Source organism: Nicotiana sylvestris, chromosome 2, assembly GCF_000393655.2.
Source record: "Nicotiana sylvestris chromosome 2, ASM39365v2, whole genome shotgun sequence".
Taxonomy (NCBI): Eukaryota; Viridiplantae; Streptophyta; class Magnoliopsida; order Solanales; family Solanaceae; genus Nicotiana; species Nicotiana sylvestris.
Window position 1 is genome coordinate 60,306,623 of NC_091058.1, and position 72,089 is coordinate 60,378,711.

Below are 72,089 nucleotides of genomic sequence, written 5' to 3' on the forward strand. Positions count from 1 at the left end.
ATGAGCACAATCGACCCCATATACTCAAAAAGTAACAAACCTAACCTCAGGTTGAAAGTAGTGACGAGCTGGAACATATACTGGGTCCAACACCAATAACCAATAGCAGTTCATACAACATAGAGCACATAAATAAGAAAATAATCTCAGATATAAAAATATTCAGCCTTTGCATAGTTTTCCGAAAATAATTCCGCTTTTCAAAATATCAGTGAAAACTCAAATCCTTTATCGAAATCATCAAAAACAAATTGAGATAGTTTGAAAACTGTAATTTTCCTAAAAATTCCTTTCCACAATACATGAAAATGTTTCATTTCCTTTCCAAATAACGAGTGTGAAATACCACTCTATACCCACATATAAATGTGTGTAAAAAGTCATGAATAATGTGATATCGTACATCATGAGGAAAATGCGTCTCTATGCAGGTATGTCATGTATGCATGCCAATGCCATGTATCTCATAGATGAATCATGTACTCACACTCTCAGAATACTCAACCTCACTGTATCACACTTTCCACTCATCATATTCAATCACTCGGTACTGTATATGGCCCATCGGCCCAAGGAAATCCATTCTGGAACATATACAACACTGACTATAAGTCACCTAGTATTGAGGGAAAAGGGCAATCCAACCCTGTGGAGAAATCCATCTCCAGGTGTCAAGTACTTCGGATAAATCCATGTCCAGGGAAATCCATCCCTCAATAATATATAAATGTTCAACCACTCGGTACTGTATATGGCCCATGTAGCCAAGGAAAATCCATCCCGGAACATATACAACACTACTACAAGTCACCCATTACCGAGGAAAAGGGCAAATCCAAACCTATGGAGAAATCCATCTCCAGATATCAAATATTTTGGACAAATCCATGTCCAGGGAAATCCATCCCTCAATAATATCATTCGCGCTCACTGGAGGTGTGCAGAATCTGGAGGGGCTCCTTCAGCCCAAGCTCTATAACAAGCCAATCATGGCATAAATCAATAAAACATGTTGCAACGTGTAGCCCGATCCCACAACTACCACTCATAATCAGGCTCTCGGCCTCACTCAGTCATCAATCTCTTCAGTCTTACCCACGGGCTCACAGTGTCATGAAAACTGACCCGGAATAATGATATGATGCATCAATAAGTAACGACTGAGACTGAGATATGATATGAATGCATGAATGTGACTATGTAAGAAACGTCAATGAAATCAATGAGGTGACAGTACAAAACGACTACTAGGGTTCCTAACAATATCGGCATAAAGCCTAAACATGATATCTAGCATGATGTATAGCTCAATTACTTTATCACATGGTGAAAAACACAAATATAAACAAAGTGGGCCACTAAACAGTATCTTGGAAACAACAGAATCACAACTCACAGGGTGCACGCCCACATGCCCGTCACCTAGCATGTGTGTCACCTCAACAACAATCAGATAACACATAATTTGAGGTTTCATACCCTCAGCACTAAGTTTAGAAGAGTTACTTATCTCAAATAAGCCAATTCCAAATGTCGAGCAAGCCAAGCGATCCTCCAAGAGTGTCATCTCACAAGTAGCGACCTCCGAACGGCTCAAAACTAGTCAAAAGTAACTCAAATATATCAAACAATTCTAAAGGAACCAATCCCAATTGAAAAAGGTCGAATCTTTAATCAAAAGCCCAAAATCAATCAAAAAGTCCAACCCGGGCCTGCACCTCGAGACCCGACAAAATTTACAAAATCTGACAACCCATTCAGTTACAGTCCAACCATACCAGTTTCACTCAAATTCGACTCCAAATCAGTGTTCAAAACTCCAAAATTCACTTTATGAAATTTTAGATAAAACCCCCAAATTTCACTTTGAAATCATCAATCTAATGCTAAAAACGAAGATGGATTCATGAAATATAACCAAAATTGAGTATAGAACACTTACTCCAATCCATTTGGTGAAATAGCCTCAAAATATTGTACAAATCCGAGCTCCCCAACTAAAAATATGACCAAATAAACAAACCTTCCATATTAAGTAATTTTCCCCAGCTGTTCTGCCTCGTTTTGCATGTCAAACGATCTCGAAACTTACTTTTAATGCATCCAATGGATTCCTTGTGAAATTTCAATTAAGATAGGCTTTTGAATCACTTCATTTGACCTTATAATGATGGAGATATGTTAGATTCAATATTTGAAAATAGTGCATATTTTTAAATAGGAAGTAGTGGCAATTTCGTAGTAAATCTAAAAAAATCTGGCAACCCAATTCTTAGTAAAATGATCATAAAATCCTCATACGATATCCAAATTCGACGATTCTTTTTGCTATGCTTCCGTAATTATGATACGGATCGAATGCTTCAACCAAAACAAAAATTGGAGCTCATTTGCTTAATTTTGTACCATTAATGCTTGAAAAAAATGACGTCGAAACATAAGAAAAACAAGCGCAACACAACTCAAACCTATTTGAAACTCACCTGACCCCCTCGGGACCCCCTACGAACATACCAACATGTCCCATAATATAATACGGACCTGTTCGAAGCCTCAAATCCCATATAACAACATCAAAACAATGAAACGCACCTCCACTAAAACTTAATGAACTTTCGACTTCCAAAACTCGCGTTGAAATATATCAAATCAACTCGGAATGAACTCAAATTTTACACACAAGTCCTAATACATCATACGGAGCTACTCGTTCCCCAAAACTATCGAGCGAAGTGCAAATGCTCAAAATGACCGGTCGGGTCTTTACATTCTCCTCCACTTAAACATACGCTCGTCCTCGAACGTGGCAAGAGTTGTTCCTAAGCTGTCAAATCGTCGTGTAACCTTACCTTGCACATACCCGGGGGTGATCCCACGCCACCCTGTACCATATAGGCCTGACAACAGAATATAATTTAAGATCATTACTTCAATCTTAGTTCATAAACTACAAAATCCAATTTCTAACATCCGGAATTTACTACAAGACCCGAACTTCGAATCTACACACTGTATAAGTCTAAACAAGCTATATCAAGCCACAACCACAACCCAAGATGTAATCACCCGACATACCACACGACTCGCATACTCGTAGCAAAATTTTTTATTACAGTAGATGCTCAAAATAACCCTGTCACGGCCCAATTCCCAAACCTGATCGTGATGGCGCCTCTCGTGAAGACAAGGCCAGCCAGACCAAAATAGAACACCTCTTTTAAACAGTTAAATATCATAAACAGTTCTAAAGCATGATATAATATCCATAATTTGCAGAATTAACGATAACAACAGTAAAAGCCATCCCGACACAACCCAAACCGGGGTGTCACAAGTCATGATCAACTAAGATAAATCCTGATACAGTCTACTAATCACTAAACCCGATACGATAGTTCTAAGAACATGAAAATGATAAGATAAGGGAGGCACGGGGGCTGCGGACGCCAACAGCTACCTCGTGATCTCCGAAACACTGCCTGAACGGGAAGATCAGCACTCAGGAGCGGACTCTGCGATGCTTGAATCTGCACACACGGTGTAGGGAGTAATGTGAGTACTCCGACCCAGTGAGTAATAATTATAAATAATGGTTGAAAGCATGAAAACGCCTAAAGGCACAAAGCAATTCTATATCAAAGCAGTAAAAATCACGTAAAGTAGTAAATCAGTGAAGAAGTCAAGTAAAATCTCTTTAAATCAGGTAAAACAGGTAATTTAGCAGGTAAATAACAAGTAGAAATCCGCCCCTCGGGCACAGTATCAATCACTCAGAACAGTATCAGCTCTTCAAGCTCACTCTCATCACTTAGTGCTCATTCTAAGCTCTCGACCCATATATCTTTCATAATAACAAAAATCAGAATAACCGATGCGGTGTGCAGCCCAATCGGTACATCACTGCGGCGTGCAACCCGATCCATATAGATAGTCGACTACGCTCACTGGGGGTGTGCAGATTCCGGAGGGGCTCCTACAGCCCAAGCGCTATATTGCTGCGGCGTGCAGCCCAATCCATATAAGTATTGTTGCGGCGTGTAGCTCGATCCATAACATATATAATATCCTCACCATTGGGTTCTCAACCCCTCTCAGTCATTAACCTCACAGCCTCTCGGGCACAATAATAGAAGATAGAGATCTCAGCCCACAAATTCCTCTCATTTAGGAATAGTATGATAAAACCGGCTTGAATCATTTAAAACAGATAGAAACATGACCGAGGATATGATTTTTAACAACTATAGTGAGGAAAAATCAGTCAAAATCTCCGAAGGGTTCAAATAGTTGGCACGAAGCCCAAATATGGCAATTAGCCCAAATCATGATGATAACAAATAAATTTCAGTCAAATACGCGGTAAAATCATCAGTCTGGATGGACCAAGTCTCAATCCCCAATAGTAAAAGACCCTACGCTCATCATCCAGCGCGTGTCTCACCTCAATATAGCACTACGATGTGCAATCCGGGGTTTCAAACCCTCAGGATATCATTTACAATCATTACTCACCTCGAACCGGCTACAACTCTAGCTCGCGACGCCTTTTTCCTTCGAATCGGCCTCCACGCGCGTCGAATCTATCCAAAATCAGAACGAATACGTCACAATATGCTAAGGGAACAAAGCCCAAGCGAAAACAATCGAAAAAAATCAAAAATCCCGAAATTAGCAAAACCCGAGCCCCGGGCCCACTTCTCGAAACTCATAAATTTTTACATCAATGGGTTCCTTATCCTCCTACGAGTTTATACATATCAAAATTTCTCAAAATACGACCTCAAATGGTCCTTCAAATCCCAATTTAAAAGTTCAAAATCCCAAGCCCTATTCTTCCAATTTTAGCTTAGGCTCCATGAATTTCTAGGTTAATTTCACAATAGAATCACGTTTTAGGTTCATAAATCTTACCTCGAATCACTTGTCCTTGAATCCCTCTTCAATCTCCCTCAAAGAGCTCTCAAAATGATCAACTGTGGTGGAAAAATGGCTCAAAATCGCGGATGAAATGTTTTATAAACTTACTGCACACTTCTGGTATTCCTTCATCGCGATCGCGGCCCAAGCCTCGCGATCGCGAAGAGCGAAATTCCACGACTCCAAAAATACACTATGTGAACGTGATAACTTCACTGCAAACGCGACGCTTGATTTCCCAGACCTGTGCGAACGCGACTCAACTGATGCGACGCGAAGAACAAAATCACTGGACCCCCAAATACTTATACGCGAACGCGAAACACTGCATGCGAACGCGAAGCACAAGATCAAAGCCATCTGCAAACGCGAGACCTCAAACGCGAACGCAAAGGCAAAACTCAGGCCAACCCAAAATCCTTCTACGCGATCGCGAAGGCTTAAAACCTACAACATCTTATCAGCCAATTCTGCAACTTCTCAAAGCCAAAAATGGTCTGATTGACCATCCGAAACTCACCCGATGCCCCCGGGACCTCAACCAAAAACACCAACACATCCTAAAACCTCATTCAAACTTGCTCCAATAATCAAAACACCTCAAACAACATCAAATTACCCAAAATTCATCGGATTCAAACCTAAGTTTTCTAAAACTTCCGAAATACGCTTTCGATCAAAAACCCAACAAAACCATGACCGAATGACCTGAAATTTTGCACACACATCACAAATGACATAATGAAGCTACAGCAACTCTCATATTTCCATTCCGACCCTTGGATCAAAATCTCGCCTAACAACTGGAAATCGCCAAAATACTAACTTCATCAATTCAAGCCTAACTCTACACCGGACCTCCAAAACCAATCTCGATCACACTCATAAGCCATAAATCACCTCCCGAAGCTAACTGAACCGTCGGAACTCTCATCTGAGCCCTCTAACACACAAGTCAACATCCGGTTGACTTTTCCAACTTGAACCTTCTCAAAAGAGACTAAGTGTCTCATTTCTTTCCAAATCCACTCCGAACGCAACCTACTCAACTCGATCATATAAAACACGGATAATGAAGAATAATAAAGAAGAAATGGGGGAAACGGAGTGGTAACTTATGAGATGACTGGCCAGGTCGTCACAAACCCAATACCGATAATAAACCTCATGTCAAACAAAACCTCATTCTAAAGCCTTTGTGTACTGCAGATGATGAAAGAAACACACAGAAACTCATAACCATTCATCATATCAACAAGTCATGGAGCCCCCCTCCTTCGACAAGAACTATAGCCAATTTCTAAGCCGATTGGCGATATTATCCTTACAAATATATCGCAATCAAATCTGATAGCACCCATTCTAGGTTCGATGACCTCATCTCATCCAACACAACCACTCTAGTGACATGACATATCAATACAATTCAAAGCCACAACCCGTGCAATCTGTGCACCAACAAACAAAATTCCAAATATACTCAAACATGGAAAATGACTCAAACAAGAGAACCGTCCCGCAATCTCAACGGGTACCACAACAACGCAACACTAAGAACTGATCACACATCGCAGAACCAAAACACACGAACCCATCACAAAGATCATATCCCAATATAAATTCGCCACAATGCGTGACCCCATCCACACATTGGTCCATGGCATATACCTCAAGTCACCTTGCTCAAAATTAATAGCCACGCGCGATTCAACATCAAGTTCCCAAAGTGCATTACCATAACCACGGAAAAGCAAATGACGCAGTGCCACACAAGCCTGAAAGAACATAACCAATGCGCAATCAATAATGCAACACCCAAATACTCATCTCACTCAAATTTCCACTATGAAGCCCTAATAGAACCACACTATGTGTGCATATAACCAACGATTCACAACTCCTCGTAACAAAGAAGGGTAACTCAAAGATTATTTCATAACACGAATAAGCTCAATAATAAATGAATAACACATCCCATAACAATAGGAGTTCAGAGTCAAAAAATCCGACCCGGTGTAGAACACCCACCCATATTGGCGTACCAATGAACCCCAAATCTACTCTGGTCACCCACAATAAATAAATAATCCTCCAAAAATCCACATTGACTGAATCATAACACATACTATCCTCTTCCCAACCTTGGATACATTTTCACAGTCCACAACCACAAAATAATCTACTCATGAGAACTCCCAGTCTCCAAATCCATAGAACACACGAATCACCATATTTGATCTCAACTCCACCGCCTGAATGTCTAGCACTTCTCTACTATACGATCATCTCACGAGGTATACTTCTATAATTCTTCTGTGCCACAAAGCAAAATTCAAATACCAGCAGTTGATCAAACAAGAGAATGTTGCCATACCAATGACGTATCCATAGATCAAATACATTTCCCCTTCTGAAATGTATACTCTCCTCACGCTATACCAAATAGTAATGCCATTTATCTATTCATCTGAAACCGTTCATGCTACCTAAGAATTTATGACCTTCATTTTAAAACTGAACTGTGACCTTGCACATGCCAAATCTTGATCCTACACCACATCATAAGCACCCAAAGAACCGATCATATCTATTACCATGTCGATCCAACCTACTACCAAGTTGTCCTAATTCTTTAAGTTTCTTCCGAACTACCTTCAAATTGATATTTTTCCTTGCTAGTACACTACTATCCTTAACTAAAACTTGCCCCACGAACTTTAGCATAAAACTGCACTGCCCTAAGGCTCATAAACCGTTGGATTCCTTCTTAAGCACCCCCAAAAGTACCACAACCGAGATACCCGCTCTGAAGAGACCTTTTGCAAATCTAAAACCACTACCTTTGCCTTCCTGATATTGATATGTAGAATCTATAATGATATAGAAATGTCAAAAGTCCTGACATCCTCTAATATAAATCTCAGTTTCTAGCGAAATACACATCTTCAATATTCCCAATTTCCACGTATAAATCTTGAATTTATTGGAACCATTCTTGAGAGTCATCCACTCTGCTCAAATCTCAATTAGACTGACCAAATGAACCGAACGACCTGTGCCCCATTAGCACTCCAACACCCAAGGAAGTAACTCCATCTTAATGCAACCAAATAAATTCTTGCTCCATGCACATTACATCCTTTACCAATAACAACTCAAATCATTCTGTGATTCTCATATACTCATAAAGCGTAATACAACTTGTACCCAGAAATTCCTTTACTTAAGTCATCCTCGATCGCACCCTCTATAGAACATAACTCATTCACAAGTATACCTTAAACCGAGACCAATACAACACATAACCGTAAAATCAACTAATCAATAACGGACTCCCACACTTGGTTCACAACCATAGATCAAAACATACCATAACTCCCAATGCCCATACTTTATTACAGCCATAATACCGCAGTGAGATTCAACTAAATCCTCCATAAGTTCATGCAACACAAACTGTATAATACCTCAAATCATTTGCAAATCTCGTGTTCATCCTCGTAACAGTCAAGCTTACTCTCATAAGAGATCCAAACTCAAATTGCAACACAAATTTCACTGGTAAAAGAGAACTCCTAACAAACAACATAGGGATCACACAAACCTTAGGACACCCCACCGGAGATAGCCCACCTGTTTTGCCTCAAACTGACCTCTCTCTATACCCTTCCACGGCCATAAACACTACGCAATCACTTAATCTTTCTAAGTCTGAACTCATATCACGATATGAAATCTACTCCACTCCTCAACTAATCATTATGAAAAGACCCTTCAATACACCCATAACTCGGGACTATACATCAAATCAAGATGGAAATCAAGCACCAAATAGTTCTTTCTACACTTCAAGTAGACCCTTCTCGTCACATTCAACCATATGAACGCCTCTCGCAATCACATCATACTCATCACATATCCATCCAGCCACAAATTCTACTAATAGGGACACTACCGGACATATAAATCCAAAACCACATGCTCATACAATCAACACCTCAGTGCTCAAGCTACAGTCCAAACCCGACCTCAAGTCCTCCAGACTGGCCCATCATCAGCATACTGAAATTACATCTCGCACCTCTTCCATGGAATCACAAGTCGTCGATGCACAACTGATACCGAACGCTCACATGCGCATACGAATGCGTGGAAAGAATTCAAAGAGTTACGCTTCAAGCTGAAACAATGTCGCACGATAAGGAAGGAAAGATAGGAAGTATATCCTAAATGTCATATAGCCTATCGAAGATAGATATGGACGTCATCATACCGATCCGCAAGAGTCTACTAACACTTGCTCATGACTTGTAGAACCTATGAACCTAGAGCTCTGATATCAATCTGTCACGGCCTAAAATTCACTAGTCATGATGGCACCTAACCCAACCCGCTAGGTAAGCCAACCAATAACTAGCCGATTTCAATAATGCTAATAAGTCAATTAAACAAAATAAATTATCTAGATTTATAACATTTCTCAAGGACTGGTAGTACAAATCATGAGCTTCTAAGAATAGAGTTTACAAAGTTGATATGAAGAAAATACCTCTTTTGTTTAAAAAGTACATAAACAGAATTTTAATAATATAAGGCTATCGAGAACAAGAGGCAGCTACAGCAGGAACGCAGGTACGCCTTTGAATCCAGCACATCAAACGCAGCAACATTGGCATCCGGGATCTGCATGCAATGTACAAGAAGTGCAGTATGAGTACAACCGACCCCATGTACTCAAAAAGTAAAAAACCTAACCTCAAGTTGAAAGCAGTGATGAGATGGAACATAGGTCGGGTCCAACACCAATAACCAACAATAGTTCATACAACATAAAGCATATAAACAAGAAAATAATCTCAGAGATAAAAATGTTCAGCCTTTGCACAGTTTTCCGAAAATAATTCTACTTTTCAGAATATCAGTGAAAGCCAAATCCTTTATCGAAATCATCAAAAAAAATTGAGATAGTTTAAAAACTGTAATTTTCCTAAAGAATCCTTTCCACAATACATGAAAATGTTTCATTTCCTTTCCAAATAACGAGTGTGAAATACCACTCTATGCCTACATATCAATGTGTGTAAGAAGTCATGAATAATGTGATACCGTACAACATGAGAAAAATGTGTCTCTATGTCGGTATGCCATGTATGCATGCCAATGACATGTATGTCATAGATGAATCATGTACTCACACTCTCAAAATACACAACCTCACTATATTACACTTTCCACTCACCATATTTAATCACTCGGTACTGTATATGGCCCATCGGCCCAAGAAAATCCATTTTCGGAACATATACAACACTAACTATAAGTCACCCAGTACCGAGGAAAAAGGGCAATCCAACCATGTGGAGAAATCCATCTCCAGGTGTCAAGTACTTCGGACAAATCCATGCCTAGGGAAATCCATATCTTAATAATATATAAATGCTCACCCACTCGGTACTGTATATGGCCTATGCAGCCAGGGAAATCCATCCCGGAATATATACAACACTAACTATAAGTCACCCAGTACCAAGGAAAAGGGCAAATCCAAACCTATGGAGAAATCCATCTCCAGATATCAAATACGTCGGACAAATCCATGTCGATGGAAATCCATCCATCAATAATATCATCCGCACTCACTAGAGGTGTGCAGAATCTAGAGGGGCTCCTTCAGCCCAAGCGCTATAACAAGCCAATAATGGCATAAATCAATAAAACATGTTGTGGCGAGCAGCCCAATCCCACAACTGTCACTCATAATCAGGCTCTCGACCTCACTCAGTCATCAATCTCTCCAGTCTCACCCATGGGCTCACAATGTCATGAAAACTGACCTGGAATAATGATATGATGTATGAATAAGTAACAACTGAGACTGAGATATGATATGAATGCATGAATGTGACTAAGTACGAAATATCAATGAAATCAATGAGAAGACATCTGTCACGACCCGGATTTCCCAACTTCGGGGTCGTGATGGTGCCTACTAATAGGAGCGCAAACCTTAACTACTTGTTACGCTTCCATATTGCTTCATTTTAACAAACACAAGGCGATAACATGATAACAACGGAACTTTAAATAATTAAGCGGAAGTCAACAATTAAATATCTTAAGTCTACATCTATTACAACTTTTAAAACCTCAAATACCCAAAACCTAGTGTCACAGATTATCTAAGATTTCTACATAGAAGGTCTGAAGAAATAACAGTACGTTGTTTCTGAATAAGAGAGAATGAAACAGGAAGTAGAGATAGAGGGAGACGCCAGGGCCTGCGGACGCCTGTAGTCTACCTTGGGTCTCCGGGTGGACTAAAGGAAGCACTCCAACTACAGTCTGAAAGATGCTCCTAGATCTGCACACAGTGCAGAGTGTAGTATCAGCACAACCGACCTCATGTGCTGGTAAATGTCTAGCCTAACCTCGGCGAAGTAGTGACGAGGCTAGGACCATACTACCAAATAAACTTGTGCAGTTCAAATGTATATACAGCGGAAAAGAATTACAGAAAATAACCAGTCAATGTGGGAGGGGGGAACATGCTATGGGGGAGATATTAATTCCGAATAGAAAGGCTTCAAGTAAGGAAAGAAACAACACAACTAGAATATCAACAAGGAAGCAGAGATCAACAATTGCACGGCATCACCCTTCGTGCTTTTACTCTCAGCCTCACCAAAGCAGTAATATAATAAAAATGTGCACAGCATCACCCTTCGTTCTTTTGCTCTCGTCCTCACCAAAACAATCATGTAATCAAAATGTGCACAGCATCACCCTTCGTGCTTTTACGCTCTTTCCTCACCATATAATCAATAGAATCGGCACGGAATGGCACATCGTGTGGCATAGCATCACCCTTCGTGCCTTACACTCTTCCTCATAATAATAAACAATGCACAGCATCACCCTTCGTGCTTTAACTCTCTTCCTCACCCAAACAATAATCACAAATAATAGGGTAAGGAAATAAAGGAAACTTGCAATAAGAACCTCGGCAAGGGAACAATAATTAATCAATTAAATCCCGGCAAGGGAACAACAATTAAAGAATTAAATCCCGGCAAGGGAACAACAAATAAATCAACAATAGCCCGACAAGGGTGACAACATAATGGCCTCTTCTCTTTCTCAATTTTTCTTCACAATTCACTTCACAACTCGAGCCAATACTCTAGAGGTTCGATTATCACTTATACTTTCACAACTCGAGCCATTGCTCTAAAAGTTCAATTGTCACTTATACTTTCACAATTTCACTATACAACTTGAGCCAACTCTCCTCAATGTTCATAGGTCACAATTCTTTCCACAAATTTTAAACAACAATTAGTAATCTTCACCAAGGCATGAATAATACAACGAAATCATGAAAACCACAATATAAGACCCACGGTCATGCTTGACACCAACGTATAGATACTTGCCACCATGCCTATATGTCGTACTCTACAAGAAGCAAATAGCAAATAGGACACAACTCCTAATCCCTCAAGCTAAGGTTAGACCAAACACTTACCTCGATGCCTCGAACACAACTCAAGTTTCAATTATAGCTTTACCCCTCGATTCCACCGCCAATTCGCTCGTATCTACTCACAAGTTACTTAATTACATCAATAAATGCTAAATGAATCAATTTGAATGCATGAAAATGAGTTTTCTAAAGTTTTACCCAAAAGTCAAAAATTGTCCCCGAGCCCACGTGGTCAAAACCCGAGGTTCGAACCAAAACCCGATTACCCATTCCCCCACGAGCTCAAATATGTAATTTGTTTTGAAATCGGACCTCAAATCTAGGTCCAAATCCCTAATTTTTGAAAAAAAAAACTAGGTTCAACCCAAAATACCCAATTTCCCCCATGAAAATAGTTGATTTGCAGTTGAAATCATGTTAAAAGATGTTAATGATTGAATAAAACTAGTTAAAAACGACTTACACTTGATTTGGAGAAGAAAGGTTGTTTGAAAAATTGCCTCTTATGTTTTTGGGATTTTTGAAAAGTTCAAAATAACTGAAAATCTCGTCTATTTATACCCCTCTTAGACCCTCTCCGCGGACCGCATAAAAAGGACTACGACCGCGAAACTCCACCGCAGAGTGCAAGAAATCGAGCACGGCCGCAAAGTCTTGGCCTTGCTCACCGCGGGCTGCAAAAATTCCACCGCGGCCGCAAAGCTTCCACTGCGGACCACGAGACCTGGAATCAGAGACCTGCAACTTCTCTGAATCTGCAACTTTTCCCTAAGTGTAAAAATATCCTGAAACTCACCCGAGCCCTTGGGGCTCCAAATCAAATGTCATACTAACTCAAAAAAATCATATGGACCTACTCGTGTAATCAAATCATCCAAATAACATCATGAACATCAAATTAAGTCTCGAGATCAATGAAATTTTCTCCAAAACTTCTTTAAACATAAATTTTGCAATTTAAGTCTGAATCACGTCATATGACATCCGTTTTTCACCAAATTCCACAGAAAAGTCTTAAATCATATATAAGACTTGTACCGGGCGCCGGAACCAAAATACAGGCCCGATACCATCACGTTCTAATCAAATTCCATTTCAAATTTCTTTAAACAATTCCAGAAAACAATTTCCTTTAAATATTCATTTCTCGAGCTTGGGACCTCGGAATTCAATTCCGGGCATATGCCCAAGTCCCATATTTTCCTACGACCTTCCAGGACCATCAAATCATTGGTCCAGGTCCGTTTACCCAAAACATTGACCGAAGTCAAATTAGCTCATTTTGTAATCAAAACTTATCATTTTTCACAGATTATCTTATTTAAGCTTTCCTGCTATGCGCCCGGACTGCGCATGCAAATCGAGGTGACTCTAAATGAGGTTTTCAAGGCCTCAGGACACGGAAGTTTCATTTTAAAATAAGTGATGACCTTTTAGGTCATCACATTCTCCACCTCTAAAACAATCGTTCGTCCTCGAACGGACAAAAGAAGGAAGTACTTGAGTTGGGGAAAAGATGGGGATAACGGCTCCGCATATCGAACTCGGACTCCCAGGTCGATGCCTTAGGAGGCTGACCTCTCCATTGAACACGAACAGAAGAAAAACTCTTCGACCTCAACTGCCGGTCTAGAATAGCTATCGGCTCCTCCTCATAAGACAAGTCCTTGTCCAACTGGACAGTGCAGAAATCTAACACGTGGTATGGATCGTCGTGATATTTCTGGAGCATGGACACATGAAATACTGGATGCATGACTGATAAACTCGGCGGAAGTGCAAGTCTATAAGCCACCTCTCCCACTCGATCAAGAATCCCAAGCGGACCGATGAACCTAGGGCTAAGCTTTCCCTTCTTCCCAAATCTCATCACTCCCTTCATAGGCGACACTCGAAGTAACACCCGTTCTCGAACCATAAAAGCCACATCTCGAACCTTGTGGTCTGCATAACTCTTTTGCATGGACTAAGCTGTACGAAGCCTATCCTGAATAATCCTGACCTTGTCCAAAGCCTCCTGAACCAGATCTGTACCCAACAATCGATCCTCTCCTGGCTCAAACCATCCAACCGGAGATCGACACCGCCTACCATATAAAGCCTCATAAGGAGCCATCTGGATACTCGACTGGTAACTATTGTTGTAGGCAAACTCTGATAGAGGCAAAAACTGATCCCACGAGCCTCCAAAGTCAATGACACAAGCTCGGAGCATATCCTCCAAAATCTGAATAGTCCGCTCGGACTGCCCGTCCGTCTAAGGATGGAATGTTGTACTCAACTCAACCTAGGTGTCCAACTCTCGCTGAACTGCTCTCCAGAAACGTGAGGTAAACTGCTTACCTCAGTCCGAAATGATAGATACAGGCACACCATGAAGACAAACAATCTCCCCAATATAGATATCAGCTAACCTCTCGGATGAATAGGAGACCGCCACAGGAATGCAATGCGCTGACTTGGTCAGCCTATCAACAATAACCCACACTACATCGAACTTTCTCTGAGTCCGTGGGAGACCAACAACGAAGTCCATAGTGATACGCTCCCACTTCCACTCGGGAATCTCAATCTTCTGAAATAAACCATCGGGCCTCTGATGCTCGTACTTAACCTGCTGATAATTCAAACACCGAGCTATATATGCAACGATATCCTTCTTCATTCTATGCCACCAATAATGCTATCACAAATCCCGATACATCTTCGCGGTGCCCCGATAAATAGAGTACCGGGAGCTATGGGCCTCCTCTAAAATCAACTCTTGGAGCCCATCCACATTAGCCACACAAACTCGACCCTGCAATCTCAAAACTCCATCATCATCTAAGGTAACCTACTTGGCACCTCCACGCTACACCGTGTCCCTCAGGACACACAAATGGGGATCATCATACTGCCGATCATGGATACGCTCTAATAAAGAAGAACGAGAGACCATGCAGGCCAATACACGACTAGGCTCAGAAATATCTAACCTCACAAACTGATTGGCCAAAGCCTGAACATCCAAAGCAAGCGGTCTCTTACCGATCAGAATATAAGCAAGACTGCCCATACTGACTGACTTCCTACTCAACGCATCGGCCACCACATTGGCCTTTCCCGGATGATATAAGATAGTGATATCATAATCTTTCAACAGCTCCAACCACCTCCTCTGTCTCAAATTCAACTCCTTTTGCTTGAACAAATACTGAAGACTCTTGTGATCAGTGAACACCTCACATTCCATGCCATACAGATAATGCCTCCATATCTTCAATGCGTGAACAATGGCTGCCAACTCCAAATCATGAATCGGATAGTTCTTCTCATGAATCTTCAACTGCCGCGAAGCATAGGCAATGACCTTGCCATCCTGCATCCACACTACACCAAGACCAATACGAGATGCATCACAATCAACTGTATAAGGCCCTGAACCTATAGGCAAAACTAACACTGGTACCATAGTCAGAGCTGTCTTGAGCTTCAGAAAGCTAGCCTCACTCTCATCTGACCATCTGAACTGGGCACCCTTCTGGGTCAACTTGGTCATCGGGGCTACGATAGATGAGAACCCCTCCACGAACCGAACCGACGGTAGTAGCCTGCCAATCCGAAGAAACTCCAAATCTCTATAGCTGATGCTGGTCTAGGCCAGTTCTTGACCGCCTCAATCTTCTTCGGATCAACTTGAATACCCTATGTTGATACAACATGACCCAGAAATGCAACTGAACTCAACCAGAACTCATACTTCGAGAACTTAGCATATAACTGACTATCCCTCAAGGTCTGAAGAACCACTCTGAGATGTTGCTCGTGCTCCTCTCGGTTGCGGGAATATATCAAAATATCATCAATGAAGACTATCACGAACGAGTCTAAATAAGTCCTGAACATTCGGTTCATCAAATCCATAAAACTGTTGGGGCATTGGTCAACCAAATGACATGACCAGGAACTCATAATGCCCGTACCGAGTGCGGAAAGCTATCTTAGGGATATCGGATGCCCTAATCCTTAATTGATGGTAGCCAGATATCAAATCAATCTTTGAAAACACCTTGGCACCCTGAAACTGATCAAACAAATCATCGATCCTCGGCAATGGATACTTATTCTTGATTGTGACCTTGTTCAACTGCTGGTAATCAATACACATTCTCATCGATCCGTCCTTCTTCTTAACAAACAACACCGGTGCACCCCAAGGCGAAACACTGGGTCTAATGAAACCTTTCTCAAGCAAGTCTTGCAACTGTTCTTTCAACTCTTTCAACTCCTACGGGGCCATACAATACGGCAGGATAGAAATTAGCTGAGTGCCTAGAGCCAAATCAATTCAAAAGTCAATATCCCTGTCGGGTGGCATACCCGACAGGTCTGAAGGGAAAACATAAGGAAACTCTCAAACAATAGGCACATAATCAATAGAAGGGACCTCAGTACTAGAATCACGAACATATGCCAAATAGGCCAAACACCCCTTCTCGACCATATGCCGAGCCTTCACATACGAGATAACATTGCGGGTAGAATGACCAGGAGTCCCTCTCTACTCTAAACGGGCCAAATCCGGTAAGGCTAAGGTCACAGTCTTGGCATGACAGTCCAAGATAGTGTGGTAAGGTGATAACCAGTCCATCCCCAATATAATATCGAAATCGACCATGTCTAAAAGCAACAAATCCATACGAGTCTCAAGACCCCCAATCACCACAATACAAGAACGATGGACTCGATCTACCACAATAGAATCACCCACCGGTGTAGACACATAAACAAGAATACTCAATGAATCACTAGGCGTGACCAGATACAGTGCATAAGATGACACATACGAGTAGGTAGACCTTAGATCAAATAACACTGAAGCATCTCTATCACAAACCAGAATAGTACCTGTAATGACTGCATCTGAAGCCTCAGCCTTAGGCCTGGCTGGAAGGTCGTAACATCGGAGCTGGGCCCCACCACCCTGAACTACATCTCTGGGACGGCCTGTAGTTGGCTGGCCTCCACTTCTGGCGGCCTGAGCTCCACCTCTAGTACCTTTACCTCCACCTCTAGCTGGCTGGGCGGACTGTGGAACACCTGGTGCCTGTACCATAGCACAAGAACCCTGATGCTGAGAGCTACTCGATGCTCGAGGGCAAAACCTAGCAATGTGACTCGGATCACCACACATGTAACAAGCCTTCGGCTGCTGAGACTGCTGACCCTGACGACCTGAATGACCACCCCGAAAACTCTGAAGCGGCGGTGCACTGATAGGAGCAGGTGGTGCACTGTAGGACTGCTGATCGGAATATTGCATCTGGGGACCACGACCACCTGAAGTACCGTGAGAAACCTGGAGCGCTGATTGAAAGGGGCTAGGAGGATGGCCTCTACCATACGAATCTCGATCTCCGGATGAGGTACCACTGAATCGGCCTGAATGACAGGGCCTCTTGTCTGACCCATGACCGCCTCCCTATGACAGGACCTCTCAACTCTACGGGCCACATTGGCCGCCTCCTGAAAAGTAATCTCACTCTCAGCCTCTCTAGCCATCTGAAGATGAATCGACTGAATAAGACCATCAATAAACCTCCTCACCCTCTCTCTCTCGGTGGAGAGTATGATGAGAGCATGGTGAGCTAAGTCAATGAACCTGGTCTCATACTGGGTAACAGTCATGGAACCCTGCTAGAGGTGCTCAAACTGGCCTCTCTCTGAGTAACGGGGAGAAACTTCTCCAGGAATAACTCTGTAAACTGTTCCCAAGTCAAGGCTGGCGATCTGGCTGGTCTCGCTAAGCAATAATCCCTCCACCAAGTCTTGGCGAATCCAAATAAGCGAAATGTAGCAAAATTGGCCCCATTGGTCTCGACAATGCCCATGTTCCTGAGAACCTCGTGGCAGTTGTCTAGATAATCCTGGGGATCCTCAATAGATGCACAGCTGTAAGTAGAAGTGAAGAGCTTGGTGAACCTATCCAGTCTCACAAAGCATTGGCAGACATAGCCGCTCTATCACCGGTCTAAGCTACCACACTCGGTTGTACTGCTCCAACTAGCTGAATCGCTGGAGTCTGAATCTGAGTAGCTACCTGCTCCTGAGTACGAGTAGCAGGAGTCAGGGCCCCTCCTCCAACCTGAGAGACGGCTGGTGTTACCGGAAGCAAGCCTGCCTGGGTGACACTCTCCATGAGGCCCACTAATCGGACCAGAGCATCCTGAAGAACTAGGGTAGCAATAAACCCCTCTGGGACCTGAGTTGGGCCCACCGGAACCTCCTCATCAAAATCAACCTGAGGCTCCGTCACTGGGGCTGCTACTCGGGACTGAGATCTGCCCCTACCTCGGCCTCTAGCACTGCCTCGGCCTTGCCCTCTGCCCCTTGTGGGACTGCTGTCGGGGGCTCGGGCTGCTGAGTGGAGGATAAGGAAGCGCGTGTTCTCGCCATTTTGCGAAAGAACAGAGTAGAAGTTCAATTAGCATTGAGAAACAAAACCTCACGACAGGAAAGAATAAATGTGAAGTTTTTCCTAACTCTACAGCCTTTGAGGGATAAATACAGACGTCTACGTACCGATCCCTCAGACTCTACTAAGCTTGTCTGTGAACTATGAGACCTATGTAACCTAGAGCTCTAATACCAACTGGTCACGACCCGGATTTCCCAACTTCGGGGTCGTAATGGCGCTTACTAATGGGAGCTAGGCAAGCCAAACCTTAACTACTTACTACGCTTCCATATTGCTTCATTTTAACAAACACAATGGCAATAACATGATAACAACGGAACTTTAAATAATTAAACGGAAGTCAAAATTAAATATCTTAAGTCTACGTTTATTACAACTTTTAAAACCTCAAATACCCAAAACCTGTTGTCACAGTGTCACAGACTATCTAAGATTTCTACATACAAGGTCTGAAGAAATAACAGTATGTTGTTCCTGAATAAGAGAGAATGAAACAGGAAGCAGAGATAGAGGGAGACGCCAGGGCCTGCGGACGCCTAGAGTCTACCTTGGGTCTCCAGGTGAACTGAAGGAAGCACTCCAACTACTGTCCAAAAGCTTCTCCTAGATCTGCACACAGTGCAGAGTGTAGTATCAGTACAACCGACCCCATGTGCTGGTAAGTGTCTAGCCTAACCTCGGCGAAGTAGTGACGAGGCTAGGACCAGACTACCAAATAAACCTGTGCAGTTCAAATGTATATATAGCGGAAAAGAAATACAGAAAATAACTAGTCAATGTGGGAGAGGGGAACATGTTGTGTGGGAGATATTAGTTCCGAATAGAAAGGCAACAAGTAAGGAAAGAAACAACATAACTAGAATATCAACAAGGAAGCAGAGATCAGCAATTGCACGGCATCACCCTTCGTGCTTTTACTCTGAGCCTCACCAAAGCAGTTATATAATAAAAATGTGTACGGCATCACCCTTCGTGCTTTTACTCTCATCCTCACCAAAACAATCATGTAATCAAAATTTGCACAGTATCACCCTTCATTCTTTTACTCTCTTTCCTCACCATATAATCAATAGAATCGGCACGGAATGACATATCGTGCGGCACGGCATCACCCTTTGTGCCTTACACTCTTCCTCATAATAACAAACAATGCACGACATCACCCTTCGTACTTTAACTCTCTTCCTCACCCAAACAATAATCACAAATAATAGGGTAAGGAAATAAAGGAAATTTGCAATAAGAACCCCGGCAAGGGAACAACAATTAAACAATTAAATCCTGGTAAGGGAACAACAGTTAAACAATTAAATCTTGGCAAGGGAACAACAAATAAATCAACAATAGCCCGGCAAGGGTGACAACATAATGACCTCTTCTCTTTCTCAATTTTTCTTCACAATTCACTTCACAACTCGAGCCAATGCTCTAGAGGTTTGATTATCACTTATACTTTCACAACTCGAGCCATTGCTCTAAAAGTTTAATTCTAACTTATACTTTCACAATTTCACTATACAACTTGAGCCAACGCTCCTCAATGTTCATAGGTCACAATTCTCCACAAACTTTATACAACAATTAGGAATCGTCACCAAGGCATGAATAATACAAAGAAATCATGAAAACCACAATATAAGACCCACGGTCATGCTTGACACCAACGTTTAGAAAATCGTCACCATGCCTATACATCGTACTCGATAAGAAGCAAATAGCAAATAGGACACAACTCCTAATCCCTCAAGTAAGGTTAGACCAAACACTTACCTCGATGCCTCGAACATAACTCAAGTTTCAATTATAGATTTACCCCTCGATTCCACCGCCAATTCGCTCGTATATAGTCACAAGTTACTTAATTACATCAATAAATGCTAAATGAATCAATTTGAATGCATGAAAATGAGTTTTCTAAAGTTTTACCCAAAAGTCAAAAATCGCCCCCGGGCCCACGGGATCAAAACCCGAGGTTCAAACCAAAACCCGATTACCCATTCCCCCACGAGCTCAAATATGTAATTTGTTTTGAAATCGGACCTCAAATCGAAGTCCAAATCCCCAATTTTTGAAAAAAAAAACTAGGTTCTACCCAAAACACCCAATTTCCCCCATGAAAATAATTGATTTGAAGTTGAAATCATGTTAAAAGATGTTAATGATTGAATAAAACTAGTTAAAAAGACTTACAATTGATTTGGAGAAGAAAGGTTGTTTGAAAAATCGCCTCTTATGTTTTTGGGATTTTTTAAAATTGCAAAAATAACTGAAAATCTCGTCTATTTATACCCCTCTCAGACCCTCTTTGTGGACCGCATAAAAAGGACTGCGACCGCAGAGCTCCACCGTGGACCGCAAAAAATTGAGCGCGACCGCGAAGTCTTGGCCTTGCTCACCGCAGACTGCAAAAATCCCACCGCGGTCGCGGAGTCCCCACCGCGGCCACGAAGCTTCCACCGCGGACCATGAGACCTGGCTTCAGAGACCTACAACTTCTCTGAATCTGCAACTTTTTCCTAAGTGTAAAAACATCCCAAAACTCACCCGAGCCCTCGGGGCTCCAAACCAAATGTCATACTAACTCAAAATTTTCATATGGACCTACTCGTGTAATCAAATCATCAAAATAACATCATGAACATCAAATTAAGTCTCGAGATCAATGAAATTTTCTCCAAAACTTCTTTAAACATAAATTTTGCAATTTAAGTCCGAATCACGTCATATGACATCCGTTTTTTCACCAAATTCCAGAGAAATATCTCAAAATCATATATAAGACTTGTACCGGGCGCCGAAACCAAAATACGGGCCCGATACCATCACGTTCTAATCAAATTCCATTTTAAATTTCTTTAAACAATTCCAGAAAACAATTCCCTTTAAAAATTCATTTCTCGGGCTTGGGACCTCGGAATTCAATTCCGGGCATACGCCCAAGTCCCATATTTTCCTATGGACCCTCCGGGACCGTCAAATTATGGGTCCGGGTCCATTTACCTAAAATGTTGACCGAAGTCAAATTAGCTCATTTTATAATTAAAACTTATCATTTTTCACAGATTATCTTATTTAAACTTTCCGGGTACGTGTCCGGACTGCGCACGCAAATCGAGGTGACTCTAAATGAGGTTTTCAAGGCCCCGGGATACGGAAGTTTCGTTTTAAAACAAGTGATGACCTTTTGGGTCATCATAACATCAAGAAACGACCGCTAGAGGTCCCAACAATATCGGCATAAAGCCTAAACATGATATCTAGCATGATGTACAACTCAATTACTTTATCACATGGTGACAAACACAAATATCAACAAAGTGGGTCACTAAACAGTGCTCTGGAAATAACAGAATCACAACTCACAAGGTGCACACCCACACGCCCGTCACCTCAACACCAATCACATAACACATAATTCAGGGTTCCATACCCTCAACACTAAGTTTTGAAGATTTACTTATCTCAAAAAAGTCAATTCCAAATGCCGAGCAAGCCAAGCGATCCTCCAAGAGTGTCATCTCACGCGTAGCGACCTCCGAACGGCTCAAAACTAGTCAAAAGTAACTCAAATACATCAAACAATGCTAAAGGAACTAATTCTAATTGAAAAGGGTTGAATCTTTAATCTAAAGCCCAAAATTAGCCAAAAAAACTAACCCAGGTCCGCACCTCGGAACCCGACAAAATTTACAAAATCCAACAACCCATTCAATTACGAGTCCAACCATACTAGTTTCACTCAAATTCGACTCCAAATCGGTATTCAAAACTCCAAAATTCACTTTATGAAATTTTAGACAAAACCCCTAAATTTCACTTTGAAATCATCAATCAAATGCCAAAAACGAAGATGGATTCATGAAATATAACCAAAATCGATTTTAGAACACTTACCTCAATCCATATGGTAAAAATCACCTCAAATATTATACTAATCCGAGCTCTCCAACTCAAAATATGATCAAATGAACAAACCTTCCATATTAAGTAATTTTCCCCAGCCGTTCTGCCTCGTTTTACGTGTCAAACAATCTCGAAACTTGCTTTTGATGCCTCCAATGGATTTCTTGTGAAATTTTAATCAAGATAGGCTTTTAAATCACTCCATTTGACCTTATAATGAAAGAGATATGTTGGTTCCAATATTTGAAAATAGTGCATATTTTTAAATACGAAGCAGTGACAATTTCGTAATTAATCTAAAAAAATCTGGCAACCCGTTTCTTAGTAAAATGATCTTAAAATCTTCATACGATGTCCAAATTCGACGATTCTTTTTGTTATGCCTCCGTAATTACGATACGGATCTAATGCTTCAACCAAAAACTGAAATTGGAGCTCATTTGCTTAATTTGGTACCATTAATGCTTGAAAAAACGACGTCGAAACATAAGAAAAACGAGCGCAACACAGCCCAAACCTATCTGAAACTCACCTGAGCCCATCTGGACTCCGTACGAATATACCAACAAGTACTATAATATAATACGGACCTACTCAAAACCTCAAATCACGTATAACAACATCGAAACGACGAAATAAATCTTAACTCAAACTTAATGAACTTTCGAACTTTCGACTTCCAGAACTCGCGCCGAAACATATCAAATCAACTCGGAATGAACTCAATTTTTGCACACAAGTCCTAATGCATCATACGGAGCTACTCGTGCTCCCAAACTACCGAGCAAAGTGCAATTGCTCAAAATGAGCGGTCGGGTCGTTATAGGGGGCATAACCCCAAATGTTTGAGGCGCGTTTTTGTAGTGAGGTGTAAGCCCCAAAGACTTTTTCAAATAAAAACAAAATTTATTGAATAAGTCTTTCATATAATACCCAAATTCTCAAAAATGAGCTTGTAATTACTCAAAAGTTTTAAAAAGAAATTGAAATGTATTAAATTTAAAAGTCAAGACCTCTTTTTATTGATTGTAGCCTAATTTATGGTGTTTCCCAATTCTTTATCTTGTCCGCTAGTATGCTAATATCTCCCAAAAGTAACGAATATTCAATTTTCTTTCTTTACAAATACAAAGAGAACTACATTCTTCTTCCTAACATCAAGTTCAAACTTCAAATTGTACGTTAGTCATCCTTTTTGTTCCTCCATGTAGAAAACTTTATTCTTTTCGACTCAAGCTATTTGTGCTTGTAAGTAGCATATAATAAATTATTTTTGACTACTTTTTGTGGGGATGGAGCACATCTATATTTATATATATATATATATATATATATATATATATATATATATATATATATATATATATATATCACATATTTATAGTTTTCTTCAATTTTACCTGTTTATATATATATTTACTGTAATTATATTATTTTATAAAATATTCAAAATTAAATACATATGGAGCTTACGCTCAGTGCCTCGGGGCTTACGCATCGCTAAGGCATATGTAAAACGCTTCGCTTTACTCCCACGCCTTTTAAAACACTCGTACTAGCTAGTTGTAGTAGTCCATAAAACATACTTATAGTGGAGTACTATTTTTGTTTTTCAAAACACTAGCTTTTTGGTATGTGCGTTGCGCGTGTACCCCATCTCAATGAGTATAATTTATTTTTCTTTACATCAGAGTCTCGCTTCAAAATTCTTCGTTCGTGCGAAGACTCTATGCGTATCCACACCAGACCGATCCTTTCTATCTATTTTTTGGTCAATAAAAACTGCAAACAAATTGAATATCTTTTTACCCTTTAAACATAGAGTTCACACTAAACAAAAAAGTTATTTAATTATTTACCTAATATTTAAAATTTTAAAATATACTATAACTTTATTATTATTATTATTAAATTTTTCCTTATTTGAACTTTATAAAAAGTCCTAACATTTAAGACTTTAAATTCAAGTAAAATTTGCTTCCACAAATTATTTACTTTTTAAATTAATGAGCTTTACAGCTTGTTTGGATGGTTGTTACGTATCGTTTCATAATGTATCGTATCGTATTGTATTGTATTGTACTGTATCGTTTGATGAATACAATATTTGGATGGATTGTGGCATTTTATCGTCGTTTCATGGTATCACACACCATTAATATGATGAATAAACTTGCAATATTATAAAGAAAAATTATGATACGGTATATAAAAAGGTAGGGTAAATGATAAAATAAAATTACTGAATACTAATGAAGGATGAGATTGAGAGAAAACCCCAAGGAAACGACGCGATCACACCAAATCGATTGTTATATAAAGTGGCACATGTCATCGTTACGTAACGACGGATTTAACGATACGATACAATAAAATTTAAGTAACAATCAAAATAAATATTGTATTTAAAGTAACTATACGATATGACACAATAGTAACAATCATCCAAACAAACTATTAATTTACACGTTACTCTAAATTTTGAGAATATTGCTTCCTTGTTAGTATTTGTTTATTTTTTATTTTGTGACAGTTAGAATGGTTGTTTTCTATTAGATAATTATTCTTAAATATGATAAAACAAATTAAACGACTATTTTGTGTAGTATGAAATCTATTTTTAAAGCATAAAAAGACAAATGACATTTAATTAAAGGTTTTTGTGTTTTTAATATAGTATAGAGTAAAAATAAATATAGATATAAATTATTAAAATTGACGGCAAATAAGAGAAGTTGAATCGGCAGAGAGGGCGACCTACTTGGATACCTTTATATTTTATTCTTATAATGTGTAATTGACGTGTTCTTTCTAATTTAAGAATTCCTAAACATACCGAAGATCTGAAGAAATATTCGTTTTCAAATGAAGAAATTACAATGTTAGATCTTGACTCAGACTCATTTACTTGTCTGTTTGAAGGGATAACATTTATATTTTGATTCTAACAAGGAAATATGACCGAAATCTAGTGTCATTTCTTTAAAGCAATGCTCTTGTACCTAGTTCAAATAAGGAAAACTTTAATGATTTTTTAATTTGATTTTAAGGTCCTAAATATTAGGTAAATAATTTTAATTACAATTTTGTCTAATGTGAAAGTTACTTTCAAAGGGTAAAAAAAACGAACAACATTTCGCTAAGCGCCTTCGTGTTTTTAATATAGTATATAGATAGATAGATAGATAGATAAATAAATAGATAAGCTAAAACAGTTTTTCGAGAACAACCTACCAAAGGATGACGTTTTTAAAGAAACAAATAAGAAAAAATATATATGGCTTTTGATCTTTTTTTAAAAGGGTTTTATTATTTATTTATTGTGAAATTTTAGGTATGCCAAAATACATTTGGTAGGAAATGAAGATGTTTTGACGATCTTATCCTTTTAAAAATTTTATTTTTACTGTTTACTTAACTGGTTATAGTTTAAAATGTGGTAATGACAAGCTTAAGTTTTTTTAATTTGCTGATGTGACAAGATGTATCAGTTTTCGATGTCGAATATTTGAATATTAACACATAGGGTGTGTTTGGTACTAAGGAAAAAAATATTTTTCAATTTTTTCATGTTTGATTGACTTAAATGTTTTGGAAAATATTTTTCTTTAGAACTCATTTTCCTCCAATTGGAGAAAAATATTTTCCTTATCAAGAGAAGGGAAAACATTTTTAAAGACTCCTTCTCAACCTTCCCCACCGTCACCAACCCCCACCCCTACCTCCCCCCTCCAAAAAAGGTTTTTTTTTTAAATTTTTGTTTTTCCGTTACCACCCACCCTGCTACCCCTTCACCCCATCCACAGTCTCCACTTCCTCCTCCTCCTCCCTCCCCCCGCAAAAAAAATTATCTTTTTTTTTTTCAATTTCAAATTCTGTTTTTTCGTTTTTCTGCACCATCCACCCGCACAAAAAAGAAATATTGTAATTTAAATTTCTTTTTTTTGTTTTACTGCACCCCCCCTCTCCGGAAAAAATATTTTTTAAATATATTTTTTAGTTTTAATTTTTTTATTTATCGGTTTAAATGTTCAAAATTTTACAAGTTCCAAAATTATGAGTTTGGAAGTTTTTGGGTTTAGAAATTATAAAGTTTACGGGTTCGAAATTCTGCGTTTTTGAAAGTTTAGCAGTTCGAAAGTTTATAAAATTTGTGGGTTCGAAAGGTTATTTGTTTGAAAGTTTATGACTTCATGTTTATTATATCTAAATTATTTATGAATACTCACACTTTTCTTAATTTGCGTACCAAATACCGAAAAATGAATAAAATTACTACTTATTTTCCAAGAAAATATTTTCTTGAAAAATATTTTCCACGGAAAACATTTTCCGTTATACCAAACACACCCATAATTGAGTCATTTTAATGATGCAATTTTTTTTTTTGTCATTGCTAGTACAACAGGTAAAGTTCAACGACTTTAATGAAATAAAATAATATTTTTATTGACTTTACTTACAACAGAAGAAAATGCATGGAGTATAGAGTGGCCACCTCGAGCTCCATCATAATATGTTGGAACTCCATTATAATATGTTGGAGTTCTAATATACTTAAGCTGAAACTCCATTATAATATGCTAGAGTTCCAGTACACTTATGCTGGGGTAGTTTTCGGATTTTGAACAGTGTTTTCGTTCAGATTTATCTTTACATGAAAGTGGCTGAATTTCGATTACTTTTGAAACTGTGGTTATTTTTGAATGATCACTTGTAAATCTGGCTATTTTTGAATTTCTCCCAAACTAATATAGTGAAGAAAAGAAAAGAAGTAAAAATAGCACGGTATAGCCAGTTTTCGGACTGGTCATTCAAAAATAGTCAGCATTTACGAAGTCAATGAAAAATAGCCACTATTTTGCTGCAGTAGAGATCGATCCCGCATAATATACTGGAGTTCGGTGCACCTGTGTGTGAACTCTAGTATGTTATGCTGGGCCGGTATACTTTGCTGACTCCAGTATAATATACTAGAGACTAGAGCAACGGTGCTCCAAACTCCATTATATTATACTAGACAATTATACTTGCTGGAACTCCAGCATATCTAGTGTACTTATGCTGGAACTCCATCATATTATGCTGGAGTTCCAGCATACTTATCCTGGAACTCCAGTATAATATGCTGGAGTTCCAACACTGATATATTTTCCGGCTTTTGAACAGTGCTTTCACTCAGATTTATCTTTACATGAAAAGTGGCTAAATTTCGATTACTTTTGAAACTGAGCTATTTTTGAATGACTAGTTGTAAATTTAGCTATTTTTGAATTTCTCGCACCAAAAAAGATGCTACCCGGCCCAATAACCAGAGGCCCGCCCAACTCATTCCTAACGCTCTTTGCTCAATTGTTCTCCTCTTAAAAGCCATTTTCTGAGATCTGAATCTAAACAATACTAGCAAAGAAGAAGAATTATTCTGTTTGAGAAGAAAAAAGGATATTTGAGAAATGGCAGCAGCAGGACCAGACCCGTTGTTCGGATTGAGGAACAACTTCTACATAGGTGCATACCAAGCCGCAATTAACAACAGTGATGTTCCCAATCTTTCACAGGACGACGCCGTTGAAAGAGACACTCTTGTTTACCGATCTTATATTGCCCTAGGGAGTTACCAGGTTTTGATTATTTGGGATTTGATTGAATTCTTCTGTGATTGTAAATTCTTTTTGTATTTACCAGATATTTTCTTTTTTCTTTTTCTCATTGCAGCTTGTGATCAATGAGATCGATGCATCAGCTCCTACTCCACTTCAGGCTGTCAAATTGCTTGCTTTGTACCTTGCTAGCCCTGATAATAAGGTGAACATTTTTATTCCATTTCCCCCCCTTTTCACTCCAGTGATCTTTTGGTAAAATGCTAGTACTGCGTCTTGTTATCCGTAATTTTGAAGGTGTCCATAATCGTCTAGGTTAACACATAGATCTGACTGAAAATTGAGCCCCAACTAAGAAGGTTTTTTTTGGGGAGGGGGGGGGATACAGGAGTGGTTTTCCAATTGTTAATTGTGTTTGTCCCTTACATAATTTAATGCCTAGTGGTAATATTTAGCGGTCCAATTTATTATCCTCCTCTTTTACCATCTTTCAGCTAGTTTAATCTCCAGATATTGAGTGTGATCCCAATGTTATTGTTTGGGTAGCTTTGTCAATTTAGTTCTTTGAATCCCTTTTAATTTAATGAAGTAACTAGTTTTTTGTCTGTGTTTCTTAAAAGTACGAGATACCCCTGATTAATGACATATTATGTAACGTATAGTGTTTTGCCTTTTGCTAATTCATGTCCCGTTCCATAAGCTGGAGGGATTTATGCTGGGCATGATTGGTACAACTCAAGTACGTCCATCCATCTATTGTATATGTTGCAATTTAGGAATTTCAGTTCAAGTGACATTACGGGATAAGTTCTCTCTCCTATTTGATCCCTGATAAAATAAAATGAATAATTTATTTGTAACTATCTGAAAGGTTTCGGTAAATGATTTATTATAATCTTCAATTTTCTGCTTTGCAGAAGTGTTATTCCCTATTTGTTATGGACTATAGGGGGGTAATTAGTAATAACTTTCTTCTTTATTTTGTAGGAAACAGCAATTGCTGGTCTTCATGAATTGTTAGGAGACCCAGCCATAGGAAGCAATCCTATATTAAGGCTTATTGCTGGGATTGTGTTCACGCATGAGCAGGATTACAATGAAGCTCTGAAGCACACAAATGCTGGTGGAACAATGGAATTGTGAGTTGCTACTTTTATTTTGTTGTATGATTACTTAGAAGATCACTATGCTAAAATGTAGAAAACATTGAGGAATTTGCTTTGTGATGGATTGATTGCTTTATTTTCTGTGACTATTGGCATTGTACTAATTATACTATGGTGCTTCATGCTTGTGTGCGTCTAAATACAGTTCTATTCTTTTAAATGACTTACTATTTTTCCTTAGCAAAGGACTAGTGCTATTCAAAAAATCTGTGTCAGGAACTCTGTGAGCTCTCATTCTGAGACAAAAGACGTGTATGTGAGATGTGATAGAGACAATGGTCGTCTACCAGAAAGTATTAAAGAAAGGATATAATAACATAACTTTTTTCCCCGGGGAAGTATAAGTAGAATCCACTAATTATCTTAGTGCAATCCTTTGCAAGTATGAGTTTATGCTGGATCAACTGGCAGCTAATCAATCGCAGAATCTTAGTTGTTCAACTCTAAACCCTCTCTCCAATCCTCCATTTCTCAAGTGGCTCTTTCCAATTTTTTTGTTTGATTATCTACTTCTGTTTGTGCACTTTTTTTACACCATGTTTCACTTTTCAATATCTGTGTCCCTTTTAGTTAATTCTTAATTGCTTTACCAATCACGGTATTGTAATGAATGGAACTTAATCATTTTGAAGTTTGTGGATAGTGATCACATCCTGGAGAGATTTGGCTAAAGAAACTGTAGACTAATACATCTCCATACCTCATCATGGTTGAATTCGAATTAAGCTAGATTAAGAAGCTTCCTTTCAAACTGAGTTATCGTTCCGTTCCTGCTTTACCTGGCTATAGTTTCTAGATATACCTTGTCAGGTTTTTAAGTTATAAAACTGGAAATGTTGTAGTGCTAACGTTTTTGTGTTTCTGCTTTAACTGATTTGAGGTCTGGAATACTTTTGTCTTTTCCGACCATCTACTTTGATGATTGACTGATTGAGTTTATGTATGAGAGTATCTTTCATTTCCCTTACTAAAAGTGTTTATGCAGGCATGCTTTGAACGTCCAGATACTCATTAAGATGCATAGGTCAGATTATGCAGAGAAACAGTTGAGAATCATGCAGCAAGTTGATGAAGATCATACACTAACTCAACTTGCGAATGCATGGTTAAACTTGGCAGTGGTACCTAACAATTCCAATTGTTGGCCGGTTCAAAGACTATTAGTCAAGAATATTCATAAATATATTTTATTTTCAGGGTGGTTCAAAGATACAAGAAGCATATCTTATTTTCCAAGACTTCTCTGAGAAGTATCAGATGACTAGCTTAATCCTGAATGGAAAGGCTGTTTGTTGCATGCACATGGGTAACTTCGATGAAGCTGAGACGCTGTTGCTTGAAGCCTTGAACAAGGTCACTTTGACATTATCATTGTCTTCTATATTTATCAATTAAGCTTTTTATTACTTATAAAAGAATCAATTTATCTGCATATGTCCAAATTCTGTTGATTGTACTGAATGCTTTTGGTAGTTATTCACTAAGCAAAAAATTACTCAGAACGCATTATCTTGGCATTTGCAGCTTTTTTTATGTCTTCTTGTTAAATGCCCACAGTTTTTATGAAAATATTTAAGAATGTGCTCCTCCATTCCTATATCACTTGGAAGCTTATTGATTTATGCAGGACGCAAAGGATCCAGAAACACTGGCTAATCTGATTGTCTGCAGTCTTCACCTTGGAAAACCATCCGCCCGTTATCTCAAGTATGATAATTAATATTATTATCATTTTGCTTAACTTTCTTATGAAAGAATTACATGTTATAATTTGCCAGATTAAGTCATATCATTGATTCACAGCTTTGGAAGTATCTTTGGTTCATAAAAGTTCATGTTAATCTAGGCTGTTAGGCCTCTTCTAGTTCCTTGTTTAGTTTCATTAGCCTCATGAGTTTAGTGAAATTCAGGAGGAACCCCCTATTATACTGAGTGTCAATTTGTTTTCATGGTAGCAAGAAAGGATAACTAATGGACTGCTTTGTGTGACTTGGTTTTGCAGCCAGCTGAAATTATCGCACCCAGACCACACACTTGTCAAGCGTGCCGCATCTGCTGAAGAAAGTTTTGATAGAGCAGTCCAAACTGTCGCTTGAAGAATGGACTTTATGTTAATGTTGTTTCAGTTATGGTCCTTTCTGCTACTGAGGTTGCCGCATGTCGATTTGTTTTCCTACTAAAGTACCAAGTCAACAAGCAATTGTAGAAGCTACAGTATCTTTTTGGTTATTCTCACTGAACAATTTAACGATTGGCATGTCAATCAGTCAATATAAAAAATTTACCTGCAATTTTTTATAGTTTCTTGGCCAATGATTGATAAGACTACGTCCGTGAAGATCGTTTTGTGATAATTATTGTTTGATCTGGCGGGATGTAACTGTTAGTCAATTTTGATGTTCTCATATTTTTTTATAGCTCTAGTTCTTGATATAGCCCTACGCGTGGGAGGTAAGAAAAAGAGCAAACTTCATTTGTAGCCATTCGGGGAAAACTAATGACAATAAGTAGCCACAACATAAACCATACAATTAATAGCCCAAAACCAATTACAAGGGCGAGCCCAAAACTACTGTCACTCTTCCCCTTTCAAATTTCAAACTTTTCAATTTCATAACCTACTTTAACCCATACATTTCCCTTACTTTGCTACCTACTTAGAGAAATTCTAAGTAAATTGTTTGGCTTACTTCACAATAATAAGTATACTTGGTTTACTGCAAAAACCGCAAAAATTGAGGGATTTTCCTTCTGTCTACTTCACAATAATTAGTAAAAATTGTGTGCGATAGTCACTTTTTAAAGTGGTATTTACATTTTATGAAAATGCTTAGCAATAGTAGCCACTAGTTTATTAAAATTGATATGAAAAGACTGTGTTACCCTTTTTTCTATCTCTTTCATGTTAGGGAGAAGAACTGTGCCGCCGTTTGTGAGACGGCAACTGCCGTGGACTCCGCCGACGTCTATGATCTTGATTTGTAGACTAACACATATCAGTAACTTATTCTGTTCATCACTATTGCACTCTTTATCATCCTCATCCTTTATATTCCCAAAAACATCATTAGACAAATTATCTTGGGACACTAAATCGTCGTCACTTGTATTTTCATCAGACTAGTAATGAAAAGGTTATATAGATTTGTCTTATCAATGTTGCATCCAAGCCGAATCTGACATCAATCTTATATGTAAATTGCAATTATTATTATTATTATTATTATTATTATTACTATTACTATTATTATTATTATTATTTTGTGAAAATATACAAATAACGTTTGGTTTTCTACTACGTTATGGATCATGAACTTACAGTTACAAGTTCAAAAGTTAAGGACACCTGGTCCTAAACTTTGAGTTCCAAGTTCAAAAGTTAACGACACTTGGTCCTGAACTTAGAATTACAAGTTCAAAAGTTAAGGACACTTGGTCCTGAACTTAGACTAACAAGCTTAAAAGTTAAGGATAATAGGTCTTGAACTTACAGTTACAAGTTCAAAAGTTAAGGACAATAGGTCCTAAAGTCCTGAACTTAGACTAACAAGCTCAAAAATTAAGGATAATAGGTCCTGAACTTAGGCTAAGAAGCCCAAAAGTTAAGGACAATAGGTCCTGAACTTAGACTAACAAGCTCAAAAGTTAAGGACAATATGTTTTGAACTTAGACTAACAAGCTCAAAAGTTAAGGACACTTGATCCTGAACTTACAGTTACAAGTTCAAAAGTTAAATACACTTGGTCCTGAACTTATACTACCAAGCTCAAAAGTTAAGGACAATAGGTCCTGAATTTAGACTTACAAGTTCAAAAGTTAATGACATATAGTCCTGAAGTCCTGAACTTAGAGTTGCAAGTTCAAAAGTTAAGGACACTTGGTCCTGAACTTTATGAGCAAAAGGGTGTTTTCGTCCGGGCAAATAAAGTTTATTAAAACGGTGGTTAAAGACTAAAGACATTTTAAATAGTGGCTTAAATATAAATACATGTGTTATTAGTGGCTAACCATGCATTTCTCCGTAATAAGTATACTTGCTCCAAGTCCAACTAACATTCATAAAAGATAGCCAAGTTGGTGGGGTTTTGTTTTATAGACGACTAAACAAATACAATAAAATATTAATATTTTTATGTCCTCCCTACTCAATTTATGTAGTGATAATTAAAAATGGAGGAAGATTTTTGACACATCAATATTATACGTACATATTATATATTGTATATATATGTTATTATAAAATAGCATATTATAATACCAAGTTCCAACAATTAAATGAGTAAGGACTTAGGGTAAATGCTAAGAGTTTTGCATGTCTTTTCTTATTTCTCGCCCCTCATGAGAAGATGAACTTTTAAATTATATCATTAATGATAAAATGAGGTTAATAAAATTAAACAGTTTTTCAAACATAACAATCTTTGTACCACATAAAATGGGGATGCATAGGAAGTACAACTAATAATTTCAAAAATATTTTGAAAGAGAACCTGGTTACGTAGGTATGGATTAAGTAGGTGGCAGAGTAAGAGGAATGTATGTATTAAAGTAGGTCACGGATCAATTATGTAATGATTGGTTTTACAAACGTGTAATCATTCAATATACAAAAAAAACTCTCACTATACAAAACAAATATACAAATAGACTGTCACTATACAAAAAATACATAAAATAGACTGTCACTATACAATTTATATACTACATAGGCTGTCACTATATAAAAAGTTACAAAACAAATATCACTATACAAAATATATACAAAAAAGACTGTCACTATACAAAAAATATACAAAACAGATGTCACTATACAAAATATATACAAAAAAGGCTATCACCATACAAAATAGATATAACTATACAAAATAGACTGTCACTATACACTTTGAATATACAAAAGCACTCGGAATACATTAATGATACCTTGGGAATACATTTCAAAATATATGATACACTCTAAATACGGTGTGCACACGTTACACATACAAAATGTGTATATAATTTATATACACTATGTTTACATATTAGACAATACACATGTGTATACAATTTTGATACATTGTTAAGACATATTATACATTCATGATACAAAATACACTGTGGATACAATAAATATACACTTTAGATACACAAGTACACTCGAGATAGGCTCAATATACACTAAGGATACACTATCAAACTTATGATACAATATATATATATATATATATATATATATATATATATATATATATATATAGTATAAATAAATTATATACACATTTTGTACGTGTAATGTGTGCACACCATATTTAGAGTGTATCATGTATTTTGAAAGGTATTCCCAAGGTATCAATAATGTATTCCGAGTACGTTTGTATATTCAAAGTGTATAGTGACAGTCTATTTTGTATAGTTATATCTATTTTGTATAGTGACAGTCTTTTTTGTATATATTTTGTATAGTGACAACTATTTTGTATATTTTTTATATAGTGATGGTCTTTTTTGTATATATTTTGTATAGTGACATCTGTTTTGTATATTTTTTATATAGTGACAGCCTATTTAGTAAATAAATTATATAGTGACAGTCTATTTTGTGTATTTTTTGTATAGTGACAGTCTATTTGTATATTTGTTTTGTATAGTGAGAGTCTTTTTTGTATATTGAATGACTACACGTTTGTAAAACCAATCATTACATAATTGATCCGTGACCTACTTTAATATATACCTTCCCCTTACTCTGTCACCTACTTAATCCATACCTCCATAACCCGGCTCTCTTTCAAAATATTTTTGAATTATTAGGTGTACTTCCTATGCATCCCCCATTTTATGTGGTACAAAGATTGTCATGTTTGAAAAACTGTTTAATTTTATTAACCTCATTTTATAATTAATGATATAATTTAAAAGTTCATCTTCTTGTGAGGGGCGAGAAATAAGAAAAGACATGCAAAACTCTTAGCAATTACCCCAAGTCCTAACTCATTTAATTGTTGGAACTTGGTATTATAATCTGCTATTTTATAATAACATATATATACAATATATAATATGTATGTATATTATTGATGTGTCAAAAATCTTCCTCTATTTGTAATTATCACCACATAAAATGAGTAGGGAGGACATAAAAATATTAATATTTTATTGTATTTGTTTAGTCGTCTATAAAACAAAACCCCACCAGCTTGGCTATCTTTTATGAATGTTAGTTGGACTTGGAGCAAGTATACTTATTATTGTGAAGTAGACAGAAGAGAGGAAAATCCCTCAATTTTCGCTGTTTTTGCAGTAAACCAAGTATACTTATTATTATTGTGAAGTAAACCAAATAATTTACTTTGAATTTCTCTAAGTAGATGGCAAAGTAAGGGGAAGGTATGGATTAAAGTAGATTGCGGAATTGAAAAGTTTGAAATTTGAAGGGGAAGAGTGAGAGTATATACTTATTATTATTGTGAAGTAAACCAAATAATTTACTTCGAATTTCTCTAAGTAGGTGGCAAAGTAAGGGGAAGGTATGGTTTAAAGTAGGTTACGGAATTGAAAAGTTTGAAATTTGAAGGGAAGAGTGATTGTAATTGGTTTTGGGCTAGCCCTTGTAATTGGTTTTGGGCTATTAATTGTATGGTTTATCTTGTGACTACTTATTGTCATTAGTTTTTCCCGAATGGCTACAAATGAAGTTTGCTCTATAATTATTTGGATTAAACTATCTACTAAAGGGATACCACCAAAATTAAATTGGTTGTTACATAAATGAGTCATTTTATTGTTTATGTAGTGATTATTTAATGATACAATATAATAGAATTTGAGTAATAATCAAAGCAAAAATATTATTGAAAATACAAGTACTATATAATACAATGGATAACACCCATCCGATACAATGTTTTGAGAACATGCTAAAGAAGTTTGTATTAACATAGTTGTTCTTCGTATATAGTATTTCCTACTAAACCAAATGGTCCCTCATGATCAGTTGCTTTTTAGGTGTGATTAGAAATATGAATTTAGCTTGACAATATTTAAGATGCTATATCAAACTTTCAAGACAATTAACTTGAAGATCTGCATACATGGAAATATTTTTTATTGTAATCATAGCTAAGATTCTAATTTAGTTAATTAAATATAAACAACTACCATTAAATTGAAACATGTGTCACCTATTTAAGTAAGAACTCGAGAAATTTAGCAGCTAAATTATTATTTTTCTTTTCAAATATTTTAAATTTCTAAAATAATTATTCCAAAGGGAAATTAGAGAAAAAATAAAGAAGGGAAAGCAAATTTCCATTAGATTCGCTATTTGAAATGAAATCTATAAAGACATCAAATCTACTACTACAAAGATTTATTTTTAGAGATGCAAATCGTAAGTGTATCCCCAGATATTCAAATCAGATTTGAAATATATAGCATGTACATGATTTCAAAAGCTTCTTTTTCAAAATGAAGGTAAAATAAATGACGATATCTAGTTGTGTGATACCAAATCTCAGGTGTAACTCCTCTTCTGGGGATATCATTAATGTACTTTGTCAAATATGGCTAATGAGAAAACATTGTTACGTTTCTTATGCATTTCTATATATATAAATATGAGAGATTAGGCATACTTGTTTGTGTACTATCAGAGGTAAAGCATTCAAGTTTTCATTTTGGGCAAAAAGAAAGGTACTACCATTGCCTGACTAGTTCGTTTTTCGTTTTTGTATATGAATTTCATACTTTTTTCTCTTGTTTTTCCAAAGTCATGTTCGTATTTCATGCATGTTACTTAGCAGGAGAATGAAAATCTGTAGCCATTTCTCTAAATAATAAAGAACAAAAGATTATGGTCAACTTGAAAGAATAGCTGAATAGGAGTCTTGTTTTAAGAAGGTTAGCTATGTGCCATAATGGATGTTGATAGTGTCATGACATTTGCATATATGTAACATGGTAATAAATTGTCACACAAACAAAGTAGTTACTTTTGGGGGTTTTTCACTTTTAGCCCGTGCCAGAAACTTCGGTAGCTGAAAAAGTGTATAAAATTTGTATAATTTTTGTATATTACATACAGAATATATATATATATATATATATATATATATATATATATATATATATATATATATATATATATATATAGAACAAATATATATTTTTCGACTATTATTTTGAGAGAGGCTACACAGATCATTTTCCAATACTTTTTATCATATGGAAAATATACAATGGTGAGCTACAATCTATGTTAATGCTCGGACTCTCCGAAAATGTCGATGGATGGGTGTCGGATCTACCAAAAGTATTATATTTTTAGAGGATCCGACATGATTGCGGCAACTAACTGTTTTGGAGAGTCCGTGCAACCTAGGGTTACAATAGATTTTTCAATTATTCAAGCTCTCAAGTCAAGTTGCTTATTTAATAATATTTTGTGACTTTTTAAGTGTTAAGATCAGGAAAAATGTCATCATGCTATGATATCAATGTGTCTTCTTCAAATAAGAACCTCAACGATGGGAAAAAACTCAAAGCGCTTATAGTAGATGATGATCGTATAGTTCGAATGGTACACAAAGGACTTCTGAAGAAATTTGGTGTGGAAACTCATGAGGCGAAAAATGGCCAAGAAGCTATTCTTGCTCATCGCGCTGGTGCATGCTTTGATCTGATTTTGATGGACTTAGATATGCCAGTGATGAACGGTCGCCAGGTATGCGTTTGTTAAATTCTTTTCTATTAATCGTCATTTGAAGGGAAGCCTTGGAGCAAGTAAAATTGTTTCCGTGTGACCTATAAGTCACGAGTTCGAGATGTGGAATCAGCCGCTGATACTTGCATCAAAGCAGGCTGTCCACATCACACCCTCTTGCCTCTTGAGGTGCGGTCTTTCACCAAACCCTATGTAAATGCGAGATGTTTCGTGCACTGGGCCGCCGTTTGCCCTAATTATCATTTATTTTTAGTTTGGACATTAAACTTTATCCTAATTTATGTAAAAAAAAAGTATTTTAATTTTTTTTTAATTATGTAGGCAACTCAAGAACTACGAGATATGGCTGTGGTAAGCTTGATTGTGGGAGTGACTTCTACTGGAGAAGAAGAGAAAGAAACATTTATGAATGCTGGTCTTGATTATTATTATCAGAAGCCACTTACTGTTGATGTTGTTCGCCTTCTTGTGGAGAAATTTAAAGACGATGCTTAGACCTATCAAAAGCACAAGCTCGATTTGAATATAATATATACATGTCTTAATCTTTAGAAAAAGAATATGGAATAAAGTCGACAAATTAATATTCGCCGGGACTAGTTATAATATTTTCTTGTTATGAGTTTTAAAGTATGTATACCATGCTTAGAAATTATTAATAAATGGTAGAACACACCAATCTTAGATAGCCCCTTAAACTTCGCACGTTTTATAAAATAAGTATATAAACTTATGGGATGACCAGATAGACACTTGAACTCGTCCAAAGTGTAATTTTTAAACACATATATTTGTTAGACTTTGTGCGTGAGGTCCAAACGCCACTTATATGGCAAATGAACGAATAATATGTTAATATGTGTATTTTTTTAATGTAAGCAAATAATAGTCTAAAGCCAAATAAAACCTCTCAAGAATTACATCTAAAAGACCTAATAACATGAGATTATATCCAAAAAACTACCGCAGGTTACATGATAAACATCCAAATTAAGACAAGAATACATAAAACAAAAAGACATTTCTTCACAATCTTTGCTTTAGGCTCTTCCTTTTCATACTCTTTGATTCGATTCAGTAAGCCCCGAATAACCCTCCGAGCTTGGTCAGACATTTGCTCATCGTACCACATAAAGTACTTGCATTCAGCCTATTCACAAAGCAATAGAAGATTAATATCCAAAAACAGAGGGAAAAAAATTGAAACCTAAGGAAAACAAAAAAAACATAAAATCAGTGCTTACTCGTTCATATTTGCATCCATAAAATCTTCGACCAGGATTATTTGGAGACCACGAAGTCTGCAATACTACTTTTTCCCCACAATGACATATTATAGCCCCATTACTTAGTCTCATCATCAACTTGTTTGGAGAAGGGAGATAACGAGTTAGAGAGAAAAGTATATGGAAGCCTTTACTGTGATTTAAGAGAGATGTAGAAGAAAACACATAAATGACCTCACCCATTTTTTGGCTTCAATGATGTTTTCAGCTATGGAGAAGAGGAATATTAGGGGCTGGGGCTTTTATTCATCGTTGGGAAAATGCTTAATACATAGTTTACCACCCAACCTTTGGTACAAATCCCCCTTACACATTTTCTATAGACGATAATAACCTTACACAAGAAACCTTTCTAAAGTGTATCTAGTACCCACCTCCTTTGACCAGATCCTGTTAATAAGACATCCGTGTATGTCACGCATTTACATAATTTTAACCCATTACCTTATAATAACTAACCCGACCCTACCCGACCCTAACTGACCCTACCCGACCCACAAGGTAAAAATGTTAAAACCAAATTTACCCAAGTCAGTACTCAAAATCCGATACATCTAGAAGGAGCTACTGTAAAGGCGATTCCGGCGACCATCTCAAGCTACGCTTTCATGGTGGATTTCCGGTGGACTTATGCAGTTAATAGGTTAGTAATTTTCTTCTCCTTGCATTACCCGTTTATTTTAGTAGTGGGTGAGGTTGAACCTAGGTTTTTTTTTTTGAAATTTCTTCTATTTTGCTTAGGGTTATCGAACTTTTTAAAAGGGAAATCTTTTGTCATTGTCGATATGACTGTGAAGTTGTCGTCTTGTTGCCTTTACAGATAGTTTTTTTATAAAAAAGATTTGTCTTGTGTTTGCAAACCGTGTGTAAAGTTAGGGTTTAACTGATTATTGTAATAGCATTGCTTTGAACAATGTGATATGCTCTTGTCTTTGTCTCCACTTTTATATTTCATTTGTAGTTCTTTATTTTCAATTGTTGCATGTAGAAAGTCCATTTATTTGTCCCTTCTTTGTTTGCAGATAATGTCTTTTAAAATCATTACCCTCAGGTGGTACCATGATGGGGTATTAGTTCCTGGTAACTTTGCTCGTTATGCTGGTGGTAGTCAAACATTAACTTTAGATGTAGATGTGGATTTACTGTCTCTTATGAACTGATGAACTACACTAGGATCTATGACTTTCAAAATATGGCTGAGTTGTGTATTTGTCCAATGGATAGGACAGATAAATTGGTAAATATTCTCACAGACAAGGATATTTTAGACATTTGTAATGAATTGGAAGATGGGGATACCTTAGATATTTATGTGACTCATACTGCCCCTTTATGTGTTGTTGACATAAATGAGGCTAGTAAAGGGGTTGGTGGGTCTAATAGTGGAGCTTTTAAGAGCACAACTGTCTTAGAAGAAGAGGAAGATAGTGAATCTGAATCTGAATCTGCCCCTGCTCATGAACCTACCCCTTCCCCTTCTCCTTCCTCTTCCCCTTCCCCTTCTCCTGAACCTGCTCCTGCCCCTGCACCTTCAAGAGAACAAGAGAGTGGAGTAGATAGTGAATCAGAATTTGATAATAGTGAAGGTGAGGATGACAATGAGAATGATTCAGACTTTGACAATAGTGATAGTGATGGAGTAGATTTACATGTTCCTGATGATAAGAATTATGGATCTGATGTTCATGAAGAATTTGTAGAGTGTAGGGATGAACTGAGAAAGTATAGGAGGAAAAGGAGTGAAAGGCCAAAAGATAGAGGTGATATTAACATAGGTGATGCAGGAGTTGATATTGGTTTTGATGAATTAAGAACTGGTAGCAAGCAAGATAGGTACACAGGCTTAGTAGGGACAGATGAGCCTTACTTTGGGTCTTCAGATGCTGAAAGTTTTCCTTCAGATGCTGAAGATGAATTTGATGAAGAACATAAGGAGAAAATGGCTGCCAAGAGGAGGAAGAAAGCCCTGATATTTGATCCAACTGTCAAGAAAATAACCTAGGAGTTGGGGTTGATTTTTGAGAGTGTTGAACAATTTAGGTTTGTTGTTAGTAAGTATGCAATTCAGAAAGGAGTTCAAATTGAAAAGTATATTAATGAAACTGGTAGGGTGAGGGTAAGATGCATGCATCCAAAATGTCCATGGATCTTGGCTGCAAGCAAAGATGACAGATCCAACAATTTTAAGGTAAAAAGGTATTGCCCTGTCCACAAGTGTTACAAAACAAATAAAAACAAGCTTTGCAACTCCATATACCTAGCAAAGCATTACAGGGATAAGATTGTGTGTCAACCAAATATGAAAGTTTGGGAGCTAAAGAAACTCATTAAGGATGAACTGGACATATATGTTGGTAGGTCTACTATACATGGAGCTAGAGCAAAAATTCTAAAGGAGATAATAGGTGATGTGCATGCTGAGTTCAAGAGACTCTATGATTATAGAGATATTCTATTACAGACAATCCAGGTACAACTTGTGTTGTGAAGGTAGAAGATCAAGGTGAAGGCAAGCTTGTCTTCAATTCATTTTATGTTTGCTTCTATGCTATGAAAAAAGGATGGCCTGAAGGTTGCAGAAGGATAATTGGCCTTGATGGTTGTTTTCTAAAAGGCATTTGTAAGGGTCAACTTCTTGTAGCAGTATCAAAGGATGGAAATAATCAGATGTTTCCTATAGCTTGGGTCATTGTAGAGGTTGAGAACAGTTTCACTTGGACATGGTTTCTGAAGTGTGTGACTCATGACTTAGAGCTTCAAGATGGAAGGGATCTTACTATCATGTCTGATATGCAAAAGGTGAATATATTCTTCTGTTTCTGTTTTCTGTAAATATTTATTTTTTCTAATTTCTGTTTCTGTTGGCAACTAATTCACTTCTTTTTATGTTTAAGGGATTGCTTAAAGTTGTATCAGAAGTGTTGCCTGAAAGTGAACATAGGTGGTGTGCCAGACATATATTAGCAAACTGGTCCAAAGATTGGAGAGGATTAGAGAGGAGAAACAACTTTTGGAGGTGTGTTAGAGCATCATGTGTAGCAGAACTGAATTTTCACCTGGACAGTTTGAATATGCTTGGGAATGGGATATGTGAGAGCCTCTTGAGGTATAACAAGGAAACATGGTGTAGAGCTACTTCAACTGTGACAGGAAATGTGATATAATTGACAACAATATGTGCGAGACATTTAATGCTTGGATACTTGCTGCTCGGCACAAGACAATTATCACAATGTTAGAGGAAATTAAAGTGAAGATGATGGAGAGAATAGGAAATTTGAGGGAGTTTGCAGATACATGGATATGTGATATAACCCCAATTTCTATGAAGGTGTATCACGATAACATGACCCAATCTATAAGGTGTACAATCAAGTGGAATGGTGAATATGGCTATGAGGTTGAGGATACCTCATTAAGAGTGGTGCTGAAGCATTGTGTGAATATGCAAGCTCAAACTTGTACATGCAGGTCATGGATGCTGAAGGGTATCCCTTGTGCTCATGCCATTGTTGCTATACATTTCAAGAATCTTGACCCAATTAACTACATATCTCACTGGTACCACAAATCCACCTATCTAAAGGCATATTCAACATTCATCCAGCATGTGTCAAACATGCAGATGTGGCCAATGTGAGCACGTGATTTTTGCTTCACGAAAACTACTCCAAAAGAAATCGAAAAATAAAACAAATGTCATTTGGGTACAAGTTTAAGAATTTCGCGTGACATTTTTCATAATTATTTTGTCTGTGAGTGTTTATTTTGTTTAATTACTTAAAAAATACAAAAATATGTGTTTCATGTGCATTTAGGATTTAATTTTACAATTTAGGAATTAATTAAACAATCAAGTTTGTTTTACAAAATGGAAAAATCACAAAAATATGTACTTTGCATTTTTAGCATTTAATGTCCAAATTGTGTGATTTTATCTTTATTGGTGTTTAATTTCGTGTGATAATTATTATTAAGAGCTAATATTTTAAGTTAATTGTCGATTTTATAATTTAATTTAGGATTTTTTTAGGTTTTTAATTTTGAAAAAATTAGTTTAAAGAAGTAAAAGAAAGTAAGAACAAAAATAGCAATGAAATCGGACTGGGCCATCCCTTAATTTGAACCAATCAGGCCCAAACTCTCACACACCTCACACGCCCAATCCAGGCCCAAACCGGCCGGTCCCAGATATATCTAAACGATGTCGTATCTGGATAATAGATCCAAGCCGTTGATACGACTTGATCCAACGGAGATCACCCCATCCTCACCCGGTCTAGCCCGACCCACTTTACATTCAAACCGACCCAACCCCCGCCTAAAAGAAACGGTGTCATTTCTATTAAGCGTTTAATCTAGTCCATTAATTTTAATTAATCTAACGGACTGGATCGAATCCTTCATCCATTATATATTCCCAAACCATACCCCACCCCCCAAGCCAAACCCTCCCCTCACCTCTTCGTCTCTGAGCTTCAGAGACCAAACGGATCCTCTGCCTCTTACTACCATGCTCCGCCCACCGGAAATCGCCTCACGGCGGTTCTGGTGGTCCAATGTCCCCATCTTTTCACCACTGATTCCCCTCGACCTCCCCATTCCGAATTCCTAACTCTTATCCCTCGAATCCCAACTGTGTGCTTCGAATATTAGATCGAAAATCAGGCCGGAACCCTATCTCATCCAATGGCCTCCAATTTCACACCACAGCTTCCCCAAGACTTCTTCGTTCCAGTCCCATACTCATTTCCCTTCGAATCAAGCCCAAGCGTTTCGAATATTCATTCGAAGGTCCAAACCCTAGCGCCGCCACAAGATTCTCTGATGGCGGCGCCACCTCCCAATCCATCCCTAACTAACACCTAGTAACCTCCTTGAATCCCTCACCCCAAATCCCACCCAGGTTCTGTCCAAATCTTGTTAGAGCCTTTCGAATTTCAGATCGAAGGCAAACCCTAGAAGAACCAGCTTCAGACTGTGTACGAGGTTAAAGGTTTGAGGTCTTAACCGACTTTAGTCGAGTGAGAACATTCGATTAAGGACCGTTTTGGCTTCAAAATTTCAAAATGAAGTGTCAATGAGAATGAGGTTCATTTGGGTTTCTGATTTTTGAGGTAATTCTCCTCTTTTCCTTTTTCTTCTTTGATTATTGTTTGTTATTTGCCTAATTAGGTTTCCTTGCTATGTTTGTCAATCAATCCTCCTCCTCGTTCGGACCTTTTTCTGGTCCAATTTTCTCATCTTGGTCGATTGGTGTATGTTGAATTTATTATTATGATTCGTCGATTTACCCGTTCATGTATATAGTTCAGTTGTTCTTCTCAAGTTATTGGTTGTTGTTTTGTCTTCCGACCTTGGTATTTTCAGCCTCAGGGCTCATAACCAGTATACTTGTTTGTTCCAGCATTTTTGTTCGAGGTGAATTTAGAATTGTATTTGTTCCCAATATAGATAACTTACTGTCATGCATCTGTATGAATCAATTTCTTGACCTTAATAGTCCAGTCTGACTATTGTCCCGAATCATTGAGTCCCCATCTTGGTTGAAATGCTGTTGGATTTGATTTGAGTTCAGTTGCTGATTAAGTTTAATGACTTGGATATACTTGTTAGTTCTGTTAAGTTTGTTCTGATATGAATCTGGCTTTGTTGAATTGTCCTAATGTTGTTGATTGGGAGTTAGTTTCATGTGTTTGATTAGTCAATTCTTAGGATTTCTAACTTAGTTGAATTGGTTATAGCTGATGGATTTGGTACAGATTGAAAAGGGTTGAGGTAGGATAGTAATTTCAGGGGCTTTAGGAGGGTATTTCGGGATTGAAAAGGTTTGAAAGTAGTTTAAGTTGAATGGTATGACATTAGGGTACTAAAATACCATTAAACTAATGAATTGTTTAAGTGCTAATGGGGAACAAAACATAATGGTAGGGGAAGGTTTAAAGGAAATGGATTAAGAAATAGGTGCCCATACCTATTTGAATTTAAATAAAGAAAAGACAAGGGTAGTGGGGAACAAGTGAATTAAAAAGGGAACAAAACATGTAGTAGTGGTAGAGGAATATCATGGGTAGAAAATCGGATAGTTTCAAGGCAGAGAGGGCAGGCCTGTTTTTGGGTTATAAATAGAGTCATTTTAGACAGATTGGGGGAGGATTCTGAAAATCTGAAGGGGGGGCTTTGAATCTGAAAATAGGTCAGAGTTATAGAGTAAGGTTAGGCTGGATTTTGACATCAGAAATCCAGAGTTTAAGAGTGAAATACAAGCTGAGTTTTTACGCTAAAGAGTTCAATAGGTTGAGAGCTAAATACTAAAAAAGTGAGGTCTTCTTTACTACTGAAAATCAGAATCAGTTTGTTACTGTTTAATTGAGGTTCTGAGTGTCTTTATTTGAGAATCTGAAGAACAGAAATCAGAAAATCTACTCTCATGTCTCATTTCTGAATACATTCTGTTCCTGTCTGTGAATTGCTTGGTATTTTCTGGTTTCACTCCTGGGTTTTGGACTGCTTGTGATGGGTGTTATTTCTGCTGGTTGTTGCTCTGCTCTTTGCTTTGGTGTTGTTGTGTTACATACTACTCTACTGATCTTCTTCTTCTTGTATTCCAATACCAGGTACACTACCCTGAACCACATTGATGTAAGCTCGTTGAAGTTTGAAATGAAATGTTCGAACACATTTATTGTTCAACTGAGGACTGCCTGCATTTTAATTGATAGTAGTTTAGATGTTTTCCTGTTATATAGATGGTAGTTATATGTATAATCAAAATTGTTTCTTAAGGTGGGTTATCTGTTAAACATTGTATAACATTGAACTGTTAAATTGAACCCTTGGAATGGCATGAAGTGTAGTCAGTTCAATAGGTTTGTGAAATGGGATTGTTGAATCAGTTTGGAGGAACTCGATTGTCATCAGTAATAGGTGGATCTAGATTAATATCAGGTTAAAAGGGTAATGAACCAGAAACAATTGAAGCCTTTTTTCGGCATCCCTTCTCAAACGTCTTATTCCTCAATAGGATTTCAATTCATGAGCTGATCTAGTAATATTCATCCTACTCGCTAGTAATTTTATCATTAATTATGCTAGTGTATTAGGATGTCTTCATTTGAATAACAGTTTCTGAATTCGATAGTAAGCAAAACCTGAATTGTTGTTGGTAGATTAGTGTTGAAATCAGTTAAAAGTTAGGAAAAGAAAGGCTCATTTACATTAAATCGGTTCATTAAAACCCATAGTTCGTAATAGATAATGGGTATGATAAATTGGTTTAGGAATTTTGGAGTTCATGTCTGTCAATTAAAATGAAGGTATGCATTGTCATTGAGGTGCGTCATTGTTTAGTTGTTGGTTCGAACAACAAAAGCTGGGACATTGCACGCTTGTAATTAATTAGGCCTTTTTCTCTATCTTTAGAGACAAAAGTAAATAGAGAACCATAGTCGCTTTAGGATATCCTTAAAATAAACGAGGCGTGCCTCGCCTAATAAGTTGCAAACTGCGGGGCCCTCAATAGGTGCTTATGATAAACCCTTAGGTTTCGGGATATGCCGTCTTAACAAATTTCGCGGCATTCTCAAAATAATAACGCGTTAGCATCTTTAGGCGCATATTTAATAATGTTACCTCCCTAAACTCGAGTGCACATTTATGTGACTCAAATCCAAATCTTAACGAAGTTGGAACGTATCAAAATTGCGGGTACATTTATGTGGCGCAGTTCGAGATGCATTCTCACGACGTTGCAATCTCTTTAAAAATAATAAATAATAGAAGTGGCTGATTAGCCCTTTTAAAAATAAGTGAGGCGTGCCTCGCCGAATAAATTACAAATTGTGGGGCCCTCAACGGATAGTTATTTCAAATGCTTAGATTTCGAGACAGGTTGCATAGCGAACTTTGCGGCTTTTTCTCAAAATAACAACACGTTAGTATCTTTAGGCGCGTATTTAATAATGTTATCTTCCTAAACTCGGGTGCACATTTATGTGACCCAAATCCAAATCTCAACGAAGTTGGAACGTATCGAAAATTGCGGGTACATTTATGTGGCGCAATTCGAGATGCATTCTCACGACGTTGCAATTCTTTAAATAATAAATGATAAAAGCGGTTCAAGGTTAAAATTTGCACATAGGTTCAACATGTATTAAAATCAGATGAATAAGATGAATATGACAGTTGAGCAACCGTGCTAGAACCACGGAACTCGGGAATGCCTAACATCTTCTCCCGGGTTAACAGAATTCCTTACTTAGATTTCTGGTTCGTGGACTGTAATACAGAGTCAATCTTTTCCTCGATTCGGGATTCAACCGGTGACTTGGGACACCATAAATCTCCCAAGTGGCAACTCTGAATTAAATAATAAATCCCGTTTCGATTGTCCTTTAATTGGAAAAACTCCCTTTACGCCCCTGTGGGCGCGGTGAAAAAGGAGGTGTGACAGCTCTGACGACTCTGTTGGGGATATTTAACCCAGAATCTCTGGTTCAGGGTTCAAGAATTCGAGCCTAGAATAATTGTTATTATTTGGCTTCATTTATTATTTGATCTTATTACATGTTTTGGCCTAAATGTGCAAAATGTTGCTTTTATCGCTTTGATATTATCTGAATTGTATATAAACTGCTACGAAACCCTTCTTTTCTCACCTCTGGGGATGTGCTTACTGGTTGAGACTCCCTATTCTGTTAGTGTCATACCCTAAAATAAGAAAGAGGCCGGACAAGTTACAAAGCCGGACGATCTCGCGGGTCCCCGATACGTAGCCCCCTCCTCGACTCGAGTTGTCCGCTCGGGTACACAGTCTAGAACAAATACCCAGGTTACGAACCTAGAATGACTCAACTTCATGCCAGATCCCTAGTAGGAACGTTTATTTGCATCATATGCATTTGACTTTGGAGGCTCAACACAAGGGTTGGGTCTGTCTAGGACAGGTGTACCAAAACGACAAAATACCATCCTGATGCATCCAACTTGCTACCTGTGCATTTGTTTGCTTCGGACTTGCATGCTGACCGACTTTTGAATACTTTGAGGAAAGAGAGATAGAGGTAGTTAATCGTCTGTTTTGAAAATCAATGTCCAAGTAGCGTCGAAACTCTGTCGGATTTTTGAGAAAATGAAAAAAAGGGTTTTGTTTATGAAAAATGGTTTTATTTGCCATTAAAAAGAGGCTTGTTTTCAAAAGAAGTTTGTTTTATCTACCCGAACTACGCCGGTATAATTCTCACAGGATGCGGGATACGTATGCAACCCTCATTGGGTCCAACCTCCCCTTTACAAAAATGTCAAAATTTTAATTTTCGTCATAAATAAGTCGGGTGACGCCATTTTTGTCAAAATAGCCGAATGTTCCCAAAAGGGACGGTGGAAGGCTGACTTTGCATAAACGGCCACTTGTAGTCATTTTTTGGATTTTTGACCGGTTGACTCACCCAACCTCAAAATCTTTGTTCCCAAAGTGCTGAAAGGCCGTGTTCGGAACCAGATCTTTCTTTTAATCTGTGAAAAATTAAAAATAGCCAATTGGTTGAGTCAAATAAATTTTATTTTTCGCTTAATCACCTTAATAAATATGCAGGATGAGCACAATGCAAAATGAACCTTTTTCAATAATGACTAAAATCCCTTTCAAGTTGTGGCTATGGTGGGATGATTTAGGTGGAGAAGGGCAAGATGAGGTCAAGAAATATCTAAAAGGTCTTAAGGGTTTATTAGAAATCCAGCCTCGGGGGGATATCATAAGAGCTTTGGTCACCTGCTGGGACGCGGCACACAATGTCTTCCACTTCTCCGATTTTGAACTCACCCCGACTTTGGAGGAAATAGCCGGGTACATCGAAAATGCTGAAGTTCTGTTGAGGCAAAAATACCTAGTTTCTCCAAGAGCTGTCACAGTGCATCAGTTTTTAGATTCGTTAAAGATACCCAGGACGGTCCATAATCCATATTTGGCCGCAGGATTTTATAATCTGCGCTTCATATACGATAGATACGGTCATGTCGGAGGATTCAACAACCCGGGTAACAAGTTATGCAGCAAAAGTAACCATCAGAAATGGGACGAGCATAGACGAGTGGCTTTTATGATAACCTTTTTGGGCCTTTTGATATTTCCAAGGAAATACGGAAACATTGATATGAAAATAGTCGGGGTCGTCAGTACCTTGCTCACTCAAGATAAAAGCACTCTTGCACCTATGATAGTATCTGATATCTTCCTAGCTCTCACAGCCTGCAAAGCCAGAGGGAACTTTTTCGAGGGGTGTAACTTGTTGATACAAATATGGATGATTGAGCATCTCTGCCACCGTTCCCAGCTCTTGAGTTATGGTTCCTCAAAGAAAACTTGCATAGAAGAGTTCTACACAAGAATCGAGGGGGTCAGTCTACCTGAAGGAGTTACGGCGTGGACATCATTCTTTCGAACCCTCACCGCCAGCCAAATACAGTGGACACTAGGATGGTTGCCCGTTGACGAGGTCATCCATATGCCGGCAATCTATTGATGGGGCTCAAGAGCATTCAGCCTTACGCGCCATATCAGGTTTTGAGACAACTCGGGAGATGCCAAATAGTGCCACATGAGGAAGATCTTAGTGCTCAAGTGATTGAGATTAGCCTTGACGGACAGTTCCCTGGAGTAAGAGTCCGTCAGATCTGGAGTGAATGCCAATATTTAAAAACAGATACTTGCGTGCAGGATCAGGCCAAAGGCGAAGTGGCACCAAGATACCTTGCTTGGTACATGAGAGAACTTGAGCACGAAAGGCCGGCTAAAAGACCCCATCTCCAGGAATTCGTCAAGGCGTCGCAAGAACAGTGGGATTGGTTGGCTAAAGAGCACGAGTACAGGGTTACAATAGGCAAGTTGGAGAAGCAAGTTATAGATTTGAAATTTGAGAAAGATTTGCATATCGCTGCAGATGAGGGAGAAAAGAGAAAACTAGCTCAGGAAAACGAGTTCCTCAAAGCTCAAATCCAGGAAATGAAAATAGCTACCAGAAACCTGAAGAGAAGCCGGGCTAATGAAAGGCTCATAAACGGTCTAAAGAAGAAAGTCCTCGAGTATCAAGAAGACCTGGAAAAATCTAAAGCTGGTCTAGCGAGAATCCAGGTGAAAGGGATAAAAAAGGCAGAAGAGCGAGCACGGTCTATGCAACAAATGAAGAGGTACTACAAAAGGAACATCGCTATATTGAGAGAAACAATATCCACTCTCAAAGAGCGGATCTTCAGACAAGCCCGAGATGCCAGAGCAGATAGGAAACGCTACTATGATCTAATGGCCTGAATGGAGAAACAGATGAATGAGTTTCAGGATCAACTCCTTTACAACGCTTAAATGCTGGGGACGCGGAATCAACAAATAGAGCGATTGCTTATGGAAAGGGACAGAATCAAGGGAAGAATCGATGATATCGGGCACTACATCACCATAAGTGCCTAACTTGTGAGGATATGTCCCGTACCACCTTCTTTGCTTCAATAATGATTTATTTCCACCAGATCATGGAAGATTTGAAAGATCTGCAAAGGGGCCTTGCACCAAAGCCTGCGACGAGGCCGAACGATGCCCCGCGGGCGCCAAAATTCAAACCTCTGAAACATTCATAGTTTGGGTCTGTATTTTCCTTATCTTCAGAGTCTGTTGTCCGTCGGAGTTTGTATTTCCCTTTTTGGCATAAAGTCTGTAGTCTGTATCAAGTCTGTCAATTTCCTTTCAAAAATGTTTTGCCTTGTAATAAAACGTTTTGCTAGTAAAGGTTGAAAAATCCAAAAATGGTGTCTTTATTTTCCGCACTTGTGGCAGAACTACACGCGGTCTGATTCATGCGGGGACATGATACGTAGGCAATCCACATAAGATTCGACCACCACTAAAAAGAAAAAGAGAAAGGCAAAGTGAATAAAAGAAAGGAAAAGAAAGAAATAAAAAGAGAGATAAAGAAAGTTTCAGAAACACTTAAACGGGGCACAAACAAAGTAAGCCGGAATGACGCATGCGGTCGAAGCAAAGACATGTTAGAAATGGTTAAACTGCCTAGGAACATTGCATCCCCCAACATGAAATTGCAATATGTGTTAAACTCTAACGCTAACAAGTTTGTTGTCCTTCCAGAGATTTCGAACCAATTAGTTTGTTAGAACGTTCTGGCAGATTACCATTACCAAACAAGATCCAAAGGGCCCATACTAAAAAGCATGACTAGTTCAGACCAAAGTGTCGAGGATGAAAGGATGGAGAATCAAATGCTGAAGGAGGAAATGGATAAGATGAAACAGGATATGAAAGAAATGCAGCTGGCCTTAGCTAGGGTACAAAAAGTGCCTAACCCTCCCATTACTCCCACTCTCCCACCAGGACACTCGCCGGAATACCCTCCCCCGGCCCTTCGACAAGCTTCCCCAGTCACCAATACTATCAGGGAAGAAATGCCTATGATCCCCAAGCTTCACAACCCAATCAGAACCCTCCTCCACCAAATGTTCCTGTTTTCTTGGCACCCCCACCAGCCACGCTGCAAAGATCATCCAGCGAGCCGTTGTTTCAGGCTCACGATAACCAATATTACCCCCTAAACCAACCTTCAAAGCACCCGAGCCTCATACTTATAATACTCACTTTGAGATCCCGGTAGAGACTGAGAAGCCGGCTAAGAGCCCAGAGCAAGACGAAGTGCTTCGAAAGTTTAAAAGTCTGGAGCAGACCTTCAGGAATATCCATGGGTTAGGCAACCAAGTCAGTGTGGCCTACAAAGATCTGTGCCCATTCCCCGGCATTCAATTGCCGGCAGGGTTCAAGATGCCAAAAATTGATCTATACGAGGGGCACGGTGATCCAATGGCACATCTATGAGGTTTTTGCAGTAAGATGAGAGGGGCCGGGGGAAAAGACGAGCTTTTGATAGCTCATTTTGGTCAAAGTCTAATCGGGTCTGCACTGGAATGGTACACAAGACAGGATCCTAGCAGGTGGTACACCTGGGACGATCTGGCACAAGCCTTTGCAGGCCACATCCAATACAACCTTGAGATCGTCCCTGACCGTCTCACATTGCTGAAACTTGAGAAGAAGCGGGGAAATCTTCCGAGAATTTGGGTTCCGCTGGAGAGAGCAGGCGGCAAGAGTTGATCATCTGATGAGAGAGGGGGAAATGGTGGACTACTTTCTGCAGACTCTGGAGCCAACTTACTTCGGTTACCTGGTGACGTCAGTTGGCAGATCTTTCAACGAAGTAGTAAAAATGGGCGGTATGATTGAAGAGGGACTTAATTCCAACAAAATCCTGAGCTATTCGGCGATTAAAGCAACCACTCAGGCCATCTAGAGCGACACGGGAGGGGCGCTCGGAAAGAAGAAAAGGGAAGATGTCGCAACAGTCGAGGCAGGTACTTGGTCCAGATCCAGAGGTTCCCCCCTCACTACCAACCTAGACCCCATCACTCAAATTACCCACACATTCCATACGGCCTTCCACAACCCTACTACCCACCACAAGAGCCACATTTCTCTGTCCATCACGCCCAAACTTACACCCAGCCTCCAGCTCGCCCGCAATGGCGTGCGCTGGCTCCCTAGAATACATATACACCTCCACAAAATATATATCCACCTCCACAAAACACATATCCACCTTCACAAAACACATATCCACCACCAAGGGCCTACAGGAATCCTTCGAGACCAGGTTTCTGTGGGAATCAGACTTTCAGGAATAAAAGGGTGTAGAGGTAGAGAACATTCACTCTGCTGGGAGAAACCTATACTACTCTCTTCCACAAATTGAGGCAGTTAGGCCTATTGAGTCCTGTGGAGCCCAAATTGCCAAATCCCCTTCCCAAAAATCTGGACCACTCGGTAAGCTGTGAATATTGTTCGGGGGCTCCCGGGCATGATACTGAGAAGTGTTGGAAGTTGAAGACTGTCGTACAAGATCTTATTGACACAAATAGGATCGAGGTCCAGGAGCCAGAGGCACCTAACATCAATCAGAACCCGTTGCCGGCACACCATGAAGCCCACATGATCGAACTAGTGCACGAAGGAGGGAAGCTCAAGAAGCCCTCACAAACGGTAATGATGATCCGTGTCCGAAAGAAAAGGCGATCAGTGGAAAAGTGGTAGTGCAGTCGGAAAGGGTAGAAGGCAAGCCAGTGATGGTGATGGGGAAAAGTTCGTCTGATGTTTCCAAGAATCCAGAGCCGGTCAAAGTAACGGTGCAAGGGATATCAAGCAAGCTAGTAGCCGTGAAAGGGGCATGCATAGGACCAATTATTATCAGGCCAGTAATGCAATTGCCGATAATCAGCGAGAAAGTTATGCCATGGAGCTACAGTCAAGTAATGGTAATGCATAAGGGGAAGGAAGTTGTGGAGAAAATATGTAAGGCACAGGGGTTAACTCGTTCGGGAAGGTGTTTTGCTCCCGCAGAGTTAAGAAGGGACAATCCAGTAGCGACAAAGAATCCAGTTACCGAGGAAGAGGCGGAAGAATTTTTAAAGAAAATGAAGGCGCAAGATTACTCCATTGTGGAGTAGTTGAGGAAGACCCCGACACAGATCTCATTGTTATCGTTGTTGATCCATTCAGACGAGCACCGCCGGATATTGATGAAAAATCTGAACGAAGCCCATGTTCTGGATAAGATGTCTGTGAACCATCTAGAGAAAATAGCAAACAAGATTTTCGAGGTCAACAGGGTCACATTTTCAGACGACGAGTTGCCCGTGGAGGGTACAGAACATAATATAGCCTTTTATTTGACCGTGAAGTGCGAAGACTCGGTAGTCACTCGAGTACTGATTGATAATGGGTCCAGTTCCAATATATGTCCTTTGACCACGTTGAACAAACTGAAGGTCGATGGTGACAGGATTCACAAGAACAACATCTATGTTCGAGGGTTTGATGGTGGTGGTACAGACACAGTGGGTGACATCATACTTTAATTAACGATTGGTCCAGTCGAGTTCACCATGGAGTTTCAAGTGTTAGATGTGGTAGTGTCATATAATCTTTTGTTGGGGCGACCTGGATCCACGCCTCCAAAGCAGTGCCTTCTACATTACATCAGATGGTCAAATTTGAGTGGGATAGGCAAGAGATCGTAGTACATGGGGAAGACAATGCAAGCGCCGTAAGTGATGCCATCGTACCCTTCATAGAGACTGATGATGATAAGGGACCGTGGGTTTACCAGGTTTTCGATACGGTTTTAGTGGACAAAGTTCCCGAAGGTGAAAGCATCCCACTTCCCAAAATAGCAGCTGCAACTGTCATGGTAGCCTTGGAGATGTTGAAGAACGGGTTTGTGCCAGGCAAAGGTTTAGGGGCTGATCTTCAGGGTATTGTTCAGCCGGTTTCTTTGCCCAAAAATCTGGATACCTTTGGGTTGGGGTTCAAGCCTATAGCGGCGGATGTGAGACGGGCCCGCAAGTTGAAGAAAAGAGTCTGGATCCTTCCCAAGCCAATCCCACGCCTATCCAGATCATTTGTCAGAGCAGGTATCAGAAAGTTGTCGGTCCCGAAAGTTCTCGGACCACTGATTGGGCCAGATGGAGATTTGAATGAGGGCTTTGAAAGGCTGTTTGCCGATGTCAACATGATAGAAGCTGGAGAAGGGTCTAGTAGGTTAGATGTATAGTTTGTGGGGCCTAGGGCAAATATCAACAATTGGATGGCTACTCCCCTTCCTACCCGAAGGGAGTCTTGGTAGTGGGCTCTAATTTTTCTTTCTTTTTTTTTGGATTATTCCGGGGTTGTAATCCAGTTTTGTTTTGTATTTGGCAAAGTGTGAAACTCTGTTATCCCGTATTTTAAAAAAAAAGTGAAAGCTTTTCTCTTCTTATTTTGTTTTAACTTTGTTTCCTTCTTTTCTCTTTCTGAACAGTTCTCTTTATATTGGTTCTAATGACATGGCATGCACAACGGATCTTCAACCTAGTCTAAAAAATCAATCTGATTCCGAACTAATTGTGCAAGAGGTCGATTATGATGATGAATCGGAATACGATGAGGATGAAGCCTTCGAAGAGATAAACAGAGAGTTAAGCTAGTTTGAAGAGAAATCCAAGCCCAACTTAAATGACACAGAAGCCATCAATTTAGGGGATGCAGATGATATCAGGGAAACTAAAATAAGCATCCACATTGCACCGAATATCAGGGAAGAACTAATCAAAGCACTTATTGAGTTCAAAGACATTTTTGCATGGTCGTATGATGACATGCTAGGGTTAAGCACAGATTTAGTGGTTCACAAATTGCCCATTAACTCGACATGCCCTCCCGTCAAGCAGAAATTGAGAAAGTTCAAAACAGACATGAGTGTGAAGATTAAAGAGGAAGTAACCAAGCAGCTGCAAGCAAAGGTTATTCGGGTCACTCGATATCCTGATTGGTTGGCTAATGTGGTGCCAGTGACGAAGAAAGATGGGAATATCAGGGTGTGTGTCGATTACCGCAATCTGAACAGGGCAAACCCAAAGGATAACTTTCCATTACCCAACATCCATATCTTGATCGATAATTATGCCAGGCATGAGATCGGGTCTTTTGTGGACTGCTATGCTGGGTATCATCAGATTCTGATGGATGAAGAAGATGCGGAAAAGATGGCTTTCATTACGCCGTGGGGGACTTATTGCTACCGGGTAATGCCATTTGGTTTGAAGAATGCTGGGGCAACGTACATGAGAGCAATGACTACTGTGTTTCATGACATGATGCACAAAGAGATTGAGGTATACGTGGACGATGTGATCATAAAATCCAAGCATCAGGAAGACCACGTAGCAGACCTAAGGAAGTTTTTCCAAAGGCTTCGAAGGTATGATATTAAACTCAACCCGGCCAAATGTGCATTTGGTGTTCCATCTGGAAAGCTGTTGGGATTCATCGTCAGTCAGCGAGGCATTGAGTTGGACCCGTCAAAGATCAAATCCATCCAAGATTTGTCACCGCCGAAGAACAAGACAGAAGTAATGAGTCTGTTGGGAAGGTTGAATTATATCGGCAGGTTTATTGCTCAACTCACAGCAACTTGTGAACCTATTTTTCGGCTACTGAAGAAAGATGCTGCCGTAGAATGGATGGCAGAATGTCAGGAAGCATTTGACCAAATCAAAGGATATTTATCAAATCCACCTGTGTTGGCTCCACCTGAGCCGGGAAGACCGTTAATTCTTTATCTAACGGTCCTGGAGAATTCGTTTGGCTGCGTACTAGGGCAATACGACATTACAAGAAGGAAAGAACAAGCCATCTATTATCTCAGCAAGAAGTTTACAGGCTATGAGGTTAAGTACACTCAACTCGAGAAGACATGTTGCGCCCTAACTTGGGTGGCCCAGAAATTGAAGCATTATCTGTCATCATATACTACTTATCTCATTTCACGCTTGGATCCACTAAAGTATATTTTCCAGAAGCCTATGCCCATAGGGAGATTAGCGAAATGGCAGATCTTACTCACAGAATTTGACACCGTCTATGTGACGAGGACGGCTATGAAGGCCCAAGCATTGGCTGATCACTTGGCCGAGAATCCTGTTGATAAAGAATACGAGCCCTTGAGAACGTATTTTCCTGATGAAGAAGTGATGCATATAGATGAGTTGGAAATGACCAAGGAACCAGGATGGAAGCTTTTTTTGATGGAGCCGCAAATGCGAAGGTAGTTGGAATAGGAGCGGTATTTATTTCTAAAACAGGACATCATTATCCTATTACGGCTCAGCTGCGTTTCTATTGTACCAACAACATAGTTGAGTATGAGGCATACATTTTGGGTCTACGGCTAGCTGCAGACATGGATGTCCAGGACGTCTTGGTCTTGGGAGACTCGGACCTCCTGGTGCATCAGATTCAGGGTGAATGGGAAACAAGGGATTTGAAGCTCATACCATATCGACAATGTTTGCACGATCTGAGCAAGCAATTTCGATCAGTGGAGTTCAGACACATCCCAAGAGTTCATAATGAGATTGCCGATGCTTTGGCCACCTTAGCATCAATGTTGCACCACCCAGATAAAATTCATGTTGACCCGTTGCATATTCAGGTTCGTGATCAGCATGCTTATTGCAACATGTTAGAGGAAGAGCTGGATGGCAAACCATGGTTCTATGATGTCAAGGAATACCTCAGGATGGGGATATACCCGGAGCAGGCCACCAGAGATCAAAAGAGAGCCATTCGGCGACTGGCAAATGGATTTTTCCTCAGTGGAGAAGTGTTGTACAAAAGAACACCAGATTTGGGATTGCTGAGATATATAGATGCTAGTCAAGCCATGACAGTTATGACAGAGGTACATGCTGGAGTTTGTGGGCCGCATATGAGCGGATATGTATTGGTGAAGAAGATTCTTCGAGCAGGGTACTATTGGCTCACTATGGAGCATGATTGTATCAGTTTCGTGCGGAAATGCCATCAGTGTCAGATACACGGAGATCTAATTCATTCTCTGCCGACAGAATTGCATACAATGTCAGCACCATGGCCATTTGTTGCCTGGGGAATGGATATCATTGGACCAATTGAGCCAGCAGCATCCAACGGGCATAGGTTCATTCTGGTGACCATCGATTATTTCACTAAGTGGGTTGAAGCTAAAACTTTCAAGTCGGTAACCAAGAAGGCAGTGGTAGATTTTGTTCATTCCCATATCATCTGTAGATTTGGGATCCCAAAAGTGATCATCACGGACAATGGTGCTAATCTTAACAGCGGTTTGATGAAAGAAGTATGTCAACTGTTCAAGATTACACACCGTAATTCCACACCATATCGTCCCAAGGCGAATGGAGAGGTCGAGGCGGCCAACAAGAACATAAAGAAGATACTGAGGAAGATGGTAGAAGGGTCCAGACAATGGCATGAGAAGTTACCATTGGCATTGTTGGGTTATCGCACTACTGTTCGTACTTCAGTAGGTGCAACTCCTTATTTGTTGGTATACAGAACTGAAGCAGTGATACCGGCAGAAGTTGAAATTCCATCCCTTCGGATTGTCGCTGAGGCTGAGATTGATGATGACGAGTGGGTCAAAACCCGTTTGGAGTAGTTGAACTTGATTGATGAAAAGAGATTGGCAGCTGTGTGTCATGGACAGTTATATCAAAAGAGAATGGCAAGAGCATACAACAAAAAGGCGTCCCCGGAAGTTTGAAGTGGGCCAGCAAGTGCTGAAATGCATCCTCCCACATCAGGCTGAGGCAAAGGGCAAGTTCTCCCCGAATTGGCAAGGGTCATTCATTGTAACCAGAGTGTTGTCCAATGACGCTTTATGTTTAACAGATATCGAAGGGAAATGCGTCGATATGGCTATCAATTCTGACGCAGTTAAGAGATATTATGTGTGATTTCTTTTAATTGTAATTGTTGTTTGTTTGCATTTGGCATGGTATCGGAGAATGAAATGACGGAGGCAATTTGTTCTTCCATCCAAACACTTCAACCTTTGCTTCCCCCTTTGATCCTTATTTATTCTTTCATACCTTTCTTTTGGAATCAGTAATGAAAATGAAAGAAAAAAATGATGATAATAAAGACAAAAGAAAAGTCATAAGAAAAACAAAGGAATTGGGAACTACGTTTGACCTGATTCCTCAAAAAGGATACGTAGGCGCCTCACAGCTCGGTCATAGTGTAACAAAAAATAAAAAAATCCCCAAGCAAGAAACTGGGGCAGAAGGTGTGTTTGTAATTTTGGGAAGGAAGTTTGATTCCAAGAGTTGTAATGTTTTACCCATCAAAATTATTTTGAACCTTTTGATACCCCTTTTCTTTTAGCCATACACAAAAACCCATATTGATGTCCAAAAAAAGACCTCCCGATCAGTATCCGATAAGTGCCAAGTCATGCAAATGGAAGTCGGGAATAACAATCTGATCCCCAACAGAAAAGGGGATCATAAGCTGGAAATGAATTGATAGCCGAAAGAATCCCCAGCTGGAAAAAATAAAATAAAATGAGAGAGTCTTATCGGTGAAAACCTCCACAGGCACCATAAGGCGACGTAAGTTGAGAGAAATAAAACGAGAGAGTCTTATCGGTGAAAACCTTCACAGGCACCATAAGGCGACAAGAGTTGAGGGAAATGAGAGAGTCTTATTAGTGAAAACCCCTCGAAGGGCACTATGAGGCGACAAAGGGTCAAAAGAGGCAAACAAGATAAGATTGACAGAAAGGACCCGTCGAGGCATCAAGCAGTGTAAAGATGTTGAGTCGACAAAGGAATTGGGCGCTTACATATCCCCAACAAAGTAAGGCCATCAGAAAAATTGATTGATATAAATAAACTGGGTTGGTTAATCCAAAATGCACGACGTGATCATTGGGATCGGTTGTACCATTCAGAAAACTATTCTTCTCTTATTTTCTTGAATTCATCATTTTTTATTTTTAAAGACTTTATCTCCCCACCAGTTTTTTTTGAAAAGGATTTTCAGAGCTTATTACCAGTTGCCAAGATGGTGCAAAAACACAATGTGGATAGGACGGGCCAAAGATAATGCAATGGAACGAGAAATACGTTCGTTGCAAGACCAAATGATGGATTGGTCTAGGATTTTGGGGAGAGTATGAAGAAAAATGGGAAGCAACAATTGGTGAATAAAGAATCGTCAAGAAACAAGAGCATCCCTGGCAGATTATCGACCAAGTTCCAAGAGGGTCGGACAACACGGAGCAGGGAAAAAAGAGGGGGAAAACCATCCCCAGCGGGAATATGATCGCCAACGGGAATATCATCCCCAACAAATAATCTCATCCCCAGCAAGCTTTGGTAATGTAATGGAACACAAAGCTGGGAAAGAAGAAAGAGGAAACCATCCCCAGCAGGAGTGGCATGACCATTCACCACGTTTTAAACTAAAATTTTTTTTTCTTTGATTTAAAGCAGGGACAGGAAATGTTATAGATGATGAAAAAACATCATGATACAAGAAAGATTGTCAAACTGGGGCAGAAAGTTTTCTTTCATTTTTTGAAAATTTTCTGGAAGCCCGGTACCCACTTGGGGAAGAAGCAAGATAACACAAGTTTGGGGAAAGATGGTATCCCCGGCAGTTTTCGGAAGAAGGCCAAACAAGTTTTGAAGGAAGCAATTTCGGAAGGAAGATAACACAAGTCTTAAGGGAAGTAGTTCCAGTGGAAGGAAAGCACCAGCTTTAAGGGAAGTAGTCTTTGAAGGAGGAAAATAACATATTTTTGAATAAAACACCGGTGTTATCCCCAGCAGTTTTCAGAGGAATGAAACACCAGTTTTGAGGGAAGCAGTTCTGAAAGAAGATAATTTCAAGTTAGAAGGAAAATGGTTCAGGAGGCAGGAAGGAGCAACAGCAATAAAACGCATTTCTTAGAAGTCATTGAAGGTAGGAGCCCGCCTGGAGAATGGAGGTGCTATATTTTTAAGAAGTAGTTGAAGTCAGGAGCCCACCTGGAGAATGGAGGTATTACATTTTGAGTTGTAGCTGAAGTCAGGAGCTCGCCTGGAGAATGGAGGTTGTTGTCATTTCAAGTTGAAGTTGAAGTCAGGAGCCCGCCTGGAGAATGGAGGTTGTTGTCATTTCAAGTTGAAGTTGAAGTCAGGAACCCGCCTGGAGAATGGAGGTGTTATATTTTTGAGTTGTAGTCGAAGTCAGGAGCCCGCCTGGAAAATGGAGGTGTTATATTTTTAAGAAATTGTTGAAGTCAGGAACCCGCCTGGAGAATGGAGGTGTTATATTTTTGAGTTGTAGTCGAAGTCAGGAGTCCATCTGAAAAATGGAGGTGTTATATTTTTGAGTTGTAGTCGAAGTCAGGAGACCGCCTGTAGAACGAAGGTTGTTATATTTTAAGTTAAAGGAGTCAGGAGCCCGCCTGTAGAACGAAGGTTGTCATATTTTAAGTTGAAGGAGTCAGGAGCCCGCCTGTAGAACGGAGGTTGTTATATTTTAAGTTAAAGGAGTCAGGAGCCCGCCTGTAGAACGGAGGTTGTTATGTTTTAAGTTGAAGAAGTCAGGAGCCCGCCTGTAGAACGGAGGTTGTTATATTTTAAGTTGAAGAAGTCAGGATCCCGCCTGTAGAACGGAGGTTGTTATATTTTAAGTTGAAGGAGTCAGGAGCCTGCCTATAGAATAGAGGTGTTTATTTTAAAGTTGTTGTTGAAGTCAGGAGCCCGCCTGGAGAATAGAGGCTGATTTATTTGCAAAGTCGCTATTGGAGTCAGGAGCCCGCCTGTAGAACAAAGGAGTACACATTCAAGTTGAAGTCAGGAGCCTGCCTGCAGAACAGAGGAATACATTTCAAGATAAAGTCAGAAGTCAGTAATGCGGAGGGTTACAACAAAAATACCCCCATCATGAATCTCATTTCAGAAATCAGAAAGAAGACTACAAGAGCAAGTCGAAGATAGATAAGATTCTGTAATCATTAGTTGAGTCTAGTTTTTTGTTTTCTTTCTAGCAATGGTGTAATAAGGAGGTCGGAAAGCAGTAGTAACAGCATGCAACAGCAGTAACAGCAACATTGCAGTCCCATGGTAGTCCCAGCTACCAAAACTTCCCGAACTACATTAATTTGATTCCCTTTTAGCCAGGGATATGTAGGAAACCTTTGAAGCAAAGGTTCGGTTATGCCTTTCAAAAAAATGCTTCACACGCAGTATTTCCAACGGGCAAAAATCGCTCGAATGCGCTCACTTTATCTTTGCACGAAAACTCTTTGTATTTTCGGACAAAGAGGGGTAGTTGTGAGCACGTGATTTTTGCTTCACGAAAACTACTCCAAAAGAAATCGAAAAATAAAACAAATGTCATTTGGGTACAAGTTTAAGAATTTCGCGTGACATTTTTCATAATTATTTTGTCTGTGAGTGTTTATTTTGTTTAATTAATTACAAAAACAAAAATATGTGTTGCATGTGCATTTAGGATTTAATTTTACAATTTAGGAATTAATTAAACAATCAAGTTTGTTTTACAAAATGGAAAAAAAATCACAAAAATATGTACTTTGCATTTTAGCATTTAATGTCCAAATTTTGTGATTTTATCTTTATTGGTGTTTAATTTCGCGTGATAATTATTATTAAGAGCTAATATTTTAAGTTAATTGTCGATTTTATAATTTAATTTAGGATTTTTTTAGGTTTTTAATTGTGAAAAAATTAGTTTAAAGAAGTAAAAGAAAGTAAGAACAAAAATAGCAATGAAATCGGACTGGGCCATCCCTTAATTTGAACCAATCAGGCCCAAACTCTCACACACCTCACACGCCCAATCCAGGACCAAACCGGTCGGTCCCAGATATATCCAAACGATGTCGTATCTGGATAATAGATCCAAGTCGTTGATACGACTTGATCCAACGGTCCAGATCACCCCATCCTCACCCGGTCTAGCCCAACCCGCTTTACATTCAAACCGACCCAACCCCCACCTAAAAGAAACGGTGCCATTTCTATTAAGCGTTTAATCAAGTCCGTTAATTTTAATTAATCTAACGAACTGGATCGAATCCTTCATCCACTATATATTCCCAAACAATACCCCGCCCCCCAAGACAAACCCCCTCTCACCTCTTCGTCTCTGAGCTTCAGAGACCAAACAGATCCTCCGCCTCTTACCACCGTGCTCCGCCCACCGGAAAATTGCCTCACGGCGGTTCCGGTGGTCCAAACGACCCAATATTTTCACCAGTGATTCCCCTCGACCTCCTCATTCTGAATCCCTATCTCATCCAATGGCCTCCAATTTCACACCACAACTTCCCCAAGACTTTCTCGTTCCAGTCCCATACTCATTTCCCTTCGAATCAAGCCCAAACGTTTCGAATATTCATTCGAAGGTCCAAACCCTAGCGTCCACAAGATTCTCTGATGGCAGCGCCACCACCCAAGCCATCCCTAACTAACACCCAGTAACCTCCTTGACTTCCTCACCCCAAATCCCACCCAGGTTCTGTCCAAATCTTGTTAGAGCCTTTCGAATTTCAGATCGAAGGCAAACCCTAGAGGAACCAGCTTCAGACTATGTACGAGGTTAAAGGTTTGAGGTATTAACTGACTTTAGTCGAGTATTCTCAGTCGAGAACACTCGATTAAGGTCCGTTTTGGCTTCAAAATTTCAAAACGAAGTGCCAATGAGAATGAGGTTCATTTGGGTTTCTGATTTTTGAGGTGATTCTACTCTTTTCCTTTTTCTTCTTTGATTATTGTTTGTTATTTGCCTAATTAGGTTTCCTTGCTATGTTTGTCAATCAATCCTCCTCCTCTTTTAGACCTTTTTCTGGTCCAATTTTCTCATCTTGGTCGATTGGCGTATGTTGAATTTATTATTATGATTCGTCGATTGGCCCATTCATGTACATAGTTCAGTTGTTCTTCTCAAGTTATTGGTTGTTGTTTTGTCTTCCGGCCTTGGTATTTTCAGCCTCAGGGCTCATAGCCAGTATACTTGTTTGTTCCAACATTTTTGTTCGAGGTGAATTTAGAATTGTATTTGTTCCCAATATAGATAGCTTACTCTCATGCATCTATATGAATCAATTTCTTGACCTTAATAGTCCAGTATGACTATTGTCCTGAATTATTGAGTCCCCATCTTGGTTGAAATGCTGTTGGATTTGATTTGAGTTCAGTTGCTGATTAAGTTTAATGACTTGGATCTACTTGTTAGTTCTGTTAAGTTTGTTCTGATATGAATCTGGCTTTGTTGAATTGTCCTAATGTTGTTGATTGGGAGTTAGTTTCATGTGTTTGATTAGTCAATTGTTAGCATTTCTAACTTAGTTGAATTGGTTATAGCTGATGGATTTGGTACAGATTGAAAAGGGTTGAGGTAGGATAGTAATTTCAGGGGCTTTAGGAGGGTATTTTGGGATTGAAAAGGTTTGAAAGTAGTTTAAGTTGAATGGTATGACATTAGGGTACTAAAATACCATTAAACTAATGAATTATTTAAGTGCTAATGGGGAACAAAACATAATGGTAGGGGAAGGTTTAAAGGAAATGGATTAAGAAATAGGTGCCCATACCTATTTGAATTTAAATAAAGAAAAGACAAGGGTAGTGGGGAACAAGTGAAAGAAAAAGGGAACAAAACATGTAGTAGTGGTCGAGGAATATCATGGGTAGAAAATCTGATAGTTTCAAGGCAGAGAGGGCAGGAATGTTTTGGGGTTATAAATAGAGTCATTTTAGACAGATTGGGGGAGGATTCTGAAAATATGAAGGGGGGGCTTTGAATCTGAAAATAGGTCAGAGTTATAGAGTAAGGTTAGGCTAGATTTTGACATCAGAAATCCAGAGTTTAAGAGTGAAATACAAGCTGAGTTTTTACCCTAAAAAGTTCAATAGGTTGAGAGCTAAATACTGAAAAAGTGAGGTCTTCTTTACTACTGAAAATCAGAATCAGTTTGTTACTATTTAATTGAGGTTCTGAGTGTCTTTATTTGAGAATCTGAAGAACAAAAATCAGAAAATCTACTCTCCTGTCTCATTTCTGAATACATTCTGTTCCTGTCTGTGAATTGCTTGGTATTTTCTGGTTTCACTCCTGGGTTTTGGACTGCTTGTGCTGGGTGTTATTTCTGCTGGTTGTTGCTCTGCTCTTTGCTGTGGTGTTGCTGTGTTACATACTACTCTGCTGATCTTCTTCTTCTTGTATTCCAATACCAGGTACACTACCCTGAACCACATTGATGTAAGCTCGTTGAAGTTTGAAATGAAATGTTCGAACACATTTATTGTTCAACTGAAGACTGCCTGCATTTTAATTGATAGTAGTTTAGATGTTTTCCTGTTATATAGATGGTAGTTATGTGTATAATCAAAACTGTTTCTTAAGGTGGGTTATCTGTTAAACATTGTATAACATTGAACTGTTAAATTGAACCCTTGGAATGGCATGAAGTGTAGTCAGTTCAATAGGTTTGTGAAATGGGATTGTTGAATCAGTTTGGAGGAACTCGATTGTCATCAGTAATAGGTGGATCTAGATTAATGTCAGGTTAAAAGGGTAATGAACTTGTAATAGGATTTCAATTCATGAGTTGATCTAGTAATATTCATCCTACTCGCTAGTAATTTTATCATTAATTATGCTAGTGTATTAGGATGCCTTCATTTGAATAACAGTTTCTGAATTCGATAGTAAGCAAAACCTGAATTGTTGTTGGTAGATTAGTGTTGAAATCAGTTAAAAGTCAGGAAAAGAAAGACTCATTTACATTAAATCGGTTCATTAAAAACCACAGTTCGTAATAGATAAATGGGTATGATAAATTGGTTTAGGAATTTTGGAGTTCATGTCTATCAATTAAAATTAAGGCATGCATTGTCGTTGAGGTGCGTCATCGTTAAGTTGTTGGTTCGAACAACAAAAGCTGGGACATTGTACGCTTGTAATTAATTAGGCCCTTTTCTCCATCTTTAGAGACAAAAGTAAATAGAGAACCATAGTCGCTTTAGGATATCCTTAAAATAAACGAGGCGTGTCTCGCCTAATAAGTTGCAAACTGCGGGGCCCTCAATAGGTGCTTATGATAAACCCTTAGGTTTCGGGATATGCCGTCTTAGCAAATTTTGCGGCATTCTCAAAATAATAACGCGTTAGCATCTTTAGGCGCGTATTTAATAATGTTACCTCCCTAAACTCGAGTGCACATTTATGTGACTCAAATCCAAATCTCAACGAAGTTGGAATGTATCAAAATTGCGGGTACATTTATGTGGCGCAGTTCGAGATGCATTCTCACGATGTTGCAATCTCTTTAAAAATAATAAATAATAGAAGTGGCTGATTAGCCCTTTTAAAAATAAGTGAGGCATGCCTCGCCGAATAAATTACAAATTGCGGGGCCCTCAACGGATAGTTATTTCAAATGCTTAGATTTCGAGACAGGCCGCATAGCGAACTTTGCGGCTTTTTCTCAAAATAACAACGCGTTAGTATCTTTAGGCGCGTATTTAATAATGTTATCTTCCTAAACTCGGGTGCACATTTATGTGACCCAAATCCAAATCTCAATGAAGTTGGAACGTATCGAAAATTGCGAGTACATTTATGTGGCGCAATTCGAGATGCATTCTCACGACGTTGCAATTCTTTAAATAATAAATGATAAAAGTGGTTCAAGGTTAAAATTTGCACATAGGTTCAACATGTATTAAAATCAGATGAATAAGCCGAATATGACAGTTGAGCGACCGTGCTAGAACCACGGAACTCGGGAATACCTAACACCTTCTCCCGGATTAACAGAATTCCTTACTTAGATTTCTGGTTCGTGGACTGTAATATAGAGTCAATCTTTTCCTCGATTCGGGATTCAACCGGTGACTTGAGACACCATAAATCTCCCAAATGGCGACTCTGAATTAAATAATAAATCCCATTTCGATTGTCCTTTAATTGGAAAAACTCTCTTTACGCCCCTGCGGGCGTGGTGAAAAAGGAGGTGTGACAGCCAACATCTACCAATCCACCAATTGAACCCCCACCAATTAAAAAGATGCCTGGCAGACCAAAGAAGAAGAGAAGAATAGAAGAAACTGAACATCCTACTTCTGGAAAGCTTTAAAAAAAGGGTATGGAGATGACATGTTCAAACTATGGTAGATAGGGACACAACAAGAGGAGATGCCCTAAGAAAGCAAGGCCTACAAATTCTACTCCAGCAAATGCTTCATATATCCAAAGATGTGGAGGAAGAGGAAGAGGCAGAGCAAGAGGAACAGGAACTCCAACTACTTCTGCCCCTGCTGCTGCTGGTAGAGGAAGAGGAACTGCTGCTTGTAGAGGAAAAGGAACTGGTAGTGGTAGGGGAAGTTCTGGGTTTGGACTATTTCAATCAAGCAGTGGGTTCACAAGTTTTTCTGTAAGTAGTTCAAAGTTAATTTTATATCTTGTTTGCTTTAACAACTTTACTGAATATTTTCTGTTTTTGGCAGTCTGGTGGAGGTAAGCCAAGAGTGGTCTCTCATGGTGGTGAAAAGAGGTCCTCGGCAGATATTCTGGAGTGTGCATACAAGCCAAGAAGTGGTGTAAAATGGAATGGTAGACCAGCCATTACTAGAAGACAACTTGAAAGAACTGCTGTAACTCGTTCCAGAACTGTCTCATCTCAATCCAATTTAAGTCAAGCAAGTTCATCATCCCAGCCATCCCAGAACAACCACTGAATTCTGTTATTGTCACTGTTAATTTATTTTGGAACTGCTGTAATTTCCCTTTGGAACTGTAATTTATTTTGGAACTGCTGTTAGGTTAATTCGGAACTGCTATTTAGGTTTGCTGTTAGTGTTGTTATTTTGTTAAGGCAGCCTGCTGTTATTTTGGTATGCTGTAAAACTGGGCAGCGTATATTTTTGTTAAGGCAGGCTGCTGTTATTAGGTGACTGTAATGAACACCTTTACTCTATGATGAAATATATTTTTAGTATTGTTTGATAATTTCTGGGCAGATGTGTCTTTAGTGTTGTATGAATGCTGTTATTTTGGTATGTTGTTAAGCATTTTTGTATGCTATTATTTCTGGAAAATTTCAGCATTTGAGCTGTATATCAGCCACTATTTGACTGTGTTTCAGTGTTTTATCAGTCACAATTTGAGGTGTGTTTTAACTGCACTATCAGCTCACACAATAACAAAGTCAAACGAAACAACATTAACAATTGCCAAAAAAAATCATTCAACTCACACAGCAACAAACTCAAACAAAACAACATTAACAATTGCCAAAAAATTTCATTCATTTCTAACAAAGGGATACAAAATCTACCAAAATACTTCATTCATTTTCTTACATTATATAACAATCTTTAGAACTACCTAACACAATCAACTTCAACACAATTGCAATTAAAATCAGCACACACAATCTCCTCCAATTTCTTTGGTTTCTATTTTCCTTCAACAATGCATCAAATGCCCTCTTCTTCTTTAGCAGCCCCAAAATCACCATTTTCAAGTGCTCTAGAGTTGAGGTCAAACCACATAAAGAAATTACATGCCGATCGTTTGTCCCTCTGAAAAATTAAAGAGAGAAAATTATTACGGAATATAAAATCGATTAGAAAAGTACAATTGATATTTACCTCTTAAAATGGACATCCGTAAAATCGACGACCCAGATTATCAACACTCCATGGCTGTATCACCACAGCTTCTTCACCATAATAGCAAAATTTTCTCAGATTATGCATTTTCCCAAACCTTAAAATTGAGCCCTAGAAATTTAACCCTTATGTCAAAAAAGATAAGGAAGAAATAGAAGAAGATTGTAATATTGGCTTCGAGCTTCAAGAAGAGGAATAAATTTTGGCTTCAAGAAGATAAAATTTTCTTCAATTTAGAGCTTTCAAGGAGGAAGAAGAAGATGAAAATCGGGTTAGTATAGATAGAAATGGGTTAAGGCCCTTTTAATCTTTTAAAAAGGGTCGTTGGAACGTGTTTTTGACCGTTTATTAAAGACAGAAATTGTCTTGAAATAGTGTCCACGCGCTTGGTCCAGTTTGTATTACACACGCTTAGACCTGGTCAAAGGAGGTGTGTACTAGGCACACTTTAGAAAGGTTGCGTGTGTAAGGTTATTATGGTCCACAGAAAGTGTGTAAGCGGGATTTGGGTCATAGTTCGGGTGGCAACTTATGTAATTTCCCTTGGGAAAAAGTAGTATGGGTATGAGTTACTATATAAACTATGGGTGTTTATCGGGCGGGCTGGGACGGGCTGAACGGGAAAAACCCCAGCCCGTTCGGTTAGCGGGCGGGTTGTTAGCGGGCTGGGGATAACGGGCTGTTATATGGCTGGGATTTTTCGGGTTTCCGTGGGCCCGTACGGCTCACACGGGCTCGGGCGGGCCAGGTTCAATTTTTTTTTTAATTTAAATTTTATTTTTCTTATTCAATGTTATTGATAGTTAAGTATTTGCAAACTTTTAAGGGTTAGAATTAAACTTTGAAGTTTAAAGTTTAAAGTTTTAAATTTGAAATTTGTATTTTATAATTATAAAATTGAAATTGGAAAGTAAGTGGCTACAAAAAATTATTTAATAAGAGTATAAGACCAATAGGCAAATGTAAGGAACAAACTCCAAAGGCTTTCATTTATATTTTTAATATTTCAAATTAGTTTGCAAGTTCTTTTTTTTTTTTTTTTTGAACTTGCAAATTAAAACTTAAAAGTTTACAATAATTATAAAAAATAAGAAATAGTACATCACATGCTTTGCATCATTTTTGTAAGTTCTTCCATGTCAACATGAGGTTCTTGATTTCCGGGATTGGTTGAATCGGAACCATAGACCATTATATCTCCAATTTCTTGGTCCTCCTCTTCGTCTACCTCGTCACGCTCTTGATTTCGCCGTTCTGATCTTATCCAATCTCTGAAGTACACTAGAATTTTCAAAGCGTTGCTGCCCAATAAATGACGGGTATCTCCTAGCTGCTGCCTTGCTTGGCTAAATGCGCTCTCTGATGCGACTGTTGAAATTTGCACATTTACCATGTCTCGAGCCATGGCCGAAAGAACAGGAAATTGATTTGAGTTGCTCCTCCACCAACTCAGCGGTAGAAAATCCTTTGTGAGGGGCTCTAGTGACTTTTGCAAGTAGAATTGTAGTTCATCAATATTCCTGCTACTGGTTTGTTGATGCTCTCCTAGTGTAGACCAAATCTGATAATCTTGAACACAATCATCATCATCCATAGTTGTTCCAGATGTTGAAGGATTAGTTGAAGGAATATTTGCATCTACAACCGAAGAAGCATCAACAATGTTAGCATAATAATTATATAAAGTTTGTAAATGTGTGTAGCTCAGAAATACAAGTGTCAATATCAGGAGTTTCAGTTGGGCCAATATCCATATAAGTATATAAAGCTCTAATTAATTGGCGACACTTTATCATTTTGACAGTAGGGTTTAAAATAGCACCAATTAGGTAAATATAGGGAATTGGGTAGAAATACTTTTTAAACTTATCTAGCATAGATTCAACAACAGTAGCATATCCTTCTTTCTGCTTCAAATTATGTAGTAAAAGAGAAATTTCAGCAATATGAACTAAACCATTTGAAATGGTAGGATAATAAGCTCCAGAAAACTCAAGTGTAGCCACATAAAAATTTTGTAAAAATTGTATAACATCATGAATGACTTCCCAAGTTCTAGATGTTAACAAACGGTTAGGATCGGTACAATGAGAATTAGCAACTTCAGTTATAGGCATTCTATATTTATAACAACATCTTAAGAATAAATAAGTATAATTCCACCTAGTAACTATTTCTTCAGGCATGAGTCTTGGTTTTAGTCCATAGTGTACACATTTTTCCTTAAATGCATTTAATCTAGCACTTCTATTATTTCCTTGAATTACACCAACAACTCTCCTAATTAAAGTAATTTCATCTCTAAATAATTCAAGGCCACTCTTCACAATCAAGTTATAAATATGACATGCACATCTAACATGAAATATTTCAGGAATTGGTGGGTGTAGATGCAATTTTAATATTGTAATAGCAGCAGTGTTGTTAGAAGCATTATCAAATGACATACACAAAACTTTTTCTGCAAGATTATAAAATATAGCAACTTCATGTATAGTATTACTTATAAATGCACCAGTATGACTTTGATCTTCATCATATTTAAAAGCAATAATACGTTTTTGCATACAAAAATTATCATCTATCCAATGGCATGTAACAATCAAATAATCATTTCCATTCACAGCACGACCAATATCAGAAGTAAGAGAAACTTTACAAGGAAGACTTGCGAACAAATAACGTATATATGTCTGATATTGTCCAAAAAGCCTAAAGATATCAGCTCTACAAGTACTTCTAGGAATACCTTTAAACATAGGGTTATAAATTCTTTGAATATAAGTAACAAGATACGGTGAAGAAGCAAAACTAAAAGGTAAACAACCTAAAAAATCATTTTAGATAATTCTTCCCGATCTTTCTTAATATCGTATTTCCCAAATAACCCACCAGTACTCGGGTTAAGTCTTTGTTGCCCAGATAACTCATCTACTCCCCATTCAAGAGGGTGTTTCTAATCCATATGCCTACGAAGTTGACCCGTTCCCCCTCCTTTACCGGGCTCATGTTTATAATGTTCACTACAAATTTTACATTTTACATATTTTTTTTGATCTTCTAGTCTTTCAAAAAACATCCAACACTTACTTCTTAATCATCGATTCTTCTTAATATGGAGAGGAGGCCTACTTGTTGCACCTGCACCCCTAACATTTTGAGTTTGACTAGCATTACCAGGTGTAGGTGGTGGTATGTCAAGATTATCGGGTGATTGAATATCATCTAACAAAGCATCTAAATCATCATCTACACCATAATTTTCTTGCATTCGCTCATAATCTACATTTAAATTTTCAGGTGAACTTTCAGAAATATGTGTAAAGCTACTAGAAGAACCAACACCACCTCTTGTTCTTTTTGAAGTTTTCTTACTACCACCTCTAGTGCACGCTTTTTTGGTCACTCTAAGTAAATCTATTATATAAATTAAAGTAAGAAATTA

General features: G+C 38.6%; 3 protein-coding genes across 3 annotated transcripts; all 3 read left to right on the forward strand.

Annotated features, from left to right (window-relative positions):
- Nucleotides 1-28,099: 28,099 nt before the first annotated feature.
- On the forward strand, nt 28,100-31,820 carry LOC104249163 (coatomer subunit epsilon-1). The gene is made up of 7 exons (XM_009805540.2): nt 28,100-28,384; nt 28,479-28,568; nt 29,351-29,502; nt 30,515-30,650; nt 30,727-30,882; nt 31,157-31,236; nt 31,532-31,820. Exons 1-7 carry the CDS (start codon nt 28,217-28,219, stop codon nt 31,623-31,625), a joined length of 876 nt encoding a protein of 291 aa, XP_009803842.1. The 5' UTR covers nt 28,100-28,216; the 3' UTR covers nt 31,626-31,820.
- A 6,165-nt stretch (nt 31,821-37,985) lies between these two features.
- LOC138884967 (two-component response regulator 24-like) lies at nt 37,986-38,729 on the forward strand. Its single transcript, XM_070165845.1, has 2 exons — nt 37,986-38,234; nt 38,556-38,729. Exons 1-2 carry the CDS (start codon nt 37,986-37,988, stop codon nt 38,727-38,729), a joined length of 423 nt encoding a protein of 140 aa, XP_070021946.1.
- A 1,983-nt stretch (nt 38,730-40,712) lies between these two features.
- On the forward strand, nt 40,713-41,522 carry LOC138884968 (uncharacterized). Its single transcript, XM_070165846.1, has one exon. The coding sequence runs from the start codon at nt 40,713-40,715 to the stop codon at nt 41,520-41,522; it is 810 nt and encodes a 269-aa protein (XP_070021947.1).
- Nucleotides 41,523-72,089: the final 30,567 nt, after the last annotated feature.

Bases quoted from the DNA above. Each gene is read 5' to 3' on its own strand.
- LOC104249163 (XM_009805540.2), top strand. From the start codon at position 28,217: ATGGCAGCAGCAGGACCAGACCCGTTGTTCGGATTGAGGAACAACTTC. The intron at 28,385-28,478 runs GTTTTGATTATT...TTCTCATTGCAG, and splicing joins TTGCCCTAGGGAGTTACCAG to CTTGTGATCAATGAGATCGA. The intron at 29,503-30,514 runs GTGAGTTGCTAC...GTGTTTATGCAG, and splicing joins GCTGGTGGAACAATGGAATT to GCATGCTTTGAACGTCCAGA.
- LOC138884967 (XM_070165845.1), top strand. From the start codon at position 37,986: ATGTCATCATGCTATGATATCAATGTGTCTTCTTCAAATAAGAACCTC. The intron at 38,235-38,555 runs GTATGCGTTTGT...TTAATTATGTAG, and splicing joins CAGTGATGAACGGTCGCCAG to GCAACTCAAGAACTACGAGA.
- LOC138884968 (XM_070165846.1), top strand. From the start codon at position 40,713: ATGGCTGAGTTGTGTATTTGTCCAATGGATAGGACAGATAAATTGGTA.